This window comes from Lycium barbarum, chromosome 9 (assembly GCF_019175385.1).
Source record: "Lycium barbarum isolate Lr01 chromosome 9, ASM1917538v2, whole genome shotgun sequence".
NCBI lineage: Eukaryota > Viridiplantae > Streptophyta > Magnoliopsida > Solanales > Solanaceae > Lycium > Lycium barbarum.
Window position 1 is genome coordinate 113809496 of NC_083345.1, and position 58418 is coordinate 113867913.

The following is a 58418-nucleotide window of genomic DNA, read 5'->3' on the forward strand; positions in this document are numbered from 1 at the left end:
CATTTTGTCTTCTTGGCATAGCAAACTTCAAAATGAAAACACTTTGGTTTTCATCACCAACTTCCACCATAGGCTCGAGTAGTTCAATTTCCATATCATCTACTAAGCACAATGTTGAAAAATGGTTAGAATGAGGTCCATTGCGCCCAAATTTCAGATTTGCCTCATCCATGACATCCTCATCCATGACATCCTAATCCAAAAATGAACTAGAGTCAATTTGTACATTTTCCATGACACCGATTGACTCTAATCTCCTTTCTTCTCCGGCATCTCCAATAAGCATGGATTCGGTTGGAGGGTGTTCAATTCTTGATTCCTTATTTTCATGATTGGCCTCCAACATAAGCATTATCTTCTCAAATTGAGCATTTGAGAATTCATCTTGATATTGTTCAAATGCCAGGATTTTTGTGTCATTAATCAAGCCTTTTTGGAGACTAATTTCCAAGTACTCCTCCAAGGCTTTTTGCTTCTCATTTCGTCCTTCAAATAGGCATTCCATCATGAACTTAAACTCTTCAATTTGACCATTCTCAACTTCTTCGACTTCCATATCCCTATCAATGTCACAACACAAAGTAGAATCGTCATAGTGGGGGTTCGGGGAAGGGAAGGACACATAAGCACAATTAGCGAAATGACCATTTTGACCTCCACATCTATCACATATGCTCTACTCATAGGTTTGAGATTGTGCGCACAATCCGCCCCCGGGAGACTTTAAACAAGTTTGCCAAGAGTGGGGTCCTCCACAATAGGGACAAGGGTCATCAAAGTATGAACAACTACTATCTGACCCATTTTCATGGAATGATGCCATTTTTTTTTTATAAAATAAAGCAAAGAAACAACTACATAAATATTCACATGTTTGGAGCCTAGCAAGTTAGCTTATTTCCCACACTAGCCTAAATACGCCATATTGTTCTCCGGCAACGGCGCCAAAATTGATAACGTCCAAATCCACTCCTTAAAGAGAAAGTGTACACGGTCGTATGCAATATAATTTACCCAACTATGAGTCGGGGTCGATCCCACGGGGAACAATATACTAGGCGATTTGAACAAGTAAGGAATTATCACTTTCTACGTTAAGCCAAACACTTGATAATACTTTGATTTTAAGAAAATTATAACTAATGCGAAAATATAAACTAATCTAGAAAGCAAGTAAAATGATCAATGGATACAAGGGAAATTACTCTCAAGTAACGATCCAATGTATTTTACAATTTTACAACTAAGAGAGAGTTTATGTTAATAGATAATGGTTTCTAACATCTCATTGAAAGTCTTCCAACCAAATTTATGAATTTCACTCTAAGCTTTTTCAAGCCTTAGAGTCTGATATCAAGCACAACCAATTGAATATCAAGTAATATCCTATTCCTAGCTCAAGTTATTAGATAAGGGTTATGCCCCAAATTCTTGGTAATTAATCTTTCCCAACCTCAATTTTTCTCTTCCGAGCTCAAATCGAAGTAAATGGGCAGGTCTTAGGGTTAGCAAATCCCTTAAGAAACATTAAAGAACAAGATTAATTAAAACAACATTAACTCATTTCAGTAGCTATAACAATCATTCAATATATAAGCATAACAAGAGTTTCGACCCAAACTTTAACAAATGAATATTTTCATAAACAAGATTAAAGTATTAAAATGAAAAACTACACACTTAAATAGTCAATACAAAGCAAGGAATTGAATAAATGAGTAAAAGATTAAGAAATTTCTTATCAAGCTCTTCAAATCTTCAATCCCCAAGTGTGGATGCAAAAATCCTAGCTCTCCAAGCTTGTAAATATGGCCAAAGATGAATATAATTGCTCCCTTGTCTTCCTTTTGTAGTTCCCCACTTTTTATAGCAAAAATGTAAGATTAAAGAAGAGATAAGTTGGTAAAATACCAACTTATCAAACCTCCAAACTTAAACTATTGCTTGTCCTCAAGCAATTCAAAACATACAATCTCCTTCTAAGGATTTGACTCAATAGTGCACCAACATCATGCCAAGTCAAATATTCTGCCTTAAGCACAAACACATGACTTTGATTGGTACCAACAATTAATCCAAAACATATGAATCACCAACTTCTTTTCAAAAACATCATTTTCAATTCAAGTGCACAAACACCAAGCTAATCAAAGTAGCAATCAAGTCATGACACTAAAGCTTCAAAAATTGCCTTCATTATCACAAAACAACTTTCTTTTGTTCATTCCTCTCAATTGAAAAATATAACAAATTCACAACTTAAATTCTCATGTGCCCTCACACTCAAGAGAAAATTCCACACTTAGAAAATGTAATTCAAAACACAAATGACATATCAAATAGAAAGAATTAACTCTCCGTCTCACAAAGATGCTCAAATGCACACGAGTAGTACCATAAGCTTGCCCTTCATGTACTTATCCACTCATGTAGACACACTTGGTTCAAAATCAATTAGGACTTAAAGGGTTGTAATGTAAGCTTTTGGCTAAGGTAGGGCACAAGGGTAAAACTGACTCAAAACCTCCCTAAGCACAACAATTTTCAACATTCAAAACACACTTCCTTTGAAACTATTCCACCACTTTCTTCTGTTTTAATTTTTTTTTCACCAACTAGTCTTCCCTTTATTCACAACTCTTATTATTCTTTTTTTTTTCAAAATAACAAGGAAGTTTTCTAACAAAAAAAAATTCTTTTCACCTTTTCACCTTTAAAGTAACTCCCACATAACAACTTTTTCCAACCATCACCCCCAAACTTAGGCTTTTAGCCTATGTTTGCACTTTCAACCCACTTAAGGAGGTGGGGTACCAAAAGATGGATCAATGAAGAACAGGGTAAAACTTGTAACATGGTTATCAAAGAAAAGGTTAAAGGCTCAAAAGAGGTTAACTAGGAAAAGCATGCAAGGGTAGCATACTTAAGGCACAAAAACGGTCTAAGGACGGCCTAACATCATTTTTCAAACCAAGTGTAGTCTAGGATTTCGCCTTGAAATACATTCCAGGCAAGTTCTAAACCACAAGTAATGCAAAACAACAACAACAACAAGCCCAATGAATCCCACAATGTGTGGTCTGCGGAGGGTAGAGTGTACGCAGACCTTACCCCTACAAGTAATGGAAAAGAACTCACAAAAACCTCATCACACATTGCACATGCAAACTCAAGTGAAATATGTATCCAAAAACCAATTGAACAAAATGAACTCAAAAAGTCACTCATAGCCTAAAGAGACTAATTAGTGAAAGTAAGAGCCAAAAATAGAGTCTAAAAGTCACAACAAGAATCCTTACTTCAATCGTTTTTTTTTCTTTTTTCAAAAATCAAGAATTCATTTGCCAAGATTTAAATAAGTTGGCACCAAGGAAGCCAAAAGTTAGCTGAGGGGCAAAACATCACATCCCAACACCATTTTTACTCCTAAACTACCTAACTAAGAACAGAAATAAAATAATAAAAGTGACTAATCCACAACATGCCAACAAAACATTTTCAAAAATTTGAGCAAGTTCCATTTGTAACAACATCTATCCACAGCAGCACCAACAGTCACAAAACAACCCGGCAAGGGCACACAATATCCATACATAAGACAAGTCCGGCAAGGGCACAAATCAAGCATAACCAAAATATAATGTGCTACCACATGTCACCCCCAACTACAAACATTAAAGTGTCCTCACTGCACATAATCAAAACAAAACATAAAATAGTTTGAGGGCAAATAAAATAAAAAAAAAAATCACTGTCAACACCTATGAACAGTACCTGTGACTCGCAGGCATGACCTGCGGTTTGAAGGTGATGTCACCTGAGTTTTTTTTTTTAATACTGTTAGCACCTGCGAAATGCAGGTGATGTCACCTGAGATTTTTTTTTAGGCACCTGGAACAATATTTTAGCAGCAGCTACTGGTTTGTGGCTGCTCTGAAAACCCGACCTGCTCAAAACAATTCAAAAAATTTTGAAACATTGCAGATTAGTCAAAAACAATACAATAAACTATTCTAAAAAATAAAATTTCAAAAAGGATTTAAAATTTTTAAAACGACGGGTTGCCTCCCACCAAGCTCTTAATTTAACGTCGCGGCACGACAGTCACCTTTACCACTTTTCCTTCCACTTGGAGGATATGAATTTGCGCCCCAACTTTGAATCAAGATTATGATGACGCTCATGGGGCAGTGGTAGAAAAGCAACGATGCCAACCTTCGGGTATCGCATTTTGCACTTTTTAGCCTTCGAGTAGTTCAATTTCCATATAATCCACCAAGCACAATGTTGAAAAATGGTTAGAATGAGGTCCAATGTGCCCAAATTCCACATTTGCCTCATCTTTGACATTCTCACCCAAAAATGAACTAGAGTCAATTTGTACATTTTCCATGACACCGATTGACTCTAATTTTCTTTCTTCTCTGGCATCTACAATAAGCATGGATTCGGTTGAAGGGTGTTCAATTCTTGATTCCTTATTTTCATGATTGGCCTCCAACATAGGCATTATCTTCTCATATTGAGCATTTGAGAGTTCCTCTTAACATTGTTAAAATGCCCATAGAGTATTTTTGTGTCATTAATCAAGCCATTTTGGAGACTAGTTTCCAAGTACTCCTCCAAGGCTTTTGCCTTCTCATTTCCTCTTTCAAATAAGCATTCCACTATGAGCTTAAACTCTCCAATTTGACCATTCTCAACTTCTTCCACTTCCATATCCCTATCAATGTCACAACACAAAGTAGAATCGTTACAGTGGGGGTTCGGGGAAAGGAAGGACACATACGCACAATTAGCGAAAAGACCATTTTGACCTCCACATCTATCACATATGCTCCACTCATAGGTTTGAGATTGTGCGCACAATCCACCCCCGGGAGACTTTAAACGAGTTTGCCAAGAGTGGAGTCCTCCACAATAAGGACAAAGGTCATCAAAGTATGAACAACTACCATCTGACCCATTTTCATGGAATGATTCCATTTTTTTTTTATAAAATAAAGCAAAGAAACAACTACACAAATATTCACATGTTTGGAACCTAGCAAGTTAGCTTATTTCCCACACTAGCCTAAATACGCCAAATTTTTCCCCTGCAATGGCGCCAAAATTGATAATGTCCAAATCCACTCCTCAAAGAGAAAGTGTACACGGTCGTATACAATATAATTTACCCAACTATGAGTCGGGGTCGATCCCACACGGAACAATATATTAGGCGACTTAAACAAGTAAGGAATTATCACTTTCTACGCTAAGCCAAACACTTGATAATACTTTGATTTTAAGAAAATTATAACTGATGCGAAAATATAAACTAATCTAGAAAGCAAGTAAAATGATCAGTGGCCACAAACATGGATACAAGGGAAATTACTCTCAAGTAACAATCCAATGTATTTTACAATTTTACAACTAAGAGCGAGTTTATGTTAATAGATAATGGTTTCTAACATCTCATTGAAAGTCTTCCAACCAAATCAATGAATTTCACTCTAAGCTTTTCCAAGCCTTAGAGTCTGATATCAAGCACAACCAATTGAATCTCAAGTAACTTTTCTATTCCTAGCTCAAGTTATTAGATGAGGGTTATGCCCCAAATTCTTGTTAATTAATCTTCCCCAATCTCAATTTTCCTCTCCCGAGCTCAAATCGAAGTAAATGGGTGGGTCTTAGGGTCAACTAATCCCTTAAGAAACATTAAAGAACAAGATTAATTAAAACAACATTAACTCACTTCATTAGCTATAACAATCATTCAATACTTAAGCATAACAAGAGTTTCAATCCAAACTTTAACAAATGAATATTTTCATAAGCAAGATTAAAGTATTGAAATGAAAAACTACACAATTAAATAGTCAATACAACGCAAGGAATTGAAGAAATGAGTAAAAGATTGAGAAATTTCTTATCACGCTCTTCAAATCTTCAATCCCCAAGTGCGGATGCAAAAACCCTAGCTCTCCAAGCTTGTAAATATTGCCAAATATGAATATAATTTCTCCCTTGTCTTCCTTTTGTAGTTCCCCACTTTTTCCAAGTCCAAAATTAACAAAATAAGCCCCATGTTTTGAGATGTGCAAAACTGTCCCGTTTTTGCATAACTGTCAAAACTGGATAGTTTTACGACAGTTTCGCAAAACTGTTCAATCTTGTCCAATTTGGCCTCTTTTTTATTTTATTTTCACTTTGTTTCTTCCGATCACTTCTAAATCACATAAAACCTTAAATAGATGTAAACAATATTAAATGCACTATTTTCTCAATCAAACATAGCAAAAATATAATATTTAAGAAGAGATATGTTGGTAAAATACCAACTTATCAAACCACCAAACTTAAACTATTGCTTGTCCTCAAGCAATACAAAACATACAATCTCCTTCTAAGGATTCGGCTCAATAGTGCACCAACATCATACCAAGTCAAAAAGTCTACTTTTTTTATCGGTACCAACAGTTAATCCAAAACATATGAATCACCAACTTCCTCTCAAAAACATCATTTTCATGTCAAGTGCTCAAACACCAAGCTAATCAAAGTAGCAATCAAGTCATGATACTAAAGCTTCAAAATTTGCCTTAATTATCACAAAACAACTTTCTTTTTTTCATTCCTCTCAATTGAAAAATGGAACAAATTCACAACTTAAATTCTCTGCCCTCACACTCAAGAGAGAATCCCACACTTAGAAAAATGTAATTCAAAACACAGATGAGATATCAAATAGAAAGAATTAACTCTCCCTCTCACAAAGATGTTCAAATGAACACAAGTAGTACCATAAGCTTGCCCTTCATGTAATTCTCCACTCATGTAGACACACTTGGTTCAAAATCAATTAGGACTTAAAGGATTGTAATGTAGGCTTTTGGCTAAGGTAGGGCACAATTTGGGTAAAAGTGACTCAAAACCTCCCTAAGCAAAACAATTTTCAACATTCAGAACACACTTCATTTGAAACTTTTCCACCCCTTTCTTCATTTTTCATTTTTTTTCACCAACTAGTCTTCCCTTTATTCACAACTCTTATTATTCCTTTTTTTTTCTTTTCAAAATAACAAGGAAGTTCTCAAAAAAACAAAATCTTTTCACCTTTTCACCTTTAAAGTAACTCCCACATAACAACTTTTTCCAACCATCACCCCCAAACTTAGGCTTTTATCCTATGTTTGCACTTTCAACGCACTTAAGGAGGTGGGGTATCAAAAGATAGATCAATAAAGAACAGGGTAAAGCTTGTAACCTGGTGGTCAAAGAAAAGGTTAAAGGCTCAAAAGGGGTTAACTAGGAAAAACATGCAAGGGTAGGATATTTAAGGCACAAAAACGATCCAAGGAAGGCCTAGCATCATTTTTCAAACCAAGTGTGGTCTTGGATTTCACCTTGAAACACATTCCGAGCAAGTTCTAGACTACAAGTAATGCAAAAGAACTCATAAAAACCTCACCACACATGGCACATGCAAACTCAAGTGAACTATGTATCCAAAAACCAATTGAACAAAATAAACTCAAAAAGTCACTCATAGCCTAAAGAGACTAATTAGTGAAAGTAAGAGCCAAAAATTGAGTCTAAAAGTCACAACAAGAATCTTTACTTCAATCGTTTTTTTTTCTTTTTTTCAAAAATCAAGAATTCATACACCAAGGTTTAAATAAGTTGGTATCAAGGAAGCTAAAAGTTAGCCGAGGGGCAAAAATTCGCTTCCCAACACCATTTTTACTCCTAAACTACCTAACTAAAAATGGAAATAAAATAATAAAAGTGACTAATCCACAACATGCCAACAAAACATTTTCAAAAATTTGAGCAAGTTCCATTTGTAACAACATCTATCCACAGCCACACCAACAGTCACAAAACAAGCCCGGCAAGGGCACACAATATCCATACATAAGACAAAAGCCCGGCAAAGGCACAAATCAAGCATAACCAAAATATAATGTGCTACCACATGTCATCCCCAACTACAAACATTGAAGTGTCGTCGCTGCACATAATCAAAATAAAACATAAAATAGTTTGAGGGCAAATAAAATAAAAAATAAAATATTTTTTTTCACTGTCAGCACCTGCGACTCACAGGCATGACCTGCGGTTCGCAGGTGATGTCACCGAGTTGTTTTTTTTCTTTTTACTGTTAGCACCTGCGAAACGCAGGCATGACCTGCAAACTGCAGGTGATGTCACCTGATTTGTTTTTAGGCACCTGGAACCATATTTCAGCAGCAGCTGCTGGTTTATGGCTGCTCTGAAACCCGACCTGCACAAAACAATTCCAAAATTTTTGAAACTTTGCAGATTAGTCAAAAACAATACAATAAACTATTCTAAAAAATAAAATTTCAAAAACGACTTAAAAGTTTTAAAATGATGGGTTGCCTCCCGCCAAGCTCTTGATTTAACGTCGCGGCACGACAGTTACCTTTACCACTTTTCCTTCCACTTGGAGAATACGAATTTGCGCCCTAACTTTGAATCAAGATTATGATGACGCTCATGGGACGGTGGTAGAAAAGCAATGAGGCCAACCTTCGAGTATCCCAGTTTGTACTTTTTGGCCTTTAAGTGAGGAATGTCATTTTGTCTTCTTGGCATAACAAACTTCAAAATGAAAACACTTTGGTTTTCATCACCAACTTCCACCAGAGGCTCGAGTAATTCAATTTTCATATCATCCACCAAGCACAATATTGAAAAATGGTTAGAATGAGGTCCAGTGTGCCCAAATTCCAAATTTGCCTCATTTTTGACATTCTCACCCAAAAATGAACTAGAGTCAATTTCAACATTTTCCATGACACTGATTGACTCGAATTTTCTTTCTTCTCCGGCATCTCCAATAAGCATGGATTCGGTTGGAGGGTGTTCAATTCTTGATTCCTTATTTTCATAATTGGCCTCCAACATAGGCATTATCTTCTCATATTGAGCATTTGAGAGTTCATCTTGACATTGTTAAAATGCCCATAGAGTATTTTTGTGTCATTAATCAAGCCATTTTGGAGACTAGTTTCCAAGTACTCCTCCAAGGCTTTTGCCTTCTCATTTCCTCCTTCAAATAGGCATTCCACTATGAGCTTAAACTCTCCAATTTAACCATTCTCAACTTCTTCCACTTCCATATCCCTATCAATGTCACAACACAAAGTAGAATCATCATAGCGGGGGTTTAGCGAAAGAAAGGACACATAAGCATAATTAGCCAAATGACCATTTTGACCTCCATATCTATCACATATGCTCCACTCATAGGTTTGAGATTGAGCGCACAATCCGCCCCTGGGAGACTTTAAACAAGTTTGTCAAGAGTGGGGTCCTCTACAATAAGGACAAGGGTCATCAAAGTATGAACAACTACCATCCGAACCATTTTCATGGAATGATGCCATTTATTTATTTTTTATAAAATAAAGCAAAGAAACAACTACACAAATATTCACAGGTTTGGAACCTAGCAAGTTAGCTTATTTCCCACACTAGCCTTAATACACCAAATTGTTCTCCGGCAACGGCGCCAAAATTGATAACGTCCAAATCCACTCCTCGAAGAGAAAGTGTGCTCTGAGAATCAACCTTCTCAGCTTTGTCAAAATCTTCAACTGTCTGGTCTTCAAAAGAACACAACATCACGGCTTCTAACAAGTTTTTCTCAATTGGATCATAGAAACGATAGCCAAATTCATCATAATCATAACCAGCGAGGATACATTACCTAGTTTTAACTTCCAGCCTTGACCTCTCATCCTTAGGAACATGCACAAAAGCCTTACACCCAAAGACTTTCAGATGAACATAAGAGACATCCTTACCAAATTAAACTCTATCAGGGACATCACCATCCAAAGCAAAAGTAAGAGATAAATTAATAACATAAGCAGCAGTATTAAGTGTTTCTGCCCAAAAAGAATCTGGCAACTTAGCATCTGAAAGCAAACATCTAGCCATCTCAACTAGAGTTCTATTCATCTACTCTGCTAAACCATTTAACTGAGGAGTCTTTGGAGGAGTTTTTTTATGCCGAATACCCTGCTGTCTACAATAATTATCAAAGGGACCAATGTATTCATCACCATTGTCTGAGCGGATGCATTTTAGTTTCTTCCCTGTCGTCCCTCAACCAAGGCCTGAAAATTCTTGAACACATCAAGTACTTGATCCTTGGACTTCAAAGGAAATACATAGAGTTTGTGAGAATGATCATCAATAAAAGTCACAAAGTAAAGTGCACCACCACGAGAGCTTACTTTAAAATCATGATACGCTCAAATTACACCTTTTAATGGCATAACGCGAACGTTGTCAAATATAGTAACCCAACAAGGTTGGGGTCGAATCCCACAGAGAAAAATATGTAGCCGTTTAAGCAGATTAGCAATTATCACCAACAACAGCTAGGCCGAACGCATCAATGGTGGTTTTTAGATATGATTTTGATAAACTACGAAAATATTAAATCTAATCTAGAAAGAAAGTAAATTGATCAATGGCCACAAGAATGGGATAAAGGAAACTACTTCTCAAGTAACGATCCAATATATTTCACGAATTATAGATAATGGTAATATTATGTTAATTAGCCTCAGATAATGACTCTAAATTAACTTCTCCCGAAGATTAACTAGACTACCTAATTGAATATCCCTAAAGCAATTAGGAGCATTAAGAACACCCGACTATGGCTACAAGTGGTGTCGCCTATTCTTAGGTCAATTTCCATTAGATGGGGGTTAGCGCCCTAAATTCATGTTAATTATTCTATCACAACCCCGTTCTTCCTCTTCCGAGTTTCAAACAAAGTAAATTTGCGAGTCCTAGGTTAGCTACTCCCTTGAGAAACATTGAAGAACAAGAATAATTAAAATAACAATAACTTACTTGATTAAAAATAATGTCGATCAATAAATAAGCATAACAAGAGTTTCAATCTCAATTGCCACCAAGAAATTCATAAACATGGTTTGAATAAAAGAAAGAAAATATACATAGGAACCCTAGCTTCCAAATTTGTGTTTTATGCCAAAGATGTGTAAACATTGTGGCTTATGTAATATTTATAGGTGTACGAAAAAATCCCAAACAAAATAACCCAATGCAAAACTAATTGGGAAGAATTAAAATTTCGGATCCTTTTTTTCGCGTGGCGAAGTGCACAGCGAGCTTGTGCCTCGTGTTCTGCTTTGGTCGGCAAGTCTGAAGTAATTCACTGAAGCAACAATCTTTTAAACTTATTTGTTGCCACGTCAATATTCTGAATTCAAGTTGCATGTCGTGACTTTGAAATATTCTTAAGCCCGTCATTGCCTCAATCATGATGTCCCTTTCTTGTCTTCTTTCCTTTTCTCTTTCTTTCTTTTTTTTTTCTTCCGCATTTAATACAATTTTGCTCCAAATCTCTTCTTCACACCGCTTTATTCCTCCAATTTTTATTCATCCAATTTTTTTGTTTTTCTCGTGTTTTCCCCACTTAGGCTTTGGAGACCTCGTAATACCTGAAACACAATAAAAACACATAAAATCACATAGACTTGCTTAAAAACAAGTAAAACTTATAGCCGAAAAACATCGATTGTGGCATAAAATCACGCCACATCAATACCCCCAACTTAAAGTATTTTCTTGTCCTCAAGCAAGCCATACAAAACCACGACTCAATCTAACACCTATATATCACAAAGTAATAATGTCTACATTAGTTTTGACTCTGAACTACCGACATTCATGTTTTTCTTTCAAGGACCACCCCAATTTTCTATTTTAAAGCAATATACACAATTCGAGAATGCTATGACTAACAATGAAGCTTCAATGCATGACATTACATTATCGAACATATTATGATGCACACAAACGCTACTTTAGGCGGTCACTTTATTTTGCTCAATTCTCATCCTTATGCCATCACATAGACCAAAGAATGTCCCAACACACATATATACAACAAGAATGGGACAAAGACAAAAGAGAAGAGAAAAACACTCACACTCACAAAGAACTTCATATCTACACATGCAATTGCCATAGGCTTGCCCTTATTTTCTATGTTTTCATCCGAGGCTCGCTCAGTTGTGATCACATTAGGATTTTTTTGCCTTGTAATGTAGGCTTAGGGACGGGTAGGATATTTTTTGGATATTATTGACTCACCCTCCTTGAACACTACAACATCTCTTCACCTTAATTCACCTCTTATCTTTCCAACCCCTTTATTTTTTTCCAAGTTTTCGACCTCGATGTGGTTTTATTCCTAACCAACTTACAAATCATTTTGTGTTACAATTTTTTGATTTTTCTCTTTTTTCTTTTATTTCCTTTTTATATATGCAACTACCACATCAAATCTCCACTAGCAAACGCCACCACCCCAACTTATGTTTTTAACATCTACTCCACATTTAATTCACCCCCAACTTAGGCATTTTGCCTCATCTATCTAGTAGCATCAAGGAGGGAACAGGTGCGAAAATGGATTAATTGCACAAAGGGTAAGGTTTCATAATTGGCTAGCCAAGAAAAAGGTCAAAAAGGCTCAAAAAGGGAAACTAGGGATATTTGAAATTTTTGGTAAGGCTTATTTAGGAAAAGTGACTATTTACACAAAGAAAGCCTAAGATTATCTCACAAACAAACTAACTTTTGGATTTCAAACACGACCAACCGAGCAAATTTTAGATTATACATGCATAAACAGAACCAAACTAACAACTTACACACATATTGGCATAAGGACAATTATTTTTACACTTGTGACCTCCTAAGTAGTCATTCATCACACCCAAAACCCCAATAATCATAATGCCATATAAAGAATCAATCATGTCAACCAATAACTGTTCTAAGTATGCATTTTTCAAAGATTCGAGGGGTCCAAAATTTTCAACAAACCATAACAACATTCCATCAATTACAGAATAACACCAAATAAGTCAAAACTACTCTATTCAACCTAAGCAACAACTTAAACATGCCAGTTTCAACAAAAAATAAAACCCCTCAGGAAACTAACTCTGGCAAAGAAAAACCGAGGGAGTTCCTAAACACATACTTACAATACAACAATACCAGATAGACACCCCCAACTAAAAAATTTGCAGTGTCCCTATTGCATCACATAAGCATATACAAAATCTTAAGCATACCTGCTAGTACTGAGTGATATAGTCATCTCTGCTCACCCTCTGAGCTGGAGCTACTGGGCTCTGGCAGGACAAAATCTTTCTCATTTTCCTCCTCCTCATTATGTGCTCCGCATACACTCCTTAGAATACTCATCATCTTGTTCAAAAACTTATTTTGCTTTTTGGCGTGCTCTCTTGCCTTTTTCTGCCTCCTCTTCATTTTACCCTGCTTTTTTTTATATGCTTCAGCTCCTCCACTACATTTGCTAATGTCTGACCACCAGATCCAGAAGGAGCTGTAGATGTGCCCTCTCCATATGGACCTGAAGGAAGACTAGCCACTAGTTGCTAAATCCGAGTATCCACCCCATGGACCTGGGTGGAGGTATACTGAAAAGGCCTGGCGGCCTCTTGCAGTGGTGGAAAAAGTGGTATAGCTGGAGTAGGAGCAGGAACCCCATCTGTCGAATCCGATGCATTAGAGGTGAACTGCCCAAATGACGGGGCTGCTATATCAATCTTTCTTTTCTTCTGCACATTACCAGGCCCTCTTTTCTTTAATAGCTGAATCGGTCCACCGAGCCCGTTTTCTTTGTCACCTGGCCTCGTGGGCACCCCATCAGTGGAGTACAAATAAGTGATCAACGACGGGAAGAATAGACTCTTAGTCCTTTCAAGCACCACCTCCAGTATTTCTCTCATAATAAGCCTCCCCACATCCACAGGCAACCCTTCCATCACAGGAGAAATTAGTTTAGCCCTCTTAAGGGGCACCTCTGAATCATGTTTGGAAGGCAGCACCCTGGATGTGATAATATCTATCCAAGTTTTGGCCTCAGCAGTGAACTCTGTGGAGTCAATCTTCTTTTGCATTGTGGTCAACCACTTTGATTGCTCCCCACCATGAAGGTGGGTCACAAACCATTATTGCTTCATTTATTCGTACCTATGTGCCATCTCACTGTTGTCACCATCCTGCAGATTGTAGTAGGCATTGATTCGAGAAGCATTGCAAAGGACATCTACGCCTCATACTTTGACAATCGCCCGATCTGTAATGTCTGCCTCTGCAGCATTTGCATAGAATTCCGGCACAAGGGTATAATTTGCCTTGATTGGTTCATCCGCAAAGCATATCCATCGGCTTGTTACCAGCCTTTCATAGAACTCAGGCATCTTTTCTTCCAGATTTTCTATTACAATGCCCCTGTCTTCAATGAAACTCTTTCCCAGCATTCCATCATAGAGCTTCGAACATTTTGCTGACTGAAAGGTGGTGGTAACGTAGTATTCAACCAAGGGCACTTGGGCAACATTAAATGTTGTGGCCATTTTTCAAGCTTAAGTACCTATAAAATGAACACACATGTCGAACATACGTATGGATACCTAAAACAATGTAAAATGAGGCAATTAGGCCAAAGGACTGGGTCACGAAATTTTCGAGCGGTTCTGAGCGAGTGTTCTGTTTCTGCACTGCCTCTTTTCCTTCAGCGCGTTCGCGCTATTTCAATTTTTTATTGTTGCGCGTTCGCATGAAGGACCAGTGCGATCGCGCTGAGTCGGTGACAGTTTCAGCAGGCATTTTCACAAACAGGTTATGGGCATGATTTTAGGGCTTCGATTTCATGATATTAACCACGTATTTTGCCCCAACTTTTGCAACAAATAAACACCCAACTCTCAACTCACATCACTCAAAAACTAACAACAATTTACATGACAAGAAATTCAACAATTTCATCAAATCTTAATGCTTAAACAAGTGAAAGTAAAAATTTTCTTTCACAATTTCTAACATGAAAAGATGATAAAAACAACCCTATGAATAAGAGAATAAGAGAATCACATACCTTGTGGTTGCAAGTTGAAGAATTTTTAAGATTTGAAGTTGAGTTTGAGAGAAAAGTGAGAGAAAAGGGAGAGAAATGGGGGTTATACCCCCTTGGCTTCTATTTTTAAACGTTTCGCTTACCTGGGGGATCCACATTGGTGCGTTCGCGCTGAACAATTTTTTTTTTATATATTTATTAGTCATAAATAATAAAATAAACTATTCTAAAAATTTATTAATGATGGGTTTCCTCCCACCAAGCGCTTAATTTAACGTCGCGGCACGACGGTTACCAACTTTACCGCTTTTCTCGCCATTTGGAGCTTATGAATTGGGCACCCAACATGGATTCAAGTTTGTGACCACGAGCAGCGGGGGTTGGTAAATATATGATCGCGCCAAGTAAAACATTTTTCATCTTACACTTTTTGGCTTTCAAATGAGGAATGTCGTTCTGCTTTCTTGAATTTTCAAATTCCAAAATATAAGGCTCTTGAACTTCTTGAATTACGGCATCCTCTTTGTCCCCTGGATTGGAGTCAACACCAACTAGATTTTCCAAAACAATGGTTGACTCCAATTTATTTTTTTCTTTGGCATTCCCAATAAACTCATCTTCATGATTTACCCTTTTATCTTGAGCATTGGGGAGTTCATAATGATTTGACCATGGAGGATTTTCTTCGTCTGTCCTCAAACCAAGTTGGAGACCAGTTTCCAAGTATTCTTCCAAGGCTTTTTTATTTTCGTTACCCTCACCTAGAGGCACTCCATCATGAGTTTGAACTCACCAATTTGGCCATGCTCACAATAAAAATCACTACTAAACAAGTTTTCATGGAAAGATGTCATTTTTTTTCAAAATAAAATAAAACACAGAAAACAACTATACAAATATTCACAGGTTCGGTTCAAAGAAAGTTATCTTATTTTCTAAATTATCCAAAATACGCCAATTATTCCCCGGCAACGGCGTCAAAATTTGATACGCTCAAATTACACCTTTTAATGGCATAACGCGAACGTTGCCAAATATAGTAACCCAACAAGGTTGGGGTGGAATCCCACAAAGAACAATATGTAGGCGTTTAAGCAGATTAGGAATTATCACCAACAACAACTAGGCCAAACGTATCAATGGTGGTTTTTAGATATGATTTTGATAAACTACGGGGAGTTTTTTGTACCTTTCCCCTTTCACTGCCATCGTTCTCTCCTTCATCAACTTCCACTCGTGCCTTTCTTGTGTCAGCAGTAGGTTTTTCTTTACTCCTAGAGCTTCTTTTTGTTAAAGAGATCTCCTCCTCTTCCTCTTCTTGATCTTCATCTGCAAGTGCCATGGCTTCTTTGTCCCTTGGTTGACTCAACTCAGCAGTGTTTATAAGTTGCTTTTTCTTCCTTGTATTCTTCTTATCTTTGGATTGCGAGGAAAACTATCCTCTAGTCCTAGGTCTGGAAGGGGGTGGATTTTCAAAGTGTTGAAAAGAGGTCTTCTTCTGTGCAGTAAACTTACCTTTTCCCAACTTTCGTTTCTTGAATGTTTTTGCAGTACCGTATCGTTTAGCAGACCCTTGACCAGGACCAGATCCCTTTGCTGATGATTTCTTCCAAGGAACAATAATGGTGGATAGAAGTGTAGCATCCAAAGTCTCCTGATTGGGACCAAGTACCTTCCCTTGTACTGGAGAACTCGTTTCTTCATCATTTCTTTGTTTTTCTTGCATTTCCAAAGACTCACACTTCTCTCCTATATTGGCAGATCCACTTGTAAAATTTGCAGCATTCCCAACAGGATTTCCACTACCCAAGAATCTGTATAAGTTACCACCTTCTACAAAGACTTCAGGTGTAACCTTATCCCTAGTTTTCACATTTTTAGTTCTTTCATCAACATTATCAGCAGTTTGGGATACACTCAGTCTTTCCTTACACTTAGTGTTTTCAAGGACATCATCCAAATTTTCACATTTTCCCTCAGTTTCTAGTTCACTCCCAGCAAGCAAATATTCCTGATTAATGAACTCATTTACGGTTACTTCTAAGTCCAAGAGATTTTGATTACCTGAGTTTACTGCTGCCTCATCCAATATTTATGAAACTCTCTCACCTCCTTTGGTTGCATATTTGCTAGTTATCTCCATTACATTATCCTTTTCAGTTCCTTCCTCAGTGAGCTCAAACAGTTTGGAGGTAGTGATAGAATTTGCACTATTATCGGGAATGGGTTTGTTGGACTGAGAGGGATGCATGGATTCAAGGGCATAATCTTGTGATTGTTTCTCCTTTTGAGTGTCAGAGAGACCAGGAACGGTTGATTTAGAGACAGAGCTTATTTGGTTTTGTTCATGGAAATTTTGGGTTTCTGGCTCGAAAACAGAGGACGGATAGTCAGTTGGAGGAGGGGCTTGAGAAGATGAAAGTGTGGGGATGGCTTCAGTAGCATTTGAGAAGGTTAACACTTGGTTAGACATGGAAAGATTTGGGTACGAAGATGTGATATTAAGTAATAGAGAAGAGTTTTGATCGACGAAGTTGAGATGAGAAGAGAGAAAGCATTTTGGTTTAAAGATTAAATGAGAAGCCCCCTCTTGATTGGTCGAGAGAGGGTTACTGGGTCAATGTGGGTTGGGCTTGAAGAATGTCAATCGATGAGATGAAGTTTCAAAAAGGCAGGAGAAAGGACTGACACTGCATTCAACGACATTAATGATGTATGTCAATGCTCGAAAAGACTACTAAACTGAGCAAGCAGGACCAGGTCCCATGGCTTAAGATAGCTTAGGTAGAGAAGTCTGAGAAATGCAATATCTTTAAAATTTGTATTGTCCTGAAATGGTCATGTAAAGACACCCATTATCAATCATAGTTGACCATTAAGGAGATGTAAGTGATTTAGGCAAACTCAGTTCCAGTTGGTTTCTCTCAAGATACCCTTTGCTCGATGCGTTAAGACGAATGTAGGTACTACAATTCTCCATCTTCCATGACTTCATATGACTTGACCTTTTTTCACATCTTCCCTCAGGAAGAGACTGCTCCAAAATGTTGTGACTGTTGCTACTCTAGTGCTCAAATCGCTATTGATCAGAGCAGCACTCCAGATGATAGCAAGATCATTTCATCTTCAAACAGGATAGATTTAAGCCATCCATTTGAAGTGGTTTTCAAAGAGGGATGAAGGGACCAGGTCCTTTACCTATAGGTTATTTCTGAACCCTCTTAATCATTGAGAGAAACTTCATTTTGAACCTCGATAGACATCATAAATCTCAATACCCTTCATTTAAAACATTGAAAACATTTGACTTGCTCAGCAGAAATCTTTTCTCTTTTGATAACAAAGAGTTTTCACATTCTTGGATTCAACTCACTGAGTATCAGATCCCTTGAAGAGGAAGTTTAACTGAGAGGCATCTACTAATCTCTGTGTTGAGTGACAATGTTGTTGGCCATTTTTTCTCATTTGTAGCAGAATTCTTCGATCTTGGTGCACGCTTTCACAGAGGAGTGCCTTGCAGTTTTCCTCGTATAAAGAATGTCATTTTCTTCATTCTTGACACTTACACGCTCCTTTGTTAAGGCTTTGAGTGATAGACTATCCATTTTTTCAATCTTGTGCTTCAAGCAGTCAACATTTCCACTGCCCTTTCCCACTCCAGCCCTTTTCTCTGATCACTCGTTAACCCTAGGACCCAAAAACAGTTGGATCCCAAGTAATAATAGAAGGGATGGACTTGATCTTTGTTTACCCCTCCTTGCCAATTTCCCTTCTTCTTCCAGGGACCGGGTCCTTTGCCTTTTGATTTGATTTCAACCACATTCCTTCTACTTTGTTCTGCTCGGGCTCCTGCTTTGGCCCATGTATCATAACAATCAGCGTGGTCAGAATGAACATAACTCCAGTTTTCACACCTAGATCTTCATTTGCCCTAAGTATTGTGTGAAAGTGTGTCTCTTTCAGCACAAATGCTCTGTTTCACATCGTAACTAGAACGGACTAGAGTAGGCTCACCAAAAAGCCATGTCCAAAGATATGAAATCTCAAGATCTGTCTTTTTCTGCTTTACCTTCTCCTGAATTAGCTTATTTCTTCTAAGCTCCGCGATGAGATTTGCCTTGGCCTTTTCAAGTTCTTTCTCAATCCTAAGATGAATCTCACCGATCTCCTATTTTAGCCTAGGAGAAATGTTTATTAGCTTCTTCATCTGATGATTGTTTGAGGCATTTTCTCTGATCTCTCATCTAACTTGATTACTTGGATTTCCTGGGGACATAGTTTTGTTGTTTCTATTTTGCTTGAAACCATCTGCCTAGCCAGAAAATATACAAATCAAGAGATTGGCAAGAGATATCAACCTCTTCTGAGAGTAGCAGTCCAGATCCTTTTGAATATCAACAAAATAACCTTTTTGTCAGAAATCTAGTCTTCCCTTTTCACTTCTTCATTGCCATTTTTAGCAACAGAGCTTGCCTTGAGTGTAAATGTAGATTTAAGTTCATTGTCAACACTCATCATAGATATATCACATTGTTTATCTTTATATAGGGTGAATAAGTTTTTTCTGGTTGCCATGACCTGTTTCACAAGATGATTAGCATCATTTCTTCTGTTGGCATTCTTGGCAGAGACCTAGTTCCATGCAGCTTTATCTTCATTGTGATTTTTTATAAAGCCTTTGAATATGAGGAGAGCATTCCTCCGAGAGATGTTCAAGCTTTCCGCACTTGTGACAACAAATATTTTCTTTGTAATTCCTATTGGATCTTCCTTTATTAGAGATTATGTTATTTTTTCGAGCCATATCTTGGAATCTTTGAGTGAGAGGCTCCATGTCGATATCGTCACTTTTAGAGCCATCTATCTTTGACTCTCCTTTCTCAAGATCTTGAATAGGCTCGCTGTCCTCCATTTCTATAACCTCTCGCACTCTTGCCCTCCACCACCTATAATATCCTCCATTGAGTCTTCGTGGTCGTGTGCTAAATTCTTCCTTCTCTAGGTTTGGTGAACTGGCCATAAGAGGATCCTTTCTAGGTGTTACCCTTTTAGAAAGTCCTTGCTCTGATACCAATTGATAAAACCTACCGGTTCACCGTTGCCTAGTTCACAGGCTGAGAGTTTTACTCAAAACAGTCTAGGGGACGTGGTCCCTGAACTGTTCTCACAGATAATTATGAAAGGTAAACGAGGGAAGAAATTTACGTGGAAAACTCCTTGCTCAAGGGATTAAAAACTACGACCTACCTCAGTAGGATTTCCAACTTCACTAGACTGAGCAAAGTGTAAGATTACAAGTTTTTGTCCTCGGAATTAGTTCCTAATTCTACCCCTCAAAACACCTCTGTTGTAGGTGAATCTAGACCACTAATCTCCCCTCACAAACAACTTCGCAACCTTTACTCCTTTTACTCCTCTAGGCTGAGAAACTAATCCACCTAGAATATAGTATAATCCTAGTGTACCACTCAAGGGCACCCCTTGAGAATTCAAACCACAACGACTAACTCTAGCCAAAGTGTTAACACACAGTTTCAAAATAAGGATCAAGAAAATACCTACAAACAGCCCTTCTCAAAGGAATGTAGGTTCACAATTTATAGAACAAAGAAACAAAGACTCAAAAACCTAAGGACTTAAAGCATCTTCAATTCAGGGATCTGGTCCTTTGGCTTGTTGTGGCTTGTTCTTGAGAGCACCTTGATAGGGTGGCGGTTGTCATACCCCATTTTAACCGGGTTAAATTAGAAGTACAACATATTGGTGATTCCTATTTTTTGTTTATTTGTTTTAAGGAGTCGCCACCTAATTATTTATGGTGAATTAGGACACCTAAAGTTTATTAAAGTTATTTTAAAGTTAACTCTGTTTTAAAAGTCTGTGAAACTTAAGATTCTAGGTAAGGGTTCAATTAGTCTAAAAGGAAGGTATTAGGCACCCTTTAAGACCCATTAACAATGGTTAACCGACCGGACTTAGGTTATTTAATTAAGGCTAAAATGTAAATGTAAATGTAAATATTTAAATATTTAAGAAAATACCTTGTAAGTATTGCTAAAGTTATTTAAAGTAAAACTTGTAGAAAATAATAGTTGCATAAAGAGTTTAGTTGAAATAAACTAAAAGAAGCAGGACATGTAATGTTTATATATATTTGGAGAAAAGCTAATGTTAGTGTGAAATTTGTGATGTTTAAATCTCTAAGATAGTAGGCATAAATTATGATTCCTTTAGCCAAAATATGTAGTCATGCTATTTCGAAAATCAATTATTCTAAAAAAATAAATATTATAGATACTGTAAATAGTTTTAACATAAAAGGAAAATGAAGCCCATGGAGCTAATTGTTAGTTTCTCTTTGAATTGACTACCCATTACTAAAACTAAAACCCACTAATTTATTAAAGTTCATCTAAATTAACAAACAAAATGTTAGTCATACTATGCATGTTAAATACACACAAAAATAAAATTAGAGGGGTAGATATAATGTAAATGGGCTTGGTCCATTTTAGACTGCTGTGATCTGTTTGCAGCTGGGCTTCGGCCCAGTAACAATTCATATGCGTTGTTGCTGTTGTCACGCCTGTTGGGCTTCAGCCCAGATTTTTATTTCCCTGTTTGGCTGCGGATTGGCTACTACTGTATGGGGGTGACTCGAGAGGAGTTGTGTTGGGCTTTTGGCCCAACGCCGAAATGCGGGAGGAGATGACGAGTCGCTTGGACTCGTATGCGAGATGTCATGCATAAAAAGAAAGATAAGGATTAGTATGCAATCGATAAACATGTGTAATATACTGGTCATATATACACATAATCAACCATGATATACTTGCAAAATAAGGATCACAAAATTGAATAGGCAGTAGCGCGACGGATCTGATCGAAATAACCTTCAATTCAGTGGAACTTTTGCAGTTTATCACAACATCCATTATCATAAACAAACACTAAGTCTCAAAACACATTTTAAATCCCTGAGCAATCTGATTGAGCAGAGTGATGCACACAGTTTGGGGAATCATTTGTTTCAATAGCAAATAGGTCATATCACTTATTTCTTAGTTTTCCGAAAATAGTTTCTGACATATAAGAGTTAGAAGGATAGAGTATGAGAAGGGAGGTTCATATATAACCATATAGCAGTTCAAGTGAACTAAAAAAATGAACAGGTGCTAATAGGGAAAACTGATTATCAAGAATGACTGGACATAACATGCTCTTCAAATGTCAACACATAATACACACCCAAGTCTAAACATGGAAAATTTGGGGTATACAAAACACTTATTGAGTTCAGGAGGGATATTCTGGCATTCAGACACATTTTCAGTTCGTATTCTTCATATTGACAAGGCAAAACACTAAGATCTATAGCAAAATATTATGACTGCCAGTGGCTTGTAATACCAGAGTTATAGCAAAATAACAGCACCTCTTAGTTCACATTTTTTTACGATCAGTTTCTCATTTACCATGAACATAAAAAGAGGGAAACAAGGCATTGAGTCACAGATAAACACAGACAGGCAGAGTAGCAGTTGACTGGAAAAGAGGGATCTTGACATGTCATTTCCAGCTTAGATTATGATCACAATTTCAACAACCAAACCAAATGATGTGTCTTCTTTATTAAAATTGAATCAGGCTAAATGTAGTATAATTCTTCAACCAATATTGGCAAAGGTAAGTAGATTGGCAACCAGATCAAAACATGATGCAAGCTAAGTGGAATATTGACTTCACACAGTAAGGATGCAAAGGTAAATACTCTCAAGTATGAGGAGGCACAGCACACTTATGAGGGCAATACAGGGGTAAAGTTCTAGTCATAGCATCCATGATCAGATGCAGGTCACAATACTAAACAAGATGAAATGCCTTGGAGGCCATGTGATTACACAGAACAAGCATACAGAGTGTTTTAGCTAGGATAAGAAGCAGGAGAGGAGAGAATACATAAGGAAACAAGTCAAGAAGAAGCAGGAGTGTCATGCAAAAATCAGAAGGAAACAGTAGCACAGAGTAGCATGGGTATGCAGCAGCCAGGATGAAAGAAAGCAGGCAAGTTACAGCATGTTTGAAGGGCAGGAGCTATGCAAAATTCATTCAATGATACATGAAGACATATCTAGAACAGAGAGAGGTAAATCACAATCAGTAATGCAGAGTTCAAGGAGTAAAAACAGGACCAAGATAGGGCTTGATGTTCATGATCAGTAAAGATGTCCAAGGGAGATGCAATGTCACAGAATTCCCAAAGAGGAAACTAACTATGCAAGACTAATGAGGATGAACTATCAATACAGAATTCAGGTAATCAAAAAAACTCCTCAAGGTACTGATGGGTATACAAAACCAGGTTCAATGCTATGATTATGTAATGGTCACATATGAGTTGAGTTGAGTTGAAAAGCACAGAATCATGTCATGTCGCCAAGGCAGTAATTCAGATAGCTACCATTGAATATGAAGTTGTTAGATAAATATTATACACTCGGACCTAACTGACATCAGGGTCTAAGACCTGTTTATTTTCATATAAACATACTAATCCGACAAAATAGAACTAGGCCTAATATATGATTGCTAATAGAACTGAGCCTAGAATGTAAACTGGAGACCAAATCAAATCAGTAAACAACCTCGCCATGTCATATGATAATTTTATCGTATCTAACCCAAGCAGATTTCATTCATGCCAGGGTATATTACTTAAACAAACAGAGTAAAAGAGAGACAGTGGTGGCCTGTTTTAATCATATACATAATATACCTAAGATATACACACCATGGTATGTATATCAGATGTATATCGAATGTATACCTTCGTCTTACCTTGATAGCTCACTGTATACCATATGTATATTCGGCTCTAAATGGGTTCTAAGTTCTGGAAATTCAGTCTAAACATCCAAGCTACAGTATACGTCTTTCAAATTCATTTCAGCGATTAACATTCTATCCTAGCAGCTCCCAAACATCAAAGAAATAATATGACGACAAAGAAAATACATAACTAAAAATAGCAGAATCAGCTAAAGATTTAACTAAAGCAGAAACTAAAGACTAGAAATAATAAATGTATCGAGGTTTACCTTTTTTGTATGCAGTGAACGGGGACGTCAAGGCCTCGAATCTACTCTCTCGTTATGAATAGACCCGAACACGACGAACGATTCGAACCTCAGATTGAAACAGACCCGAAAGTTTATGTTGAGTAAAAGTTCAAGAACAGACGATGATTGATCAAAAGTGTACGAAATGTGAGGGTAAGCTCTGGGAAACGCTGAATAATCGTTTTCCTCTAGAACGCTAAGCCAAAAAAACCTCCCTAAAATGTTGAGTAATTCTGTTCTTTATAGGAAAATATGAGGGGAGAGAGGGGCGTATGAGAGAGAGGAGCGGGGGGGACAGAGAGTAGTGGAGGTGGCAGAGGCGTGGTGGACAGCGGTGAGTGGAGAGGAGCGTGAGGAGGGAGACGAAGGAGGAGAGAGAAGCGGGAAAGAGAGAGGGGAAGGGGTGTGCGGCGGTGATGAAGGGAAAAGAAATGAAAAACCCTACTGGTTTCATTTAGTTTGTGGGACGGACCGGGTTGGGTGGAAGGGATGGGCTGGACCCGGAAATAATGTGGGCTGAATTGTTTTGAGTAGGGGAATAATGTGGGCTGATCTGTTAGCCCATGTATTTGGTTGAAATTGTTGATCCTTCCTCCTCTAATTTAATTATTTTTGGGCTTTTAACTAGTACAATATATGCTATATGAGACAATTAATAATTAATATGTAGAAAAATAAGGATTTAACAAAGTGTTGTCTTGTAATTAATTTAACGAGTCCAAACCCGAAAACGAAACGATGACTAACCGTTTAACATTTGTGATAAAGTAATGCTCATAATGTTGAAAATAAAAGTAGTGATATTAATAGTAGTAGCAATAAAATATTGTAAAAAATAAAGTATTTAGCTCGTTAGTAAATTTAGAAACCCGAGTAAATTAAATAAAAGAGGGACAAAATTGGGTGTCAACAGCGGCTGCACTTAAGAAAAATGTATCTTTTTTGGGTTTTCAAGTGTTACGTCAAACTAATTCACACATGTTGCATACATATGAGACCAATGTAGAGAGCATGTGAGAAACATGTGACTAAGGATAGTGACTACTCAAGAGTCCTCAGTTTCCATCATACATACAGTTGTGCTGCTGCAGTTCTGCCAGAACAGGACAGCAGCTTTACAGCTGTTAAGTCCCGTGCAAATACTCTCATAGGACTTGATGGAGGACTTGGTCCTTGGATCGTTTGTCAATTATGAAAACGATGAATGCTATAGCTCATCAAGAAAGAATATCGTGAGTAAAAGAAGAGTTACTTACAAATCCAAAGTCGTTAGTCTTATATGTAGGTCCAATCGTGGTAAATTTCGAGCAATAATTTGCAAGGAAAAGCTTCACATAAGGAATCTCATCAAAAACAGCTGCAATACCACCATTTGCACTACCTTTAGAGGGTAAATCAACACATTCCTCTGGAGTATTATATGCCTTAAGCCTGTCCTCATCGAAGTTCATCTTTCTCAAAAGTCTGAAACAAAAGAACCTGGTTAGTAGCCCACAGTTTCCTTGTTCTTCAGAAGTTCTTTTACATCTGTAACAGTTCGTTGGAGTTTTTCAACTGTTAACATTGATGTTAGACTTGTTGTATAGCTTGAAGTCAATATAAGTACTACTAGGAACCAGATGATCAACACAAACCTTGCCAGATTGCTTACTATCCTCTCCTCTGTCAGTATCAAAAAACAAAAAAACAAAAAAAAAAAAAAGATATTTCGGATTAGAAGCTTGAATGATATGCTATAAGCAAGAATAGAGGCTAATTCAGATTGAAGAGAGTGTGTGTAGTAATTAGATATTCCTAAGTCTTTCCAATACGTATAAACTCCCTTGAGAAGAATTATGATTAAGGATATGTTGGGTATGGCCAGAAAATATTTTCCAATTTTCCCATGTTTGGTTGGTCAATATTTTGAAAAATATTTTCTATAAGAAAACAAGCTCCTTAAAAATAGGGAAAAGTAGTAGGAAGACAAGTTTCATAGATGACATTTCAAGTTCATCGTCTCCTCCCAACCAACCAACGCCCCCTACTCCCACTGGTTGACCATTCCTCACCACCCCCGAACACCCACTCCCCATCCCACCCCATAGTATTTTGCTAGATTACATATCAATGCTTAATTACCAAACACAAAAAAATAAGTAAAAGCCCCACTTGTTTCGCAAGAAACGTTACCGAATACACCCTAAAGGTAAACTGAGAATTTTACGGAAAAAGAAGTTCCATCTGTATAGGATGACATTCTTTTTGGAACAAGCTAAAAATGGAAGAGTATCATATAAGTTGGAACAGAGGAAATACTAATTTAAGAGGAGGAAAAGAAATTACTGCAAAGACCACAGCTGAGAAGGAGAACCAAAAGATCATGCCAACTTGGTGCCAAGGAGGTCCCCTGAAGTCTTCATTTACTCGATGTTCGAGTAGCCAAATGACAAAGGCAATGAAAACAAAAGAACAAAAGCTTGTTAACCAGAGCTCCCAAGTCAATGGCTTCAAGAATACCCATGCATTATCGCTATTATCATCTTTGATTGGCACCATCATTGTGACTGCAGATTCTGTATATGGTAATGTGAAGTCAACAAATTGCGACCTATTCGCGACAATGGTAGTGTCCCCTACAACAACATCAAAGTTCTGTTCATTGGTTAATCCTTGTAGCATGTAAGAATCATGAAAGTATATATGTGAAATATGTATTTCCCTGTAAGATTTGTCCAATTTGTTTTAGTTCAGTTTATGGAATTCGACCATTTTTCCCTTAAAGCTCTGTAAGAGTGCCGCTACCTACTATAACGTATACATCATCAAGTCACCTAAATGGTAATAACCTGAAAAATAAGATGAATTACCTATTACAACATGTTAAAAGACATAATTAATTGTAAAATCTCTTTGCACTTTCAGTATATATGGACAAATTCCGTAGCCAAACAGCAAAATTCGTTGCTCATCCTACTTAGCGACCGATTATCAAAAAATTCTATTAGCTACGACCAATTTAGCGACTAAGTTCGTAGCTAATTTCATTTTTTTGTAGTATTTTTTTCAAGTATAAAAGATAAAGTGCAAACTCCTTAAAGTCGATGGTAGAGTAACAAGCAAACCTAAACTTTTTTGTATTATTTTTTTCAAGTGTAAAAGATAAAGTGCAACACTCCTTAAAGTCGATAGTAGAGTAACAAGAAAACCTAAAAATATGAACACAAAATGACAGCTGGCAGAAAAGAAGCTAATATATATTGCTTTATGGAGAAACAGGGAGACAACGAAATTTACCCCAAGAAATACTTGAGAAACCAGATCATTGTAATCTCCAGCACTCTTTCCATCAGGAGCAGCAAAGGGGATATATTCATAAGGAACATAATATGGTAATGCATCCATCACCGCATCAAAAACATCGATGCAATATCCAGTAACTTTTGTTGTGTTAGTAGTAACATCTCTTGTAACTTTCACAAATTCGGTGAAACCATCCTTCACTGGAACTCCAATTTTCAGTTTCTTTCCATTTGTTGGTATCACCCAACCTTTAGGAACAGAAGTAGTGTCACCACTTGTTGACATTAATGTTATACCATTTGTTGGTATAACAAATGATTTAATAAGCTGGAGATTGCAATTGTCCATTAACAATTTGAAAGTCTCCACTAAGGCCTTTGAAAGTAGTGTTTAGTATAGCTTTAAGAAGCTTCGGACCATCTTTTGAAACTCCAAAAGCTTCAAGATTTGTTGCATTTCCTGAAAAATTTTACAGGTGTCAAAATCAACTTATTTCAGTATCCCGCTGAATTAGCCTAAATTTTAAAGAGATAATTACAGTCCAATACCTTTCGATGATCTAATTACAAAATAGCCACAAATGTACAGGTTTTGTATATTTAAGTATAAATATACATAATCATGTATAGGTTTTTGTATATTTTGACTAGTGCCTGTAATTAAGTTTGGCCGACGAGCCAAAAATAAATGAAGCCCAATTTTAAACTAGTTGGTTTATGACCCATTTGTTGACTTGATCCTACTATGAGTTGAACCCTAAATAATCCATCAAACTATTGAGTCAAATTGAGTCAAATAGCGTAACTTAACATGTCAAATACAGCCCAAACCAAGTATACAAAATTAATTTTGGAGATTAAGAAAAGGCCAAACCCATCGGTAGACATTTGTGGTCGTCCAGTTCTTTCACTTGAGCACCTAAAGTGGACGTTATTTCATTTAGACACTTAAGGTGGGTAATACCTGTTCCAGTTAGACAATTTTTGCACCAGATGTTTTAAATCCCAAGCGCGTGTATATCAGTCAAAACCTATGTGGATTAAGTGACCAATTACATTGTACTAGCTCATTTAAATTTTGCCAACTCATTTGCCAACTCAATTAATGATGTGCCAACTCATTTTAATTGGCCACATCATTGCACACGCGGGAAAGTCAAGTAAAGACCAAATTAGGGCTCAAAATTACCCATTTCCATATACACACTTCAGGTGCAAGCGATCAGGCGATTTGCCACGAAAACCGAGGTAAAATTTTCGTCGATTTCGTTCAATATCTTCTCCATTTTCACTTAATTCTTAGTTAATGATCACTCATAAGGTATTATTTTCATTTATTTGCAGGTTTTAGTCTGGAAATCGACCCTTTGGACTTTGTTCGTTTCAACTTCATTTGCGACATTGGAGAAATTTAAGGTTCTACTGAACTTTTATCGTGTTTGTATGCTATATTGTGTTTAAATTAGGGTGTTTTTGTACGAAACTGGTTGTTATCACCTTATTTGTTTACTAGGGTTTATTTGGGAATTTCAGTGTTAAAGTTCGAGTTTTTTGGGGTATTTCCTTGTTGCTTGTGTGTTGTGGGGTATTGGGGAATATAATGGACGACTATATTCTTACTTGTTTTTACCATGGGGATACAGTTGTGGAAGACCCTGTAGTGGGTCCCATGTACAAAAGGCAATTAGAGGTCTTTGGTGCTGCTATCGATAAAGACCATTTTAGTCTTGTTGAGTTGGAAGCATACACTAAAGATCTTGGGTACACAAATGTCCTTGGATTTACTGCAAAAAGGTTGATGATAGTGCCTTTGTTCAGCTTACTTCTGATAGACAATTACTAGGGCTTGTGAATGACTTAAAACATGGTGATGAGTTTGATGTGTTTGTGGTCCATGGAGTTGATGAGGTGGAGGAGTTGCCACAACCAATTGGTTTGTTGGTAGGGCCAGAGGGTGATGACTGTATTAATGACCCATGTGGCACTCATGAAGCTAGGGCAACACATGTGGGTGGGAGGGGTATAAATACTGATGTAAATGTTCCAGATGGGGATGAAACATTTCCAAAGAAGGCTGAAACACCTCCAAAGGAGGCTGAAACACTTCCAAATAAGGCTGAAACATTTCCAATTCCAAATGTGGTTGAAACTGATCCAAATAGGGGTGAAACAGATCCAAATGGGGGTGAAACAGATCCAAATGGGGGTGAAACAAATTTGAATGGGGGTGAAACAGATCTGAATGGGGCTGCAACAAATGGGGATCAATCAGATGTTGCTAGTAGTTCTGAATCAGATTTTTCAGATCTTAATGATTCAGATGTTGATGAAGAATTGAGAAACTTTAAAGCTGAAAAGAGAAATAAAAGGAACCCCAATCCTAGAAGAAAAAAAACTAACACAGAGGAAATACCATTAGGTGAAGCTGGTGTTGATAGAGGCTTTGAAGATATTGGTAGAAATAAGTCTGCTAGGTATGTGGGAAGATTAGGTGGAGATGAGGATTATATTGACAGTTCAGATTGTGGTAGTGATGACAGTGATGATGAGTTAGATGCTGATGCTGTAAGGGGTGTTGATCTACCAGCAAGAAGGAAGAGCACAAAGGTCAGGTATGATCCAGCTTGTGTAGTTGCTATTTTTGAACTTGGTATGGTTTTTGAAAATGAAAAAGTATTTAGGAAAGCATTAGCTGATTATGCAATAGAATACAAAGTTAGTCTTAAGTTAAGGCCTAATCAACCTGGTAAAGTAAGGGCTCAGTGTAAGGGTAACAAACAGTGCAAGTTGTTGTGTTATGCAGCAACAGATAGAGATTCTGGTGACTTTATGATTAACAGCTACCATCCTGCACATAAGTGTACAACTTCTAACAAGAACAAAATGTGCAACACTAAATGGCTTGCTGCTAGATTTAAGGATGAAATAATTAAACAGCCATCTTTGAGAATATGGGAAATACAAGACATGTGCAAGGATAAGTTAGGACTTTATGTTGGTAGGAAAATTTGCTACAGAGCTAAAATTCAGATACTAAGAGAGTCTATGAGTGATTGGAATTTAGAGTTTGCAAGATTGTGTGACTATGCTGATATGATAAAACAGACAAATCCTGGTAGTTCTATTTGGGTAAGGATGGACAGAGAAAGTTGTCCAGGGAAGAATTTGTTTATGTACTTCTATGTCTGCTTGGATGCATTGAAGAAGGGGTGGATGGAAGGTTGTATGAGAATAATGGGTTTTGATGGGTGTTTTCTAAAGGGTGCTTGTAAAGGTGAACTGCTAGTTGCAGTTGGCAAGAATGGAAACAATCAGATGTTTCCTATAGCCTGGGCAGTTGTTGACTCAGAGACTAAGCATAGTTGGAGTTTTTTCATTAGTTACTTGAAAGAGGATCTGCAGTTGGGTACTGGAGATGGTCTTACTGTGATGGCAGACATGCAAAAGGTAATGTACATAGTAACTTGTTTAATTTCTTACTGTTTCTTACTGTTGAGTGTTTCTTTAATAATTTCTTTTCTTTGAAGGGTTTTCATGCTGCTGTAGAAGAACTGTTACCAGATGCTGAGCATAGGAGATGTGCAAGACACATCTGGTCCAATTGGCATCAAGAATGGAAGAGCAAGATTGAGAAGAAAATAATTTTGGAGATATTCTAAGGCCAGTTTTGAAGTGAAATTCAGGTCAGAGCTTGATAAAATGAGCAAACTTGGTAATGATATTTGTGCTGATTTATTGCACTATCCAGAAAAATCATGGGTGAGGGCATACTTTAAAGAGCATTCTAAGTGTGATGTTGTTGAGAATAACATGTGTGAGACCTTCAATTCATGGATCTTGTCTTGTAGACACAAATCAATTATAACTATGTTGGAGGAAATTAAGAGAAAGATAATGACTAGACAATGTGATATGATTAAGTTTGCCAACACTTGGATATCTAAGATTTCACCTATAGCTAGACTTACCTTAAAGGATAATAAGGAAATGGCTAGAGGCTGCAAGATTCTTTGGAATGCTGATGTTGGATTTGAGATTGGAGAGGGTGAGTATAGGCATACAGTTAACATGAGTACTAAGAGTTGTAGTTGTAGAACTTGGCAACTGAGAGGAATTCCATGCCAGCATGTTGTTTGTGCATACTACCACATCGAACTAGAGCCTGAACACTTTGTGGAGTATTGGTATAGGAAGGATACATTCTTAAAGGCATATAGTCATTTCATCCAACCAATTCTAAATATGAAGATGTGGCCTGAAACAAATAATCCAAAGATTGAGCCTCCTGCACCTAAACCAATGCCTGGCAGGCCGAAAAAGAAAAGAACAAAAGACAAAGATGAACCAAAAAAGATGAGGTATGGAAAGGTGTCCAGAAAAGGGGGGAAAATAACTTATTCAAAGTGTCATCAACAAGGACATAACAAGAAATATTGCAAGGTAAAATAGTTTTCTTTGAGTTGGTTAACTTGTTTATCATGTATTTTAGGCTTTTAAGTTGATTACTGCCTTTAAATATGCAGGTTGTGCCAGGTGTAGAAGCACCTAGCCAAAGTTTACAACACCCTGCAGAAGCACCTACAAGCTTAAGCCAGCCTACACCTTCAGCAGCAGTTTGTGATGATACAACTAGAGTTAGGAGGGTGAATCAATCAAAAAAAGTTAGAAGCTCAAGCCAGCCAGCCCCACCTACAGATACAAGTATTCCTATTACAAGAGGAATAACAAGTCAACTACCTCCTAGAAGAAGACAAGTTGCTGGACAGAAGAGAGCCAAGGTTACAACTGGAGAGGAACCTGCAACTAGGGGACACAAGAGGGCAGCTGATGTTGGATTTGGCATATACACAAGCACAAGTGGAACTCAAATACTAAATGTAAGTCAATTCTAACTTTGGTCTCTAAAACACAACTACATGTAACAAAACTGATTATGCTTCATTTTTCTGCTAAAATGCAGCCAGGAACATCAAGCCAAAGGATTCTAGAAACTGGTTCAGCTTACAAGGATGCAAGTCCAACAGGAATAGACCTTGGTTATAAAGCTAGAGGATTGAGATGGAAAAACAATGAAGTTGTCACTGGTCCCCAATTGAGGCAGATGGCAAACAAGAACAAGAAGAAGAAGAAGAATTGGCAGTATTAGGATAGGATGTAGTACTTAATTGGCAATGTAATATGGCACCAAACAATGTCTCTTTTTGGATGCTTATTTTGGCAATCTGCTACTTGTATGTAGCAGTAAACAATTAGTACTTAATGTTTGCTTTTGGCTACTTTGGTAATCTGCTACTTGTATGTAGCAGTATTAGGATAGGATGTAGTACTTAATGTTTGCTTTTGGCTACTTGTATGCTAACTTTGAGCTCATTCTTGAACATGTTAATATATTAACTACTATTTGGGGTTACTTTGTGCCCATTATATACCTGTTGTGGTGTTTAAACAGTTCTGCTAATGTAATTATAGCTGCTGTTGGTGTTGAATAACATTGACCTACCTGTTGTTGGCAATAATATGTAGCTTAAACAGAGCATTGTTGGCAGATTTTTATGCAACTGTGTGAGCTCAAAACAGAGCATTATTGGCAAATACAGTATAGACAAAACAACATTTCATTTCATTTCATTCAAAATGTTGGTTTACATGAGTGACTGTTGGCCAAAGTTCAGCCATGCCAAAATACAAAATTGTCACAACAATGCAGTAACCAAATTACGTTCCGACAATCCTAACAATATTACAACTACACAACTTAGCAAAAGGCAAGTACTTAAGGAGCACATATTGTACTGCTCCATCTAACAATTTGGCTTGATTTTCCGTATCCCGAGCATCACAAAACCAACAACAATGGCAGCAACAATGAGCATATTTCTCGCTCGAATTCTTTTCTCCTCAAAAGCCTTCACTTTCTTCAACAAACCCCACATCACCCTATTTGCTTGCGCAGGGTGCCTATTTTCAATTCAAAAGAAATAATCACAACCACCCATTTTCTACAAAACTAATTTTCAACCCAACAATTAATCATCTAATAAATAATTAAATAAGGAATGAATGAAGATATAAGTTTACCTTTGGTATTTTACAACATAAAAATCTGCGACCTGGGTTTAATTGGGTCCAAGAAGTCTTCAATAATGCTTCATTACCACATCTACAATACCGGGCATGTTATTCAAAAATTCCATGAAAGAGTCAGATAAGCTCGACATAATAGTAACAGCAATGGCACGAACGAGATGAAGCAGAAAATATTAGCTTGAATTTGAGGGAAAAAATTGGTCATGAAAAGGGGCTAAAATTAGGGCTAAATTGGATTTTATTTTGAAGTGGAAAAGATGATATGTATAAATGGGGAAGTAATAATACCGTTGGCTGCCACATAGGATTAAAAAAAAGGTTACACGCGCATTTTCTTGACTGATAACACGCAACATGCCAATGGTGCAAAAATTGTCTAACTGGAACAGGTATTACCCACCTTAAGTGTCTAAATGAAATAAGGTCCACTTTAGGTGCTCAAGTGAAAGAACTGGACGACCACAGATGTCTACCGATGGGTTTGGTCTTAAGAAAATAGAAAAAAGAGGGGAAAGTTGGGCCATGTTTAACAGATTGAATTATGATCCATTATTTGACATAAATGACCCAATCCATTCTGACCATATCACACTTTGTGCGAATTGGGTCATATGACCCGTTTATTGATGGAAAAATTACCTAATGTAACTGGTTATGCAGCATAATTACACTTCATAGAGGTACTTCTAAATAATTACAAAATATAACTATATTTTACATTTTGTAGCATAATACACATATCCCTAAGTTGTTGGCATAATTCTTGTATGCGCAGATGTTGTGTATATGCTACCAGTGTATATACAATGTATTAGTGTATATACATTGTGTATACAATGTATATAAGTGTATATATATTGATACTGTAAACGCGCTCATACAACGTATATGCTAGTCTAAAAGAGTGTGCATTCAGTGTAAATGTTACGTTTTGAAAGAAAAAAAATATTCTTAAGTTTTGAAAAAAACATAATGTCGCTAGTTACCTGAAATGTTTGATTTTCGAAAAGAGGCACCACTGATTTTTGATTTCTCCATAGCGATGGCTAATGCAGTAGCTGAATCATAAGCCCATAGTCCATACACATCCAATTCCGCATTAATAATTGTTGGATTTTCTTTTCTAAACTTCCATCTAGTAGTAAAATCCTCAACCTTTTTATTTCTTGGGACATAAGTTTTCACACCACTAACACCTTGCATGGATTCAATAACTAAAGAATCCATGGAATTCAGTTGGTTTGCCATAGCATCAGTAGTAATCCAAACAAATCCTTCACTCATCATATCAAGTTCCTTAGCCACTGTAAGAAGACTTGAACCAAGTGAATTTGGCATATGTACAATAAACACTCTAGTTTGCATGTTCATCAACTTCAATAGTTCAGATTTTATTTGATCAACAGTGGCGAATTCAGAAATCACACTTCCATAAGGAATATGTGCGTTTATTTTTTCCAATGCATCTGCTAAAAATGGTATAATTCCTTCTCCAAACTGATTGTCAATGTAAATAGGCACAACTTGTCTCCATCCAAATGATTGGATTATTGAACTTATAGGATTTATTTGAGATGAATCGTTTTGAGTTGCACGAACGAAATATGGATTGCGAAATGATGAGAGTGAGGGACTTGTAGCTGAAAATGAGATGATTGGAACTTGAGATTTTTCTCCTAAATTGATTATGAAATCAGCTTGCATGGATGATATTGGACCTATTATGGCTTCCACTTCAACATTCTTCAATAGATCAAGTGCTGCATTTCCAAAGAAAGAATTAAAGGCAAATGATAAGAAAAGCATTACATAGCATTAATTCTGCATGTGCACTAATATCTCTAGATCCTACGCGTAGGTAGGATTACACTAGACTTGTTATTATTGTTGACAATATACAGAAAATGGTGAAAAATATCCCTAAATTATTAAAAATAGGTTATTTTTACCTTGTGTTAAATTTTGGTACCAATTAAATCCTTGCCGTATAATTTTTGGACCATACTTACCTTTAATACTTAGGACGAGTCACATGAGCATACACACATAACAAATTATAATGTATTTAATGTTCATGTGACCAGTTGTTCGTACTATGGGTAGGTATGATCCAAAAAAAAAGACCCCAGAGACTTAATTGGTATTGAAATTTAACGGAGGTAAAGCGGCCTAATTTTTTTTTATTATTTATTTATAGTTTAAGAGCGATTTTGGCTCTTTTTAATATAATATTTTAGGTCACCTAAAAAGTAATTACATGTAATTTCTAATTACTTAAAAAATTTAAGAAATTGTTCGTGCAGTGACACCAACATTTTTGTATGAATTTAGAAGCTGAGCCAGAACCTTTTGGTTATGGGTTTTGGATAGCAATTTTTTTACTGGGTTCTAAATACTTATTTGTACATATTAAATGAATCATTTAATACAAAGACAAAATTTAAGCCAAAATCACTGAATTCTGCCAAACCGATAATTACAGTTCTGCCCCTTATTTATGATTAACCTATTCCACTATTCATGTCATGATCATGCATGTAATCACAAATCATGCTAAATGTGCTTTACATTAGGGTGTGTTTGGTGCCAAGGAAAATATTAGATCGAAGTTTCGAGTCACGTGGAAAACAAATAAGAACACTATTGATGCTTCTCCTGATTTTGGTGCAATAGTTAAAATAAAGTAGTTAGGACTTAAATGTGTAAAAGAGGTTTTCAAACGTTTCCATGGTTTTAGTAGCTATAAAATATTAGTAGTAAATTATAGGAAAAAGTTAGTTAACAATAGAAAGTTTTAAATCTATCTATACTCTTTTTTGTTTTAATTCTAGGCTCAACAAACCTGTCATTTAAATTATTAAGACCTGCTGTTGATATTTAAAAATTTTGACCTTACCTAACCTGAAAGTTCTAAATGTTACAAGAAGAAACCAAAATTAGAATCCAAGTCAGATGAGTCAGTGCCATATGTTTCCCATGCATGTACCTATATAATTATGTTAGTTACGAATTATATATTCAAAAAAAGGTTATGTCAACATAATAATCTATATTAATCACTTCTGAGAACAACTTCTTGTTTAAGTTACTATAAGTCTTTAATTTGAACTGGTCAAATTGACTAACAAGAAATATTTGTGTGGTACCACTCTACAATGATATTCTATTCTCCTATTATAAAATCTTTAGTACTAATATTTACTCTAAACTCCTTAAGTACAGGTTGAAAAAGTCAGGAAGTCAACATCAAATTGGTTAGCTATTTAATTAGTATGAATTATTTTTCAATCTTACGTGTATCAATCTAACACTAGAACAACATTAATAGAATGCCAAATTAAAATCATGACGTGACTTATAGTGTAATTCATGAAAAGCTTTTGCTGTCATTGACTTCACGGAAATAAAAATACACATATATTTAACTTGGAGGAGATTATTTTTGACTTATAGCATATTGGCCAAGCTGTTAAAATTAATTTATTCTAAAAAATATTTGTTAGTAAAAGTACTTTTAAAAGAAGTGTTTCGTAGAATAACAATTTGTGTTTGGTTAAATCAGTTCCAAGTGTTTTTTTATTTTTTGTTTTTTGTATTTGATTTTCGAAGTGTCGAGTTACAAAAGGATATACATAAAAGTTATCACATATTTATGTATTAGCAAGGTAACACACAAAAAAGGTTAAACACTTATTTATGTTAATAAATTAATATTATATTCAATAAAATATGAGATATTTAAAATATTAACATTATTTAAATGGATAATGAGCCTACATATTATGATTTGTATTTTTTATTTTAGTTTAATAACTCTCAAATTTAACTTCTTAATCGTATATGTCTACCAATAAGTAGAGAGACAAATCTAAACAGTAAAAAAAAAAAAAACAACACTAAAAACTGTCATTGGTACTGTTCTGATATTTAAATTAATAGAGCAAACTTGTGGGTCGAATACTATAATTGGCTGGGAAAAAAACAACCTTCTATATATTTGAATCAAATCCTGTTTCCAATAGTGCACATAATCTTATATTTGTAAATATTCTCACATTAATCATTTCTCTTGCTTATTGTTAACATAGCACATATAATATAAGAATATGAACATATAATAGATAACTACTGAAATCTAGAAAGTCACTGTAAATATGAATTTTTAATATGAGTATTCTTGTCCTAAAAAGGTAAAATCAAAAGCACATATTTTCAGGAAAAGCTGCTTTCTTTCATCTTCTGCCTTGTGTTACTATTCAAGAACACTTATTTTTTTTTATTAAAAGCTTGACCAAATAGCTTCTTTCTCTAAAATAAGTGCTGTTTTAATTTATCTTAATTTTGCCTCTCTTAAATTTGGCCAAACAAGTTATTAGTACGTATACTATTATGAAGTTTTCTTAGGTTGATTTTCTTGGTGCAATCAAAATGCTTATTGTTATAAGAAATTCTTGTGCAAAAACACAATGATGGATGTAGAAATTGTTCTTTGATCCAAACTAAAGGATGTAGATGTATCATGGCTTTAGTGATAATAATACGAATATTCAAAATTTTCTAAATAGCTCTTGATGCACTAAACCATGGTCAGTTTAAAATAAATGTATGCATATATACAACCAACTTTATGTTATTCTAATGTTGGGAATTTGCATTTTCAAATATTAATGTCTCATATTCTTTTTGAAATTTTATCGTTCCCCTTTCAGTTAATTTCTTATTCTCTCCAACCCCCCCTCTCCTCCCAAAAAAAAAAATGGAAATCATAAGGAGTATCGAGTTTTTGTTTGGTTCACTAATGTGAATTTTTTTAATATCATGTTAATTGACCGACAACAGAGATAACTTCTCTTCTAGAGGGTAATATCAAAATAAAGTTACAATATACTGTAATGAGTAGAACTCTTTATACTATCAGTGCATATAACTTAAACTCATATCTACGTACCTGCAGCAGCAGCGCCAACAATGTCTCTCTTCGAGTCACGGTTATGGAGAACCACCCTAGTCTTATAATCAGAGCCATGATCAGAGCTATAAAAATCAGATAAAGCCATCGAAATACAGGTCAAGCCCATTTTCCCAAACCATTCATCCATGTCCAACACAACTCCCACATTTATGGGAACTGTTGATGATTTGTTCTGTGCCGTGGCCATTTCCATGGAGAAAAATATACCTAAACATTGCAAGAAAAAAGAGAAGGAGATTGAGAAAATAATGGCTTTGCTAGTTTTCTTTCTCATCTCGACAAAAGATGCCTTTTGAGTAATCTTGATTGGTTGGACAAGACTTGAGATTTATAGAGAATATTAATTTGACTACTATACATTATATCAATTTAATAATAAGTTTACCTACAAACTTTAGGGATCTTGGGATTATATTAGATCATTGTCGCTACTAAGACAAATTTTAAATTATTTTGTGATTATGTAGCTTTCAGATGTATAGTAGTCAATGGCGGAGATATGATCAAAGTTTTGAGTTCGGCAGAACTGAATAGCTTTAGCTTAGAAAATTACATCCAATGACCTTGGAAATGAAATATATGATCTTGAACTTTTGACTCATACGCTTGCCCCATGAGCAAATCTTGAAGGTCAAAAGTCAAAATTTGCTAGACTTGAAGTTTTTATCATAGAACAAGCGAGGTCAAAAGTTCAAGATCAGTGCACCTTCAAAACTATTCTTGTATATCACCCGCTTGAGCTCAGATCTTATATTTATATTAGAAATCTTATTTAATATGTATAATAATTTATTGGAATGTATACTAATTTCATGTAACAACTTGTTTATGGTGACTTTTGGGCATGCAAATAGCACTATCATACCCCTAAGGCTTTCTTCTCTCCCTCTCTTCTAACTAACATCAACAGCCAAAAGTTTCAATTGGTCAAAGCCAAAAAGCGAGCTGTTCAAATTTTGAGGAAACAATTAAGGGAAAACGACTAGACTACCAACTTCGTAGCCAAACCCAGACAACTATATTTCATATTGTGATACTATCTTTTAATTAGTAAAAAATTACACATATATATAAATAATCTAACTTTAAGAGTGTATTAATTTATATGGGGAGAAACATTTTTTATATTTCAGATTTTTTTTTTCTCATTTTTGATTGATCACAATATTTTTTCTAAGAAAACAATTCTCTTAAAAATCTGGAAAATAACTTCTTTGAGAGTGCACCAAAAAAAATCAGTAAGTAGCATTCCATGTTGAATGTCTCATCCCCACCACGACACTCCACCCCCATAGTGTCTACCTAGATTATATATAATTGCTCTAGGAATAATATTTTATGCCTTCGCACTGAATACTAGAAAATAAATAAGTAAATCACTTTTTTGTTATAGGAAAACAATTTTTCTTCATACCAAATCTTCATACCAAACACACTGTAAACTCCTCATTTTATCCTTAACAGTGATATCTTTGTATAGCTACATAAATCTCATGTTCAACAGCACAAGATTCAAAAGCTTTTTTTTTGTTTCTTAAACTTCGTTCTCATAATCAAACTATACCACATCAATTAAAAATAAATGGTGTATATGATAATTGTCGTCGAGAACAAACATGTAGTACAAAGTGATTAAAACAGATGGAGTATATGATAATTGGTGTCGATATAGTAAACATGTAGTACAAATAATATCATTTGGGATGTTGGGCAACATTTGGAATGGGATATGAGGGGCTGGGGGGAGTTTCGGCACCATTGCGTCATATTTGGAATTCCAAATTTTTACTGGTGCAGCAGGCCTTCAATGTGATCGTGAAGTGGAAGTCGCGATCAATCACGTACACGGGATCAAGAATGTTTCTGAGGTATTGTAGTGCGATTGTGCCCGGGGGGTCGCAATCGTGAAGAAAAAGTCTGCATATACCAAAGTCAAGTCATTGTACTTGATATTTGAAATATATGATTTAGCATTTGTAACACTTGTTTGTTACTTACATTGTATTACTTGTAGGTAAGATGTTAAGATAGCGATCTCGCGCTCTTTTAGCTGGGTGTGTTTTCCATTAAGCAGATAACGACTCCATAATACTAAGCACTTCTCAGGTAAGACAAGTAGTTGATGCACTGCGCCGGCAAGATTCTTTGAGTAAGAATCCCATGATAATGTTGGAGTTCATATACATGTGGCACTGAGAGTAAACAATCAGATGTAGTGGATCCCACACGAAGTCTTTGTATGCCTTGTATATATATTAAGTGTATATTTATGTATAGAGTTGTGCAATGTAGTAAGAGTGATAGCTGAGCCCAATGTATGTATGAGCCCATTCTTTCTTTATTTCTTTCCGGGTCTGGCCCGTCATATATAAGGACATTAGATCCTTCTGGATGATTTTTTCTCAAATTTTTCTATCAATGAAACTTCTGGATGATTTTTTCTCTTCTTTCTCTCATTTCATCTCAAAGCCCTAGTTACATTTTACTCAATATAGGTTCAAATTCATCATTTTAACATGGTATTAAAGCGAAGCTTCTGCTTCTCCGTGTGTTTCTCTACCTAGGGATCTTACGATGCGATTTCGTTAGGTTTAAGTTTTTTATTTTGGGATTTGTTTCGTGATTTTTTTCAAAGTGTGATTGTTCGATGAAGATTTGTGTTCCATGGTGAGGCTTGTACTGCAAATTTGCAGTGTTTCTTCTTCGTTTGTGCTAAGAGCATCGATTATTGGTGATTTTCGAGATTTTCGAGTACTATCAAGTTGTATTTCGATTTTGCGGTTGTTGAACAATGGGTAAATCTGTTCCTTGTTCATATGTGCGTAGTTTCTTGTTAATTGTGGATTTACTTCTGGTTTGATAAAACGTTTTCATTTGCCTAGTTATTTTCATGAAGTTTTTATTGTTTAAATATGGTTTTCTCGATTAAATTCTATTAATTAGACTATCATGGTGAACAATAACTCTTCGACTGATGGAACACCTGCGAACACTAGTGTAGCTGGAACCTCGACTACAACTACCCAAGATTACTTTAACCCTCTGTATTTGTCATCATCTGATGTACCTGGAATCTTTCTTGTACCTGTACCTTTCTCTAGAACTGGTTTTGGGGGATGGAATAGAAACATGATAGTGTCTTTATCAGCTAGAAACAAGATAGGGCTTATTGATGGCTCTTGCCCATAGCCTGCTGAGGATTCTCCTCAGTTTAGAGAATGGGACATATGCAACAATATGGTCATATCTTGGCTCACTAGCTCTTTGAATCCTGACATTGCTGAGAGTGTACAGTATTCAGACACTGCTTAGAGTATTTGGACTCTACTATGTACAAGGTATGGTTCTGTTAGTGGGACAAAAATTTTTGAACTCAAAATGGAGTTAGCATCCACTAGTCAGGGTTCTTTGGACATTGCCTCATATTTCAACAAACTTAAGAAGTTGTGGATGAGCTCAGGTTCCTATCAATACATATACTTGTGCTGCCAAAACTGGTCTTCAGATGAAAGATGAGGAAAATAAGGTGTATCAATTCTTAATGAGGCTAAATGAGACATACATTGGGGTTAGGAGAAACTTGCTAATGATGCAGCCCTTTCCTTCTCTTGACTCTGCATATAACATCCTACTCCAGGATGAGAGACGGAGACAAGTGACTTTCACTACCCGATTGTCACCTAATTCAGCCTCTTTACATGCTTCTCTTAACAAAAGACCACCTATTTCATATTCTTACCCTTCCAAGCCCTATAATCCAAGAGTTAACTTTGAACAGGATAAGTCATCCTTGTTTTACAAGTATTGCAAGAGGACTGGGCACTTGATGGAAAAGTGCTACAGGCTTCATGGATACCCACCTGATTTTAAGTTTACCAATTCCAAGGGTAAGAAAGTAGCTGCTAGTGTTGAGGTGCAGACTTCTATTCTTGCCCTATTCAACCTTCTGTTTAGTCAGCTCATTCTAGTGCTGATAACCTAGCTTTGTTTCTTGCTGGTTTAAACAAAGAACAATGTGATCAGGTTGTGCAACTAATGCTGGGGCATCACATTTATCCAGAATCTCATGCCAGCCTCATGGCTTCTGCTAACTTTGCTGGTACTTTCCTCTCTCTACCACTTGTATACCTATGTCATATGGTGCTTGTATGATTACTGAGGTAGATAGGTGCATTTGAATTATAGATTCTGGAGCCACTGACCACATGACTTCCAATAAGAACTTATTGTTTAATATTCAACTCCTTATTGTCCCATATTTGGTTAGTCTTCCCAATGGTTATAAGGTTAAGGCCACCTCCACTGGTTTACTTAAATTCCTTTCCCTTACTCTTTATCATGTCCTTTACATAACTATTTTTCATTACAATCTCATTTTTGTTTCCAAATTTATTTCTTAATTAGACTGTTTTGTTCTTTTTACCAAAATTTCCTGTATTATACAGGCCCTTTCAATGAAGAGGCCTATGGAGATTGGTACTGGACAATGGTCTCTATAAGCTTGTGCAAACATCTGCTAAATCTAGTGATGGTGTTCATCTTTCCCCTATTTCCTCTAGTGATGTTCTTTCTACTTTTTAATGTAATTTCTCTCCAGTTTGTCCTAGAGGAAACAGTAATCCCCCTCATCTTGATAATTTCATGTTTGACCTACCTCCTTCCCTAAGTGGCTCTAGGTCTACTTCTTTATGTCCTACTTCCTTAGATAATGCTACTACATCTGAACCACACTCATATCAACAAGCAGCTTCTATTCCTGCTTGGCAGCAGGCTATGAGGGCTGAGTTTGAGGCCTTACAGGCCAATAACACTTGGTCTAGTACTCCTTCGCATGCTGGGAAGAAGTTTATTAGTTGTAAGTGGGTTTATAAAATCAAGTACAAGGTTGATGGGTCTGTTGAAAGATATAAGGCTAGATTAGTGGTTAGGGGAGACACTCAACTCGAAGGGGTGGATTTTAATGAAACCTTCTCAAATGTTATTAAGTTTTCCACTATAAAATGCCTTGTTGCTTGGAAAAAAGGCTAGCCCCTCTTTCAAGTTGATGTAAAAAATGCCTTTTTGCATGGTGACTTGGAGGAGGAGGTCTATATGAAGCTTTCTCCTAGTTTGTCCACTGATTATCCTACTGGTTATTCTTCCCCTTTGGTGTGTCATCTTCAGAAATCATTGTATGGCCCGAGACAAGCTTCTAGACAGTGGTATGCCAAGCTGTCTCAAGCACTTCACTCTACGGTATACTCTCATTCCTCTAATAACCATTCTTTGTTCATTAAACACTCTTCTTCACACAGATCAGTTAATGGTTTTTGCGTTCTCTTGGGTGGATCTCTTATTTCTTGGAAAGCCAAGAAGCAACGTGTTGTTTCTCTCTCTTCAGCTGAGGCTGAGTATAGATTTTCGAGTAAAGTGGTTGCTGAATTGGATAAAGTGGTTGCTGAATTGGTTTGGTTGTTGAGAGTTTGATATTGGTGTTTCAATTTCTGCCCCTGTTCCAGTTTTTGTGACAACAAGCAGCTATACACATTGCCAAGAATCCGGTATTCCATGAGATGACTCAACATATCGAGGTGGATTGCTATTTCATTTGCACAAAGCTTGTTGATGGCCTAGTTGAGCTGTTTCATGTTCCCACTTGCTCACAGTTAGTTGATGTTTTTACCAAAGCTTTGACCGGTCTTGTTCGTCATACAATCTTGCTCAAGTTGGTTGTTCAAGCCCCCCTCCAACCTGCGGGGTGGGGTGGGGTTGTTGTAGTTTATAATACACGTGGAACTAAGAGTACACAATCAGATGTAGTGATCCCACCTGAAGCCTTTGTATGTCTTGTATTTATATTCAGTATATATTTATGTATAGTGCTGTGCAACGTAGTAGGAGTGATAGGTGAGCCCAATGTATGTATGAGCTCATTCTTTCTATATTTCTTTCCGAGTCTGGCCTATTGTATATAAGGACATTAGATCCTTCTAGATGAACTAATGAATTTTTTTCTCAGATTTTACTATTAACGAAACTTTCTCTAATTTCATCTCAAAATCCTCATTAGATTTTACTCAATATTGATTCAAATTCATCATTTTAACAGATAGACAAACGGCTAATGCACCAAAGCTCGATAAGAGATGTATGTTACCGAACCCAATGCTCCATAACAATTATTTAGCAGCAACAACATGAATTTTATTTGTTTAGCAGTTTATTCAGTAATTTGAGCTTATATGTGTATCTAATTTGATACTTTGATTTAGAAGCTTACTTGTATAGGTGATTTATTATGTCATTATTCACTGCTATTTTGAATGCTTGTCTCAAGGGTAAGACACGGGCAGGTTGAAGATCTTACTAGGTCATTTGATTTTGACTCACCATTTACCGGAGTTGAGATGACGCGAATCCAATCTTATCTCCAGAGCTATACCTATATCTTATGAAAATTTTGATTCTCCTTAACTTAGTTAATAAATAAGGCGGGATGAAGATCCTGATTTGGACCCTTGTTATCAAACTTATAATCGTAAAGAACTCAGAATCATACATAGTCAAACGATCCAAACTAGGTTGAGAGCACCGAAACATCTCCTTTCTTTTTACTACCAGTCAAAGAGGAATGAAAAATGTCAGGCAAGGAGTAGATACCCGAGAGACTGAGTCCATAGTCAAGAGGGAAAGAATACATTGCTACTACCGGGTCTCGTTGTTTTTGTCTTTTAGATTGCGCACTTTAATCTTCAAAATAGCAACCGAAATAGTTGTCCCTATTGCATTTTAGATACGGAAAAGGGTCATATTTACCCCTCTACTTTCAAATAAGGTTCATATATACCCTTCGTACTATTAGGTCATACATACCCCTGCGATTATACTTTGGTTCAACTATACCCTTTATCCGTTAAATGTCTGTTAAAAGGACCCAAATTATTTTTGTCCCAGTCAACACTCAAAATAACCCATAACCCCACCCAAATGAAGCTTCAACAATGGAGCAATATCAAAGTTCTTTCTTCAAATCATTTTGAGCGCTTCAATACTATGGAATTCACCTAAGTCGATGATTCTCAACACCTAAACACACACGACTCTTCAAAAATCTGATTCTCAACTTAGTATCGAACATTCAGATTTTTAACGATTAAGCTGTTCAAGGAACACCCAAATGTTAAATTACAGGAAACAACTAGTTGCTCAAAACGTGAAAACAAGCAATCTAGGAATCTCCAACTTCAGTTTCATGATAAAGCTACAACATTTTTCATGAAAAAATTGAAAACTTTGAATTTTTTCCATTCTTTTCTAATCGACCAGACAAAAGCAAGGAAATCTATTCCCAAAGCACTTCCTTAAAAAAAAAAAAAACAGAGAGAATAGAGTGGAGTGCTTGATAGAGTAACTGAAGTGGCCAGGCTTATAACAAATGGACAGCAGAGTGTTGTCTCCTTCAGTTCCATTTGACATACCTATCTTCAAATTCAACCGGAATCCAAAGAGAATGTGTGAAATTGCAGCTTGGTTCGGGTTATAGGTTATTTGGGCTGTTGGCCGGGGCAAAAATGATGCGGGTTTTTAAAAAATTAATCTCAACCCTCCACGTGTCTATTTTAAGATTGGGACCCGGACATTTAACGGATAAGGGATATATTTGAGCCAAAGTATAATGGTAGGAGTATATATGACCCAATAGTATAACGAAGGGTATATATGAACCTTATTTGAAAGTAGAGGAGTAAATATGACCCTTTTCCGTTTTAGATATCTACAGAGCTATCCAGCTTAACGCCGACTTTCATTTCACTTCACTTTCACTTTCAGAACAGGCACTTCGATTTTTACAATTGCAATGTCGAATTTGACTTTCCGGAATTTTTGCTTCTGTTTTATATTAGACAACCATAAGATTAAGCACTTATGGGGGAAGTCAGAAGTTCTTCGGCTCGAAATTGCATAAGAGAAGAAAGTTCACACTTGGGGTTTTGAATAAAATAATCTTTTCAATTTTTTTTTTCATATCGAAACAGTAACGTGAAGGAAAGGTATTAAACCGGGTGCAAATTGTAAAAAATCTGTTATATATAGAGCAAGGTATTTTTCTTACCAAATCTAAAAAGGTATAGCAATTTCATTGTCAAATTGTATTCATTGAATGGATGATCACAAGCTTCCGAGTGACCGTCAGGGGACCTCATAAGAATAGGACATGCAAAACTAACAATATATCACTTTTCCATGATTATGAACTAGAAGTAGGAAATTATACTTTTTGATACAGATCGTGATAGACTAAATTGATAACTTCACATAATTAAACGTAAAGCTTCCTTTGTTGGCTGACTAAGTTTCTTGTAGAACTTGTAATACTTGAAAAAATTCCTGATGTTAAGATTGTTGAAAAAGGTGAAAATAACAATGGATGAAATACAGTTTGTGGAATTTTCTGTCATTTTTACCAATTGTAAACCAAAGTTTTTTTTTTTTTTTAATGGCTCATGCCTCATGCATGTCGCGGAAGTTTCCTTAAGCACCTCTTAATATTATAATAAGTATAGCGAGTCTTTGTCTACTGTGACATTAGAGGGCCCTTTGTTGTTGATGTATACTTAAAACTGCTTACTTATTGCAGTAGATCTCTACTCATATTAATTACACAACATTATTTAACGGTCTATACTCCTCTGTCATTATTTTTAATTTCAAATTATAGAAAAAAAGAAAAAAAAAAGTGGTTTACAAGAAACACTCAAGAATAAATGTCCGGATTTATATTTTATGCGCTAACCCTTTGTACATCTGAGCACTAGTCACTCTTTTATGAACAACGGCACTATGATAGGTCAATACATACATTACAATGATGCTAAGTCACCACCAAGGATTGTGGTGGAATGGATAAGATTCCTCTATCTTTAATAAGAGGTCTCGGGTTCGAGCCCCGAGAATGAAAAAAATTCTGGTATGGAGTGTTTTACCCTTTAATGGGTCTTATGCGGCATGAACTCGGAAACCCGAGATTTAGGTTGCGTAAGGCTCATTTAAGGGGAAAATGCTCCTTGTCAGGAATTTCTCTGTTCTCAGGGCTCGAATTAGAGATTAAAGGTATCTCATCCATCCCGTCACATCCTTTTGTGATTGAGTTCAGCTATTGAATTCTCCGCATTCAAAATTATAGAAAAGTGTTCATTACCGTCTACCGAGCTTGAAATTTAGTGCAAATACGATCCAAGAGTTCCAAAACTTTTTGTTGCTTAATTAATCAAAATAGAGACATCATCTAAACTATTGCAATTTTGTTATATCTGTTACTTTAGGCGACTACTTTTGACCAATTCAATGTCTCTTGTTTCTAGTTTACGTGCTTAACACTAAGATACTCAACGTGTTTGGAGAAATTCAAACCATTATTGAGTGACTCTATATCTCAATTTATTAGAAATATTTGTCGATTCAACTCATTTTAAAATTTTGCATGATTAGAGAAAAGAAAATTAGAGGGATTAAAACTTAGAATAATATTACTGATTAATTCAAATGATCCATCTTAAATATGATAAAAAGCAATTTGAACTTACCTATCCATATTTTGTGTTATAATATTTAATGATTTCTGGATACTTCTACATTTCTTTTATACTGTGGAAACCGAGAAAGATTTTATGGAGCTTAAATACCAAAGTGATTTGTTACATGAAACATCTTGTAGTTGTCTGATTTGATTTTAACATCAATATAGTAAGCTGATAGGAAAATCTTTATTTGAAAAAATAAATCGAATCATGTTAGTAATATTAACACAAAATATGTACATGAGCCATTTATTCGACGAGAGCGCGATAGCCAGTGGATAGTAGAAATTAGTCTAAGGCTTAGGGTGTGTGTGGTATGGAGAAAAACATTTTTCGGAAACTTTTTGCAATTTTCTCATGTTTGGTCGGTCAAAATGTTTTAGAAAACATTTTCTCTAAGAAAACAAGTTCCTTAAAAATGAGAAAAATGACTTCCCTAATGAAAGTAGGAAAAGCAAGTTCCATAAGTGACATTCCAAGCTTACCGTTTCCTCCCCACCTCATCCCACTCCCACAATGTTTTGCTAGATTACATATAAATGCTCTTGAATTTTTTTTTTTTACTTACTTACAGAGAATAAGTAAGAAACCCACTTGTTTTTCAAGAAAACATTTTCCATAGAAAATATTTCCCTTCCTACCAAATACAACCTTAATCGTCAGTTGTTGTTATTGTATCAATGGCACATCAAGGATTTTCATTTTTGGGGGGGGGGGGGGGGGGGGGGGGAGGGATGGTGTGTGGGGTTTTGGTGGGGGGAGGGGTGCAGAGTTTCAAAATATAAAAATATTAAACACACGAAAAATTCTAGGAGATTCAATTCCTACTATATATGCATGAAAAAAAAATTAACCTTATTTTTGGCTAAATGCGATTCGAATGAAACCCCTTCCACTTAGCTACTTGGCTCCATCCCCGAGTTTAGCGGTAAGCTTCTCTAATCCTAACTCAAGATTGCGATTTTGTATATGTATAATTAATTGTACTTTAATCTCTGCGATGATAGTACATAAATTTCTTACACTTTAGGTCACCACAACCTGGGACCCCTTGTTTCCTCCTCATTTTTTTTTTTGTCCTTCTAAAGATCTACCCTTGAATTATGTATTATGATGAAGAGACTTGACTTTGGAATATTTAGAAGTTGAAATTTCTAATTGAAAAGGGAGACTGAAATTTCTAATTGAAACGGGAGACTTGACTTTGGAATGTTTAGAAGTTGAAATTTCTAATTGAAAAGGGACATGTTATACTTATATATAATATCTGCTTATTAACCTTCAGTTTATTATTGTGTCACTTGGATTTTCCCCATCAAGAATAAGTCAACACTACTTGATTGATGACCTTTTCAGAAATTTAAAATAAACAAATAAAATCAACGGATAGATTGCATTCAACTATCCAACTAATCCAAGTCATGGCTCACAAGAGCCAACATATATTCGGTAAGAAGTCATACCAAATACCAGCTTTAAACTACATAAATCTCACAAGAGCCAATATATATTTTGAAAGATTGTAAGTTCATCAAGGCTTATCAACTTACGAAAAAAGTTGATTTTCTGGCTCATGGCAGTAGCCCAACAAATAATGCGGGATAAAGGATGTGTTCGGTATGGAGGAAAATATTTTTCACGAAAAATACTTTTTAAAAAATAAGTGAATTTCTATTTATTTTCCTATGTTCAATTGGGTAGTGAAGAATAAGTGAATTTCATACTTATTTTCTCATGTTCGGTTGGTTAGTAGAAAATATTTTTCGGAAAATACTCATCTAAACCCCACCAATCCCATCCCAACCCCATCAACCCGCGCCACACCCACGCCTACCCCACTACCCACCACCCATCCCAAGCACCCACCCCCACCCAACCACCACTCTCGAACACACTTAATCTTCACCCACCCACTTATCCCTGCCCCTACCCCACACCAAATATAACCACGCAAACGTACCATTTTATAAATTTTCTATAAAGTAAAACTAAATATATGAAGTAGAAATTCGGAAGGGGGGAGAGGGTAGCTAAAATAAAGAAAAGCGACTAATAAATGGCGTCATACATAACAAAGATATAAATAATAATTTAACCATCCATTTTACCATATTGCGCATCTTGAAGGTTCAATCAAGGTCTTTAACAGACCAAACAAAGTGAACACAATTCCTCAAATAGGAGAAATCGCAAAGATTAGACTAATATAAGCAATTATCTAGGCATGAACTAGTAGCTCATAACATTAGCTTTAAATAGTCATATTCTGAAACAAATTTATCAAGTTGCTAAAGATTAAGGGGTGAACAAATTACTATCTTACTGTGCAACATTCTCAAGTGATTTATAATTTTTTTTTTGTTTGAAAAAAGTGATTCATAAATATGAACTCATTTTGGAATTTGTTGTGGTCGAACTTAGAGCTTAGACAGAGTCAAATAAAGGAAATAGGCCTATTGTGGTTGTGCACGATGGAGAACTGGAATTCAAAACTCATATTAATAGGAAAGTAAAACATTCTGGTTTTGAAGAGAAAAAGAAAAAAAGAAACCGGATCATCATATGATCTAACAGCCCAAAAAATCTCTGAATAAGTCCGTTCACTTGAACTAATCTAATTTGGAACATATAAAAAACACTGAGAAAGAGTTGTAAACGATTCATGTTACATCAAATACAGAAAAAGGAAATAAACTTAATAAAGGGATACTTTGGAATAAAACTGAAAAATGACTATGAACATATGCACATAAAACCAAATAAAACCAAAAAAGGAAAAGCAACGAAAATACATTTAGGCTGAGTGATACTCTCTGTTGCTCGTATTGCAGTTATAATCATGACCCCAATATAACAGAGGAGGAAAAATGCCAGTTGAACAAATTAAAAACATAGCACTCACCCGAAGGTTAGTATAATACCAAAAATCACATAGTAATAAAGCATCAAGAATAGCAAGTACTTCCATTTGAACATACCTCATCTTCCATATTTAGCAAGTTGGCCTTGAGTATATTGTTTGGCTAGTGACACCAGGGGTTTTATCCTTCAAGAATTGTCTTAGCAGCATTAACTGATGTAGCATGAATATTGTCTAAAGCTTGTTCAACCAGACTACCTACTACCACCTTCAAATCACCTTCTATTTCTCTCCTTTCTCACTTAAATAAACCTTGGCCGAGCATAAGCTATCGTAGAACTTCTCCTCTCGGCAATATACATCTTTTTTATAATTTTTCCCCCAGTTCAGAACCTTTCTAGAAAACCATATGCTTCTTCTTTGAGAGGACAAGCTTAAATTAGAGAATAGTCATCTAGAGTTTTAACACAGCATATGTAAATACTCAAACATGAAGTTAAAATCTGGCTGATACCAACTTCCTCATCAGGACAAATAAAAACATGTGTTCAGCTATGACTTCTTGCTTCAAATCAATATTGCATAGTCTTTTCAAATAGTTCTTATTATTTTCTCATATGAAAAGAACGTTTCTTGGTGTTAGCAGCGAACAGAGCTATTGAACGTGTAGTTTCTCTTTTGGACCATCCTAAAATAATGAGGTCAATTTACTTCATATTGACATATGAAATACATCATAAAAAGTTAATCATGTCGGGCAATTGAAGAAGCAAAGAGCATTTTAGCTAGAAAACCTGGCAGCAATGCTGGCTAAAAATTTGAAATGGAACAATTGGCTGTCGTAATATAGAAAAGCGACAATAGATGGATCCCTGTCACGTAATAACATTAGTTCATAAAGGGAACTGGTGAAACTCGAAAAACAGTGAAGACATACCTTAGGTTTAACTTGCACAATCACCTATCTGCTCTTCAATGCTATAGTTTCACTTGCGAGCAGACTTCCGAGATGGTCCAACATCTCTTTGATCACCTGGGCAGATCCAAAACCAACAACACACCCTTTTGTTTCAATATAAAAGCCATCCATACCTTCTTTACATGCATTCCCTGAAAATATTTGCTTTACTCACAGACTTCACATTCTTTATCTAAAAATCAAACCTGAAAAGGAAAAACAATAAGCACGTAGTAACATGTGATTTCTCAATGGCAAGTTAATTATCTTGCATGGAAGAACCAATTATTAAAGAAGCAATATATCAGATATTTTGGCCTGAAATATTTCGTAGACACTAAAGCACGAACATAAAATTCATCTGAACATAAAGATGAAAAATTAGGAATTGTTAGATTAATTAAAACTCTTAACAAAAACAATGTAATTCAAATTATACCTTTTCAACGTTTAGGTTTAAAACTCCTGTATAGTAACAAATGACTCAAACTGGTTTGAGAGAGTAATAGCAACAGCTTCAATATTCAAATACAGAATCATCAAGATAAAGAACAAAAAACATGCGGTTGGATCAGTTATTTTGATTATGTCATTTTTAATTTAGTAGTATCAGTATCAACACATATCTTTAATATAGAGTGAGAGACTGGAAATTGCAGAAATAAACTTCAATGGCTGTAAGATTGAATTTTTACAACTAATTCAAAAATTTGAAGAGCAACTAACCCAAGAAGGACAAAACAAAATCAGATTAAATAAAAAAGGAATCGATCCAAAATTACTAATCTCAAAGCTAAAAAGGAAAAATTGAAGAGAAAAAAAAATTAAATAGATCATGAATTGAACTCACTCGGGGGAGATCAGCCTCAAATCAGCAAGAGCAACAAAATTAATTTTGAAAGGCAAAGAAACAGAGACAAATTTGAGAGGAAACATTTACTAGAGTTCATATAATATCTACAGAATTTTAGATAGGTAGATAGAAATAGAGAATAGAGAACAGAGAAATAAGGTTGCTTTCCATTAAAACCATGAGGCACGTAAACTATATCAAAGCATTGCAAAGTCAAAACTGCCATTGAATTTGAATTAAATACCAGGAAGCAGCCATGTTGAGAATGAGCTGGCTGCTAACCGGATCTTCTATAATAGTAGAAAAGCTCCAGAACTTGTACACTTGACCAGGAGATATTTGCTCTACTAGCCAAAAAGAATTAGAGTCAAACTTCTGTTGTCTCTTCGGCCATTATGGGATAGAAATTACAACAACTAATGTTAAACATTGCTTATTCTTTGTTCTTCTTTTTTTTTTTTTGGTTCAAAAGGGGAACTGGAAGGAGATGGACACATACTTCCTCTCCAGGCTTTGGGATCTTCTGGGTGCTGATAGAGCATTAATAATTTTTTCATTTTCTCCTTTTTCTCACAAAAATCACAGTTACTTCCTTTATATCAACATTCTTGTTACTGACCAGCTGAGAAGCTAAAAGCCTCCAAACAGCAACCAAACTAAAGGTCAAAACATTACAGTTTCCAGATTAACCCTACCAATAACAAGTGAGATATATACAACAACAACAACAACAACCCAGTGAAATCCCACAACGTGGGGTCTGGGGAGGGTAGAGTGTACGCAGACCTTACTCCTACCAAGGTAGGACGGCTGTTTCCGAGAGACCCTCGGCTCAATAAAAACATAAAAACATAAAAAGAGGTCAGATACGGCTAAGAGATTCAAAGCGATATGGAAATGAAGTAACGCAAGCGACACAGACAACATAGAATAATCAAAGCACAGGAAATAACAGATAATAGCATAATAGCATAAATCAGAGCACAAGAAATTATACTACGATAATGCGACTACTAATAAGACAGGATAATGAGACTATCTACTAGCCTTCTACCCTAATGTGGGTCCTCCAAATCCTCCTATCTAAGGTCATGTCCTCGGTAAGCTGTAACTGCGCCATGTCGTGTCTAATTACCTCTCCCCAATACTTCTTTGGCCTACCCCTACCTCGTCTAAAACCATCCATGGCCAACCTCTCACACCTCCGCACTGGGGCATTCGTGTCTCTCCTCTTCACATGTCCAAACCATCTCAATCTCGCTTCTCGCATCTTGTCTTCCACCGAGGCCACTCCCACCTTGTCCCGAATATCCTCATTCCTAATCCTGTCACTCCTGGTGTGGCCACACATCCATCTCAACATTCTCATCTCAGCAACTTTCATCTTTTGATCGTGAGAAATCTTAACTGGCCAACACTCCGCCCCATACAACATAGTCGGTCTAACCACCACTTTGTAGAACTTGCCCTTAAGTTGTGGTGGCACCTTCTTGTCACATAGCACTCCGGAAGCAAGCCTCCATTTCATCCACCCTGCCCCAATACGATGTGTGACATCATCGTCAATCTCCCCGCTGCCTTGCATAATAGACCCAAGATACTTGAAACTACTTTTCTTCAGGATGGCTTGGGTACCAAGCCTCACTTCCAAGCCAGCCTCCTGAGGTGCTTCACTAAACTTACACTCTAAGTACTCTGTCTTGGTCCTACTCAGCTTAAACCCTTTAGACTCCAGAGTTTGTCTCCAATCCTCCAGCTTAGCGTTAACTCCGCTACGAGTCTCATCGATCAGGACTATGTCATCCGCGAAAAGCATACACCATGGCACCTCACCTTGAATTTGCCGCGCCAATCCATCCATCACCAAGGCAAATAAGAACGGACTAAGAGCTGATCCTTGATGCAACCCCATCTCAACTGGAAAGTGCTCTGAGTCTCCTCCTACTGTCCTTACCCTGGTTTTGGCTCCCTCATACATGTCCTTGATCACCCTAATGTACGCCACAGGTACACCTTTAGCCTCCAAGCATCTCCATAGGATTTCTCTTGGAACTTTATCGTAAGCCTTTTCTAGGTCGATGAATACCATGTGTAAGTCCCTCTTCCTCTCCCTATACTGCTCCACCAGTCTCCTCACAAGATGAATGGCTTCTGTAGTTGAGCGTCCCGGCATGAATCCGAACTGATTCTCTGAAATAGACACGCCTTTCCTCACCCTCATCTCCACCACCCTTTCCCACACTTTCATAGTATGGCTTAGCAGCTTGATACCTCTATAGTTGTTGCAACTCTGGATATCTCCTTTGTTCTTGTATAGAGGGACCATTACACTCGACCTCCATTCTACAGGCATCATTGCCGTCTTAAAGATGACATTAAACAACCTAGTCAGCCACTCCAAACCTGCCGGGCCCGCACTCTTCCAAAATTCCCCAGGAATCTCGTCAGGTCCGGTCGCTCTTCCCCTGCGCATCCTACGAACAGCACCCTTAACCTCCTCAACCTTAATACTCCTGCAATACCCAAAATCTTGACGCCTTCCAGTATGTTCTAGATCTCCCAACACAATGTCTCTGTCCCCTTCTTCATTTAAGAGTTTGGAGAAGTATGACTGCCATCTCCGTCTAATGAGAGTCTCATCTACCAATACTTTGCCATGCTCGTCCTTGATGCACTTCACTTGAACCACATCACGTGCCTTTCTCTCCCTCGCCTTGGCTAGCTTGAACAATTTTTTATCCCCTCCTTTCTCTTCTAGTTCAGCATAAAGGCGTTCAAAAGCTGCCGTTTTTGCCGTCGAAACCGCCAACTTCGCCTCCTTCCTCGCCATTTTATAAAGTTCCCTATTCATCCACTGCTCCACCTCATCCTTGCTTTCTATCAACTTCGCATACACCACCTTCTTTGCTTCCACCTTCCCTTGAACTTCTCCATTCCACCACCAGTCCCCTCGATGATGGCCACGACTACCTGTCGAGACCCCCAACACTTCCCTTGCTACCGCCCTAATGCAACTAGCCGTCCTATCCACATACTTGTCGCATCCCCACTACTATCCCAGGCCCCCATAACCTTCAATTTCTCTCCCATCTCCACGGCACTAGTCGTGGTCAAACTCCCCCATCTGATCCTAGGTTGGTCATCCACGACCCTCTTCTTCCTCGGCATCTTGATCCCTAGATCCATCACCAAGAGCTTATGTCGGGTTGTAAGATAGTCGCTCGGAATGACCTTACAGTCTTTGCACAGACCTTTATCGTCCTTCCTAAGGAGTAAAAAGTCAATTTGGGTCTAACAAGTGAGATATATAGAATACTAATATTTCAGAAATGCTCTACAAGGATCCATTATCTTTCTCGAGTTAAATTTTGGTCAAGTATCATTATGTTTATCCTTCTAGTCTCTCAAATTATATTCTTGAGAAATCTGAAGCATCCTTAATAGCTTAAATTCACCAGTAAGACATACCTCAATTTGTGGATTTTGAAAATAGTGCATTGACGGCAGCTAACACTGACAATGCACCGCACATCCATGGTATTCCTCCTGCAGATCAGGAACAGTTGTGTGGATAAACTATCACATGGTGTGAGCAGACAAGAGTTTGCCAAATGACAATAAGAACCTATTGAATTCTTTTTTTTTCTTTTTTGTATAAGATTAATAGATTAGTACCAAGAAGGTACTTAAAAGATGCAATGTACAAAAGGATAAGCAGTAAGTTCCTGTTACAACTGCAGCATCAGGGTATCCAGAAATTCCAAAAGGAAAAAAAAAAAAAAAAACAAGCTGGAGTCTCCAATATACTACCGCAACACCAAAAGAGAAAAGTTCTGATTTTTACCATGAAATCATCTTCCATTTCTTTCTAGCCATATGTTCCACATGATGCATAGGGGAATGGACTTCCACATTTCCTTCATCTCATCTTTGGGTAAGCTTGTAACATTCATAGGCATTACTATACTAAGATTTTAAAATTCATAAGCATTACCCAGGCAATAGCAAAAATGTTAAAAACTATGATGCTGCCAGGCATAGCTGCAATTCTTGGCAGTGACTGATAGTTTCCTATGAGTTTTCACTAGGGTTGTTCACAGTTTTGGTTAAAACCAAAACCAAACCGAAACTTTAACCGAATCGAATAAAAAAACCAACATTTGGTTTGGTTTGGTTTGATTTGGTTTTAAATTTTAAAAACCGATAATATTTGGTTTGGTTATGGTTCTATTAAAAAATAACCGAATAAATAACCGAACCAAACCGATAAATTATATACGTAAATTTTATAATTATTTATATGTATAATATTAGTTTTTCATAAATAATTATAAATATTTTATACCTTTTAATCATTAATTTGATTTTTGGTCTACTTATTTCACATGATTGTTTAAGGCCATGCTTTTAAGAATATGTCCAAGCCCATATCTTTAAGTCTTTTAACTCTTTAAGTGTTAAGTGTAAACCTATTAACAAAAGCTCACGTTAGTGTCTAATGTCTTTAACTTAAATTTTTAACCTTTCTTTGTCAGCCATTTGCTTTTAGTTTTTTTTTTTTTCCTCTCGAATTTATACCTTTCTTTTTTCTTGTCTAAATGAGTCCTAAACTTCTAATGATTTTCATATGAGAAGGACAGAGGTTGTAAATTTGGAGGTTCCTATAGAAGATACTTCAGTAACATCAGCATTTACTGCAACTCAAACACATGGTAATGCCCTAATATTTTTTCCGTGGGTAATCCTCCTAAAAAGCAAAAAAGAACAACTTCTTGTAGTCGAGACCCTAGCCTTGACGATAATGATAGAAAAACATATGAAGTTTGGGATCATTACACAAAGTTTTTTTAATAAAATGATAGAATTGGGGGCAAAATGCAAGTATTGCCCCAAAGTTTGAGAGCATTACATAAAGTGTTTTTATTTCATATATTTTCATTTTAATTTTAGGTAGTCTTTATGTTTAATTAACATGTATGTTTGTAACAACAGGTAAAAGCTCCTATGCTCTACTTTATTTTCAGGTATGTGTATAAGACGACAAAAATGGTGCAGCCGCTACTCAGTTAGTTTTTAGCTCTCTATGTTATAGTTTAGCAACCTTGGGTAACTGGAGTACTACACTATCACTAATAGTGAAAATGTTTCTATGATGTATGTTCCACCTTAAACTGTAAATAAAAGTTATCGTTTGAAAAAAAAAAGACATATTTTTTTCAACTTTTTAATGTTTTACTGATAAGTCTCATGGCTGCTAGTCATAAACCGAAAAATCAAACCAAACCGAACCAAACCGTCAATAACCAAACAGGTGGTTATTATTTTATTTGGTTTGGTTATGGTTTTAGACATTTAAAAATCGACTAAATTGGTTTGGTTATGGCTTTAATCAATAACCGACCCAAACCGAACCATGAACACCCCTAGTTTTCACAAAGGTAACACCAGTTATCTAGGCCACTTCCAGATTGCAATGAGCTAGTTCGATGTTGAAATTTTTTTGTGTACAGTACTACCTCTCCATTTAGTTGACCTATTTCTTTCATGTTTTGATCTACTACTCACTGAAACGTCCAAATGATATATTTTCAGCACCATTGGAACATGACAAAAACATGAAGTTTAAAGAAAACATGTAAATCAGAATCTCAACGTTGGAAAGATCAAGGATGTTATTTATTATTTGAAGACCCATGATCGCGAAGGCAACATGATATTCACTAGTTGACATTGTCCGTGCCCAATTTGGTAAAAAGAATCTCAGACATGCAA

At 36.4% G+C, this 58418-nt stretch overlaps 1 long non-coding RNA gene and 1 pseudogene across 1 annotated transcript; one reads left to right on the top strand and one right to left on the bottom strand.

Annotated features, from left to right (window-relative positions):
* Nucleotides 1–18890: 18890 nt before the first annotated feature.
* Nucleotides 18891–38682, bottom strand: LOC132612195 (glutamate receptor 2.2-like; annotated as a pseudogene).
* A 2120-nt stretch (nucleotides 38683–40802) lies between these two features.
* LOC132609492 (uncharacterized) lies at nucleotides 40803–44444 on the top strand. Its single transcript, XR_009570866.1, has 2 exons — nucleotides 40803–42517; nucleotides 42864–44444. It is a non-coding gene; the product is annotated as an uncharacterized LOC132609492 (long non-coding RNA).
* The last annotated feature ends 13974 nt before the right edge of the window (nucleotides 44445–58418 follow it).